Raw genomic sequence first — 71,855 nt, forward strand, 5'->3', positions numbered from 1 at the left:
TTGGCTTCATTGTTTTGGATAAAATATGAATCTATATTTTTTTTATTAATCACTTCTTAGAGCATTACTGGTACCACTTGGCATCTAGGCAGAGAGGGGAGGAAAAGAGGGAGGAAAAGAGGGAGGGAGGGAGGGAGGGAGGGAAGGAAGGAAGGAAGGAAGGAAGGAAGGAAGGAAGGAAGGAAGGAAGGGAGGAATGGAGGGAAGGAAGGAAGAAGCTGGAAAGACAACCAGCCCACCTCTCTCCTGGCATGACCTTCCTTTGGCTACGTTCAGGGCAAGCCTACGAACAAGGGAGAGGGCATAACAGCTCTCACTTCTGGTTCTGCCCTCACAATCACAGATATGGGATCCGCCTAACTGTGCCCACAGATTAGATGGGCTAGCCTCCATTGCCTTCTGATCCAATCACAAATTACCATGGACATGAAACATGGAAACCAGTTTCCACCAGAACCTTCCTGGGCCATTTTCGCAAACAGAGAGACAGCACACAGTATCAGAGAGAGCTGATTCTGGAAGGAGGGTTATATAGCTCATTAAGTCTAGCCTTACACTCTTGGCTTCCCACATCCCCTGTTCACACCTGTGCTTACGGGTAGGTCCTGGGGTCCTCCCCCCGTTTTTCAGAGAGTATTGTTTTGAGGCCCAAACGATGTGCCGTGTAAGGCCTTTGACACGAGCTGTAGATGAATCCTTCATGCTCTGTGGTCTTACTGTCACATGTCCCTCTCCTGTTGTGCCTTTTTTCACCTAACCCACAAGTCAGCTGCACAGACCAAAGGCATGTCCTAGAGAGAGAAGGTGGCCCAGGCCTTCTCTCCCCCAGGGGACCGTATCGGCTGTATGAGCGCCCAGCCAAGGACCCGGCCTTGTACGGCATGTCTCAGCTCCCAGCACTGCTGCCGACGCTGGCTCTGCCCCTGTCAGCCCCTCGGCCGACCTTTAGCACTGAGCTGAGCGCTCTGCTGCTGGGCAGAGCCAGCCCTGGCCCTGGGCACGTTTCCATCCTGCGTCGCCCAGGCTTCCTCCTCGGCCTGCTGCCACCGGCATTAGTTGTGAGGCCCAGCGGTTTGTGTACCAATGCTCTGGTTCACATGAGGGCGGCCCGCAGCTCACCGCGGTCAGGGGGCTCAGAGAGGGGACATGCCTTGCCAAGCACCCTCAGCTAGTGGGAAGCATAGTCTGGACGGCACCTACTAGGTCTCGAGACCTTGCGTCTGTGGGTTTTCCCCTTGGACCAGCAAACCTCCCTGGATCACGTTGTGCTTGGGCCAGAGACGGGCTCTGATGCCAGTTGCAAGAGGCAGCTCTAATTAGGCGTTCAATGTCATTAGACAACGAGCCAGCTTCTCTCTGGCCACAAGCTTCTCCCTGACAGAAAGGTCAGCATCCTTGGTTATTGCAGATGCTTTCTGCTTGGTGCAAACTCCCACTTTCTGTGCCGCGGGAACCAGCAGACGTGGCACAGAACCGAGTCGGCCACAGAGTACAAACACAGGGCCAGCGACCAAGCAGCTCACGCTCGGCTCCCCACGCGGCTGTCCCCGACGACCCGCCCCACCAGCGCCCGCCCCTGCAGGTGCGGATTTGCATGGTGTAGGCTAGCCTCTCCCATGAGGTTTTGCCTATCCAAGTTTCTTTTCTGCTCTTGGGAGATGAACCGCCTCTTTAAAAAGAAAGAAAAACAAGACACTAGTAACTCTCTTCTTGGCCCCGGGCCTCAAGGTGTTTCAAAGCCTCCTGTGGCCATTTCTGGCCCCATTGTCGTCGGAGAGGAAGGTCTGATGGCAATTCTTTGCTTTAAAGGCAGAAACAGAACATTGTTTCTCCCGGCTTTGATTTAATGGCCAAAAACAGTTATAGGAAACTGTTCAGCAGATGTTTCATGAAACTCAGAAAAGATTGGGTCTTCTAGAAGGGCTATTTTTAGACAAATGCTTCCTACCATTGGAGGTTTGGTGCTCACAAAAGGGGCAGAAAACAGGAGAGGGAGAGAGAGACTTGGAGGAAGCTTTGAACATTTGACGATCACACTTTGTTCTTCCTTCCATTTTCAGCATGGATTAAATGGACCTGGGAACGTGTGGAGGACAGGCTGCAGAGCTGGCTTCAGGGAGGACGGCTTCACTGTACCCCTTCCTTTCTAAAATGAAAGTTTGCTGGGTGCGAGGAACGTCTATATTTTTCATGACTCCCCACCTCCTACTAAATGCGGCAGCAAAAGGGAAATGCTTTTTCTCCTTGCCCACGTCCCTGTCTTGCCTCCCTTTGCCTGAATTAACCTTTGCCCCTCTCACCCCATCCCTGCTTGCCTCTCCTTGTGCCTCTTTTCCCCGTGGCACTCTTGGCCACGGTTCACGCTCCACTCTCAGGTCGGGCACATCCTCCCCCCGCGAAGCCTTCCCCGAACTCTCTAGAGTGAATCAGTGTTCCTCCTTTGTAATGTGCTGGCCATATTTCAAGCACCGCATTGGCTGCTATTTCTGTCGCTGGCCCCTTCCTCAGGTCACAAGCACGATGAGGTTGGGGACTGTGCCTTAAGCACCTTTCGTGCTCCTGACTTGCACTGTTTAGTACCATCGGAGGCACAGAATTAATGTGTATTGCGTGAAAGGGTTGAGGGGAAAATCAGTGGAACAGGCCGGTTAGGGACTTTTATCCAGATAAATTTTCCTTTACCTGCAAGAGCAACAATGAATCCGTCTTCGTCTCTGCTGTTCAGATCAACCCCAAGTCTGTTACTGTTAGGAGATAATAAAATAATTATTATTTGGGCCAATACTTCAAAGCTGCTGTGAGAGCATTCAGCTTCAGATATTTTATTCCAAAACTTTTCTTTTCTCCAGTCTACGGGGAGGGAATAGTTTTCTCTAAGGAAGCATTGGGTGCCTGGGCCCAGGTAAAAACTCTGGTAAGAGAGAGGGCCCAGAAAGGGGGGCGGTGGGGGAAATGCACAACAAGCCTTTCCTCCTTCACTACTTTTTCTGGGGCTGCATCCACCTGGAACAAGAAGACAAGGTGGCCACCCCCAGTGAAGATGGACAAAGGAGCGTCCGTGTTCTCTCTTATCCTGGGGCCTCTGGTCAGTGTCTCAGAGTAAGGCAGGCAGAGCAGAAACCGATCACCTCCAACGTTCTGGTTACCCCTGCAACTCAGCCCAGGAAGAAGGAGCTTCTCTTTTCATTCGGCCCCTCACTCTCCATGGTCTCCTAGGCTTCTCAAGAAGCTAATTGAGCACTGTTCAGAGAGCACTTTTAACTGGCTGAGGTTTAGGCAAGTTCTGATCTCTGGAAAATGAATCTTCATGGTGTGGGTGAGGCCCAATGGCCGCATCACTGTGCTCTGGGCAAGCACTTTAGAGTTTCCTGGAAGCCGAACCCAGGCTGAGCTCCCTTTTCTGTCCCACGGCCCCGCGTGAATGTTTCCACATCCTTTTGTTTTCTTAGAGTTATCTTTCTCTTTGGAGACTGACTATGTTGTAGTTGCCGTGGTAAGTGCACGAGAAAATGATCTCACTCATCTTGAAGCGACTTTTAAAAGCACAAAATATGAAGGTGCTTCCGAACATGACCTTCTTATGTCCTCAATAACCCCCAGAATGGAGTTCTAGTCTTACCCTTGGTTTCCAGATGAGGAAACCGTAATGGGTGGACAGATTAAGTGAACATCTCAGAGGCAAAGACAGACATTTCCTGCTAAGGTAAAGGGGACTCAAAGTGCAAAAGATGCCAAAAGGCATGAGATGTCAATATTTTCCTAGAAAGAAGAACAACAGCGTATTGGAGAGAGCCAGCAAAGTAGTTTCCAATGGAGGTGGATTTATTTACTTCTTACTTATCTGCTACGATGAAGCCAATGGTCCAGAGCTCAGCAGATATTTGCTGAGCACTCCTGTACCAGTCAGTCTGGACTGGGTTACGCTGTGGAGACAAACACCAAACCTCAGTGGCTTGAAGCAACACTTCTTACTCATCAACATTGCCGTATGAAGATCACAGGTTGGTGGTGGTTGTGGCAGCTGGGGGGTCATGTTCAATAGCATCTGAGTGACTCTGGGCCCCAGGAGGATAAGCAGCTGTCACCTGACACATGCCAGAGAGAAAAGCAGAATGGTTGAAACTGCGCACGGGCTCTCCAAGCTTCTGGCAGAAATGCTCGAATTTCATCAGTGAAAGCAAGTCCTAAGGCTACTCCCAATTTCAAGGGCACAGGGAAGTGAGATTCTACCCCGTGCCCAGATTGGGGAAGGACTCTGATATTTGGAGAACAGATTTGAGGTGCTTACCGTTGGGTTAGGATTGTGGAACAAACAAAATAGACTGAGTCCTGATCCTGCCCTCAAGGAGCTATTTCTGGAGATGGGGAACCAGGACTTGCCGTGTATGTCGGGGTTGAAGACCACGATGAGTTGGTGTAAAATACTGCATCCTGTTGAACCACAAAGGAAGGAATAGTAGGATTTCAAATACAGTGTTTCAAGCTGTGAGGAGGCAAACGAGGAGAATCTGATCTGCAGAAAAAATGCCCTAGATAGTGTGACGTTCAAATAGAAAGAGTAATTACACAAATTTTGGAGATGAAAGGATCCTCAGAGATCATCAGATTTAGTTTCCCTAACTTTTCCCTCGTCTAATGCTTAGAAGCTTCCACTAAAAATGTAGATCATCGAGTGACTTGTTCCCTGATAAACCGTAAGCTGGAAGAACAGATATTGTTTTATCTTGTATTTTTAGCTCTTATCAAATATCTGGAACACAGAAGGGCTTATTACACGTTGTTTGGATGAGTTAATCCTGCTAAGCCCATTTCGTAACAGGTTTCTTAGAAGAAAGAGAGTTGGAAGACCACCCATGCAGCGTCACCAGGATCATCCAGTGTGCTCAAAGCACTCTCCCCAGGGAAGGTTCTCAGCACTCCTGTTCTCTCCGCCACAGACCAGCCCACTCTGGCTCAGTGCTTGTTCTGTTTCTTGGGCACCTTCTCACCTATACCTTTTTGCCTGGCCGCTCCAGCAAGAAAACACCCTGGTCCTCTACAGTAGCAATTGTTTAGAACGAATACTCTTCCCCTGCTTAGATCAGGGTCCGAATGGCCAAGAATCCTAAAAACACTGAGTTTTTTAATGTTGAGGCTCTGTATGAATCCTCTATCCCACCACTGTTTTTACCTTTGCAGAAATGGAGTCTTGGAGAGCTTGTGAGACCCTCCCAAGATTTCCTAGAATTCACTGGGTCATCTGTACTAGAATCTATGTCTTTTGACTTACATTTCACTGTTCTTTATACTCTGCAATGATGAACATATTTCCATTTAGATATACTGGTAAACTTTGTACTGATACTAAGACCTTATATTTTTTCCTTTATATCAAGACAAGTTTTAAAGCAATGCGGAAACACCTAAAGGAAGTCAAAGTAATGTGATTTACATGCAAGAAGAGCGATGCAATGCCCAACATACAATGAGATCTCATGGAAAACCTTTGCCACCAAGCAAACCTCTCCAACATGAATGACATCAGTTCTGCCTGGGTTGGACCTTGAAATCCCGGATGGAGCCGATCACCTCTTTAGGATGGCATGAACAGGCAGGCTTGATTCTCATTAGAGAAGAGTTTGGGGGGACACAGATGAGATTTGAAATGAGATTTGACAGCACTTGATTTCTGAGCTTCAGTTTTGTTATCTGTAAAATAGGTTAAGAATCCCACCTGGCCTAATGTATATGTTGTCCTGTTTATCAAACAAGACGCTGAGGGTGAAGGTACCATATGAACTGCCTGCAAATATCAGTCGTTGCTAGACCCTTAGTTGTGGAAGGTAGCACGCAAGAGATGATTTCCTCTCCTGAGCTTGAGCAGGAAAGGAAAGAGAGTGGAGTTAGCTGAGGTTATTGGCCATGACTCCTTCCTAGTTCACCCCACATGTAGGGTTATAATAAGAAAGAGGCTAAAAGGAGAAAGTGGAAGAGTGGAGCAGTGGGAGACCCGGTGAGGGTCAGTTGAGGACCAAGGAGGGTGGAAAAGGAAAACAACTACCTCTTAGAAATGGGGGAAGAGTTAAAATTATCTCCTGAATAACAGCAATGGTATTGCCTCTCACTTCTCTTCTCTGAAAGCACGGGTTCTCCAAAAATAAACCAAGGGCAGAAAGGCAGTATAACACCGTGGCCGCTAATATGGGCTTCAGCCAGCCAGATCGACTTGAATTTGAATTCAGATTTACTTATATGTGACCTTAGGCAAATCGCTTAACTTCTTGTGGCCTCATTTTTTTCTTTCAGCAAAATGAGAATAATAATACCACCTCCCTTAAGGGTTGTTCGCTGAGATAATGTATACCAAGGGTTTAGTTTAGTGCTGGACAAAGCAGTAAGTCTACAGTAAGTGCTAGCTCTTGTTCTTGTTAAGAATGTAGTCATTAGTAGGGGAAATGATTCTTGAATTTGAGAAATGACTCTTGAATATCTCCCAGACAAAGGAACCCAGAATCCTTATGCACTTTCTCTTTCCCCTCTTCTCTGATAAACCTGGGCTCCTTTTTGATCAGCCTTAACTAAGTAAAATTTTATTGAGCATTTCTTAAGTGTTGGCCTCAATCAAAGGCAAATGAGACAATTTGCCCACGGGGAGCTCAGTAAATTCGGACCAGTTTAAGAACTGCACAAACAGATAGAGTGTTCTTTATTTCTGATGGTCCTATGAAATGTAACGGTAGGAATATGCAATATTCCCAAGGTCCTATTAGAGTTATCACAGCTGCACACTCCAGCTCTCAGATAGTAGATGGGGTTCCAACACAGCCTTGTATGGAAGTGCAAGTTTTGCTTCCAGAAAGCCTCCACTATGTTGTTATAACTGGTATCATAATTAACTAAGATGAGACTTTATTTCCTGTTTTTTGAAGCCATGTTTGCTGTAACCTAGGATAAATAAACCCTGAAGCAGTCATTAGACCAGGAAGCATTTTTAGGGCCTATATCCTGTCCTGGCAGGGAAATGGGATCAGATGAGCTAATGGGTCTTTCCATGGCTAACTGCTATGACAGCTGCCATGTTAATAATGGCAGGAGCATCAAAACTGCAAGCTGTCCAGTGAGAGAGAGAGGCTGGATTTTAATTTCCATCAGCACAGGAAAATGAGATATCAAGGCAGCCATGTTTATTCCGTTCATGTAGAAATTAAAATTAGAATGGAAGCTATACGAACCCACCTGTTCTAGGATGTGTAGCAGACTCATGACCAGAGAGGATTAAGTAACAACAACAACAAAATAAAACATAATAACGATATAAAAATAAACCCCTTGGAATTATATTTTAAATCTGCAGGGAAAACATGCGGTCCAACACCTCCATTTTGGGGGTAGAGGAGCTTCAGTGAGATAGAAGATCTGAGTGGCAGTGAGGTGTCATTGAGTGTCCATAAGAAAGGAAGTAAGAAGGTGTTGGGAGAGCATATGAAATCTAGTCCTCCAGCTCTGTGGAGGGAAGACAGTTCTCAAGCCTTTCCAATTCTAGCAAAGCTGCCCCTGAACCTTGCCTTCCCACCAAGCGGCTAGGATTTCTATTGTCAAGCATTTATCTGCTGGTCAGATCATGACGTCTACTGGTAAAGTGCTCTGGGGAAACACCGTAATACAAGAAGGGTGAGGGAGAATGCGGTCCTATCTGTGCAGAATGCCTACGATCCAAATCAAATCTGAGCTTCTCTTTCACTATTTATTGAACGGGGAAAGTCGACTTGCCCCACAAATTTATCTGGAGGACAAATGAGTTAAAAGTACAAGCATTTTGAACTTCAAAAGGGATCTACACATGTATTTACCTTTCTCTCTCTCAGCCGCATGGTCTTGGATACAGTCAAACTCTTTTGCTTGCCTGGGCTGAACCATTTTCTGGCTGCTTTCTCAAGCTGCATTTTGGCTGTAGGGTGACTGGGAAGGGCAGTTTTGGCATTCAGAGAAAGTATCTAGCCCATGGATGTGGGTGGCATATAACAGAGCCAGGAGAATTATTACTCTTATTGGCTCCCTTTCTCCGCTCTTAGGTCCCTCCATGGGACCATTTTCTCATTTCTTTTCCAGATTTTTGAGGAGCACAGAGGCACTGCATGGAGTTTGCCCCTTTCATAAGCCAGACCACAGGGGATCCAGCTGTGTGGCCACCCTCTCCTACTCTTTCTGGCCTGGTGGGAGGAGAAGGGGCGTTGGGCACATTTTGAAGCCATTTCTATCATATTGATGCTACAAGTCAGTGAGAAGGCTGAGCGGAGCTTTCCAGGCAGGGACTGCCAAAGAACAAAGATCTGATTCATACTCACTCATTGACTGCCTTATTTGTAATTTCCCCCTTAATATTATAAATGCAGGCAACCAGGAATGCCGGCTTCCCAGATGAGAATTTGCACAAATCATTTTTGTTTTCTATTTTCTGTAGATTTCCTGTCCACCCCCACCCCAACCCAATGCACCCCTTGGAAACACCACCACTCTGGAAAGAGAAACTGGAGAGCCCTTTGTTTGGGACAGAGGAAAGCCATGCGTGTGAGCAGGGGAGAGAGGAACTTTGCAAGGCACCTTCCCCTGTCCTCTCACGTCCTGATGGAGTAGAATGGATGGCTATCCAGAGCCTGTTGAAAAATGTCAAAAATCCAGGTCTTTGAGATAGGAGGCTGAGGCTGCCTACAGGTCTCTGTGGAGAAAGTTCTCCATCCACCCCAACTGAGGGTTTTTGAGGTGTGCTGTGAGCTGGGCGGGTGGTTGACAGCAGAGTGTTCAGTAAGTCAGCTCTTCATGCAGAAATTTGTTTTGCCACAGGGAGCATGGAAGCTGTTGACTTAGAAATCACACCGAGTAATTTAAACAACATTTGGCACATTCACTTGCATGCTGAAAATGCATAAAAACTGCCCTGCTCTTTTCCACAATTCCTGGTTCACATAGTCTGAAAACAACCACCAGCAGTGCTTCCCATAGTTTAGGATTTGAACTTCTCATCTCCTTGGAACACTGAATAAAGGAGTAAAACATGGGCAAGGACCCCACAGAAGGATAAGAAGATGGAGACATAGAAATTTATTAAGAGATCTAAGATCCCTGTTGTTTTTTTTTTAAATACCAAATTCCGTTGTCTTTCCAAATGTCCTCATAGCATTTGTAAATGAAATCAGGAAAATAAAATCAAATATTCATTCTTAGGATTTTCTTGCTCAGATTTATCTCATGCTGACATATCAAATGTCATAAAGGAAATGATTATAGGCCAGTATCTTCTAACACAAATGGTCTCTTTTTAAAAAGCAGAGACTTTTAATATACATATGTAATCTATATATTTATGAGATAATGAAAAGTCAAACAGAACAGATATTATGAAATGAGAAGTGAAAGTTGACATTCCCATTTCATAGTGAGTCACACTCCCAAAAGGTAGCCACTTAAATTATTTTTACTTTAGTATTTTGATAGTTAATTCCATATTTTATGCAATATACTCCTGTTATTTCTTGACTTAACCACTTTAAACCCTGCCAATAACCATCAACACAAAACATAAAGTATGTAGCTCATTTACACTACACCCAACCCCATCAGCTTTCTAATCTTTAAGTGATTTTTCAGTTTTTAGGTGGTTTCTTTTTTTAGTTATCATTGTAACTTTGAATAACACATCTCAATTTTTTATTTCTTTTTTTTTTTTAAGATTTTATTTATTTATTTGACAGAGATAGAGACAGCCAGCGAGAGAGGGAACACAAGCAGGGGGAGTGGGAGAGGAAGAAGCAGGCTCATAGCGGAGGAGCCTGATGTGGGCCTCGATCCCATAATGCCGGGATCACGCCCTGAGCCGAAGGCAGACGCTTAACCGCTGTGCCACCCAGGCGCCCCTCAATTTTTTATTTCTTGATGCATCATCTTTAGATAACATCTCTGATCTCATGTCATGTGAAATGAGGAAATTAGCACTCCTATGTTTCTCTCTACCTTTCTACATCCTCCCTACCTCCGCATATCATCAAAGTTACATTTGAATTCAATTTTGTAACCATAAATAAGTCAGTCATGCTTTGTCTGTAGCTTGATTCTAAAAATCAAAATCCCATCTGTATTAAGATTATGTATTCATATTAAAATGGTTCACCACAAAACCAAATTGCAAAATTAGACTTTATAAAATGAGATATAATTCTATGTCATACACATGTGTGCCAATGAAAAACATGCCAAATTTTAGGATCAAATGAATTCTCTTTCCTATGACATTCTTATATGGCTTTTTGTTTTTCCTGGTGCTTCTGATTGCTTTTTTCCTTATTAATTAAAGCAATTTACGCTTTCATCTTTCATCCAACTTTTTATTAGTTATATGTTACAATAGAATCTACCTTCTTTTCAGGATATTTTCCTGTTCTGATTGTTTTTAAACCTACTGTAAACCTGTCTCCTGGATAAGGTCCACTGTTTTCCTGGATCTTATTTTCTCTTCTTTCTTTGTTTCTATTTTTATTTTGCTAAAGTACATCTTTTCATTTCAGAAAGGCTTCATGGAAGGTAACTTTTCACATTCTTTGTATGCCTGAAACTGTTTTTATTTTGTTATAATACTTGCTTGATAGTTTAGGTAGACTTTTAGTTTCAAAATAAATTTTCTTCAAAATCTTTAAGACAACCCGTATCATCCTTTAGCATCCAATGCTGGTAATTTGAAACCTGACGTCAATCTTACTCTCATTCTTTTGTAAATGACTTGCTACCTTCTTTCTAAAAGCTTTTAGAATCTTATCTTATCCTCGGATGAAACTTCAATTTTAAGATTGGCGACTTTCAGGGCACCTGGCTGGATCCGTCGGTTGAGCATGCAACTCTTGATCTCTTTGAGTCCCATGTTGGGTGTAGAGATTACTAAAAGATAAATAAAAATTAAAATTAAAAGAGAGATTGTGACTTTCTTCAGCTCTCATAAATTTTCCTCTGATACTTCCTACCCTTTATTTTCTCTCTTCTCTTTTGGGAAACCTCTTGAGGTGAATGTTGGACATCCTAGATTTATCTTCTATGTCTTGAAACGTTTTTCCACGTATGTTGTTAAATTTTTGTCGGGAAATCTTATTTTTTATTTTTAACAATTCATTCACTCATCATTCACTTGTTTAGTAAACACATATTGAGCCCTTGTTATATGTCAAGCGTTCTTCTATGGGATACAGCAATGAACAAAACCTACAAAGTGTCTTTTCTTTTGATGAGAGAGGAGGCAAACAATAAACAAATGCATAAGTAGGTACAGAATAAGCAGGTGTTATGAAGAAAAATAAAACAGACTAAGGTGATAAGGAACATTGAGGATGGGGATGGATAGTCAAGCAAGACTTCACTGCTAAGTTAATATTTCCAGGTGACATGTATGAGCTGGCAGGGGCAACTATGTAGAACTGCAGCAGGAAGGGCAAGTGCAAAGGTACTGAGGCAGGAACTTTCTTGCTCTTTGACCCTTTTCTGTAGCAGATCCAAAAGGCACTTTGGGAGATTCCTGACTCTATCCAAAATTTAAAAATACTCATATTTTGTTGCTTTGGAGGCTGCCACAGGATCCATTTTCAACTAAACTTCCAGGCTCTAAAATAAATCAAAACCTACATATATTTTCAATTAAGTAAGCCTAAACTGAGAGGTCCCTAAGGGCCAAGTACCAAGTGAGATGCTGGAGATACAAAGATAAATAAGTCATCATCCTTACCCTGAATGTAAACAATTAACCAATGTGTAAGGCAGCAAACACATTGGATTTATGTACAAAGTAATTGAAAATGTGAATTGGGAATGTGAACACCTGATCCCACAGTGCTGCTGCCAGTGAGAAGATAAAGTCAGGCAGGGAAGATTCAGAGAGGAGATGACAACTGAACAGGATTGTGTTATGGGGGCATTCCAGCTGGTAGTAACCACATGAACACCTAACAACAAATAGAAAACTCCCATCAAGAGTTTTTACTCAATTAAATCTAGTTTCTGGAGGTCTGAGAGTAGCACAAGCATATTAACTTAATTTTTACCGCCCCCTCCCCCCATGGAGAGAGAGAGAGAAAGAGAGAGAGAAAGTCTAAGAAAGGAAGGGGTTATAAGGCAGCAGGACCATCGAAAGGACTCTTAGTGAGTGGTCACCAACACATGGCTTTTCTCTGATTTATAAAATACAAGTTTTCCGAGTACGTGTGGCCTTGGACTGGAGGAGGCATGAGACAGGAACCCATAATTGGACTAAACATCAAGAGTTTGTGGTGTAAACCCGGTGGGTTGGCTTTGGTCAGATTACTCATCCATAGTTACACCTACTCAAGTTTGAATCGATCAATTACCTATAAAGGCTTGAATATTGTTTCTCTGTTGTGCCAAAGCTTAGTTTCTTATGACTTCTATCAACGAGGCCTAGATGGATGTTTTTGGAATGAAACACTTCATCGTCTCCATTACAGTCCTTGACATATTTAAAAATAACTGTAGAGATCATCATAATAGTGGCCTCACAGATTCTCTGAGCTGGGTGGAACCTTAGCTGTCTGGTGCAATGCAAGAAACTTCTCTACAGCATCCCCGCTGGCTCGTTCTACAGCTCTATTTCAACTTACCCAGTGCTTTTCCAGGCACTCATTTCTTTTTTGAATGGCTCCAAATGTTCAAAAGCTCTCTAAATGTTCAAAAGCACTTCATCATTTTGATCTGAAATATGCTTCCCTTAATGTTTATCTACTGATTCAAGTTCTATGACACTTGTCTATTATGAAGCAATTTCAATTCTAACAATGAAATATTATAACAGACTGCTGCAATGAGACAAGGGAGGATTCATCGGAGCTATCATAAACAAAATCTCTAATCCCTTTCATATGCAAAGCATTTGACTTTCAAAGCATTTTCTGTCTCTATTATCTCATTTTATTTTTCAACATCTCAATGAGAAAGGACCTGCTAGGAGCCTAGGCAGCAGTAGGGAGTGGTGCCTCGTTGCATGAATATTATTGCTGTGTTTAGTAACACTGACAAGAATGGGAGAGAAATAATCAAGAAGGAAATGTCTCTGAAGATGCTCAGTGATCTGATGCCATCATCCTTAGGAATCCTGCTTGCTGATATGTGGGAATATCAGCACCTCCTGAGATAATGAAATGCGCCAGGACTATTCCTCACTCCCCTCCTATTTCACACCAGAATCACAAGTCTCTGGGGTCAATGGAATTCAGGATAAAAGCAAAACATCAGAGGCTTCTTCACATCTTCTCGACGGATGTGCTACAGAAAACTCGCTGGTGAGATGTTGGCTCTTCTGGAGATACCCAACTTGACAGACTCCAGAAATATACAGAGATAATATTCAGATCTGTACTTAATCTCTTGATCTTTGTGTGTCTTGGGCCAGTTACATGGATAGTGTTTGCTGAGACCCGAAGGGGGAGGGCCGGGGGAAGAGGACACCCTTCCTTTCAGGCAGTGGGCATGAAAAATACCTCGTGAACCCAGTGGTATAGGATCGCACGCAGAAGTTTCAGGAAATCTGACAAATCTTTCTCTGAACTACTGTACCAGACCTCAGGAATTCCTTTAGATTCCAACTCATGGGCAAATTGAATTCCCCATCCATTTTCATAAGTTACAGTGGAAAAACATTGTCTCTTCCTAGCTTCTCTTTGATGTGGAACACAAAATCCTTACTGGCCCCTGTAAAAGCAAGACAGATTAACATTTCTGTTCTTGTTCCAAAGAAAATGAATGTGCCTTTTATATTTTCTTATAGTCTGGCTGGAGACTTCAAGAAGGCAGAGACTTACTTGAAGCTCTAGGACTTGATTTTCGACCTCAGGGGCATGGAGTTCCAAGGAGCCTGGTGGCAGGAGTACTTGTAGAAGTACCTGTCTGGGACTCGAAACAGACCTTGCACTTCACAGCAGGAGAGTGGTGCCAAGTTTGCAGAAGCGTGGAAGAAGAATCCAGCCACCCATCTTCTGATGGGCAGATCAAAGGCATCACATTTCATTGTTTCAGAAGAACGGAAATGGAAAAATGAAAGGAAAACAAATCAAAGGATGAAGGAAAAGGGGAAATCCCTCTCATATGGAGTAGACACAGTAGGCAAAGTAGAATAGCTAAGAAACTATGCATTATATAATCTTTGTACCAGAAGTCCTTCTCTTGGACTTTCTAGAAAGTAACTAGATAATCTTCTACTTCATAGATGAGAAAACCAATGCCCAGAGACCCTGCCCCCAAACATAACAGCCAGTTAGTAGAACTAGGAATTGAATCCAGGTCTCGTGATTCTTTCATTACTGGTAGAGTATAAAATAAAGTCTCAGTCCTGTGGTAAATTTCTAGACTTTTTAGGAATACATACAAGCATCTTAGGAAGTATTAACAATGCTGTTGAAGGCAACCATTTAATGGCATTAAAAAGAAGTTAAGATTTATAACTAAGAAAAAATAGATTAAAATATCATGTGTAATATGATCTATTTTATTTTATATAAATTAAAAATACTTATCTATGAAGAAAAACTAGAAAAAAATTGTCCTTATGAAATGTTATCATTGGCTACCTCTGAATGGAGAACTAGAGATGAATTTAATCTTGTTTTTACTTTTTCCTATTTCCCAAATTTTAAACAGTAAACAAGTATTACTTTTGGATTAAAAAAGGTAATTACTGGGGGACCTGGGTGGCTCGGTCGGTTAATAATCTGACTCCTGATTTTGGCTCAGGTCATGATCTCAGGGTCATGGTCTCAAGGTCATGAGATGAACCCTGCATCAGGCTGCTCGTTCAGTGCAGAGTCTGCTTGAGATTTTCTCTCTTTCACTGTCTCTGACCCTCCCCCTGCTCTCTCTCTCTTTCAAAATAAATAAATAAATAATAAATAAATAAAATATTTAAAAAATAAATAGAAAAATTATAAAGGTAATTATTTGGAGAAAGAGAGAGAGAAGGCAGAATTGTTCTTGGATTCAAGATTAAAGTTCTTGAATTTCAATCTTGGGAAGTGATTTAAGAGGAAGAGCATGATTTCAATATAAATTCTTCACTCCAAGCTTCCTTGAATTTTGGTAATCTTTAGAGCTGACCTCTACAATCTGGACAAGTACCAGCCCTTCTGTACTTCTGACTCATCAGAGGATTTTTGCCTTACGCTAAGCAAGGAACAATAATACTTTTTTTCACTTTTGCTCTTTTTGGGGTTTTTTGGCCCTTTTAGAGGTATCTATTATCCAAACACCCAGAATTTCTAAAAACCCATGTTCAAAGTGTCACCAACACTTTGGTGCTGGACTGAATTATTTTGTGCTTTGGCCAGGGATGGGCTATGATGCAAGTTGCAAGAGGCAGCAGCCGTAATTAGGAGTTCAATTTATTGGATTATGAGCCAGATTCTCTCTGGTCACAAGCTTCTTCCTGGGAGCAAGGTCAGCATCGTTGGCTATCCCAGATGTTTTCTGGTTGGTGCAAAGTTTGAGTTCAAGCTTATGCGATTTCCTTAGCTGCCCCTTTAAAAGAAAGAAAAGAAAGAAAGAAAGAAAGAAAGAAAGAAAGAAAGAAAGAAAGAAAGAGAGAAAGAAAGAAAATGGTGTTGTAGATAACGGATTTGTATGCAAAAAGGGAAGTTAAAAACTGGATTGTACAGCCACAGTGTTTCCTTCCATACTTTATGCTCGCCCCATTCTGAATCTGTCCCGGGATCCCTCTTCTATACACCTAAACACTGTGAAGACTTTTCTGTGACCAACAGCCATTGATAAGAATGAGTAACGTTTTTCAGGTTTTTTCTTCAGACCTGAAACTCTTGGCAAACAAACGAGGAGGGAAACAAAACCCAAAAGTCTAGATTCAGTCCAGCAATCACAAGTCAATTGCTTCTATTTTTCTTATCCTTAAGGAAAAATAAGATGAAGGATGTACTGATGCCACTACCCAAATAGTAAAGGAAAAACACTCCAGATGTGGGCTGAATTACCCAGATAACAGACAAAAAGAAATCTGGTGTGAAATGGTGACTCATTCTGCCTGTTTACACAGCCTGAATTTTCTGGTTAATTGTCAGTTCTTCACTTCACTTTGTGCTATGTAAAAGATAAATTATTCCCTGACAGGTTTATTTTTATGTTGATTGGGAAAAAGTTCATGCTGAAACAGTTGTGTGATGTGTTTTCTGGGGACAGAGTTGGGTGCTGGAATTTGGTGAAGTGTGTGACAATAGCAGGAACAATGAAAGGAGGATTAAAGATCAAAGACCCAAAGATAAGAAATTATAGCCAAATTAGAGAGTGTACAGATGACATTCAAATATCCATCCATCCATCCATCCATCCATCCATCCATCCATCCATCCATCCACTTATTCATCCATCCATCAAATATTTAGACAGCCTTTACTTTAGGTCTTAGGTATAATGATAAGAGCTACAGGAACAATGGTAAACAAGACTGATCCATTTCTTCCCCATCCCCTCCACTCGTGATTTTACAATAAACAAAGGAGATGGACATTACACAAGTAATTACAACATCATTTTTGCTACAAAAGAGAAAGTAGTATGCCATTAAAACATGTAATGAGAAGACAATATAGTGAGAAGGGGAGGGGATGATCAGAGAAAGCCTCCTCACAGAGGTGGAATTCAGGTTGAAACCAGGCATATGTGAAGGGCCGAGACATACAGATCACCTTGAGTTTGTCTCCCTGGTCCCCGAGTTCAGGAATCATCTTGGCTATGTTAAGGAAGAAAGGGAAGTATCGAGGATAAAGATGTTAACAGCAAACCTGTCAGTTGATAGAAATGGTGTTCCAAAAAACACAAAAATAAACCAATCTCCTTCTAACCCTTCATCAGCACCAGGTCAAAATAAGAGAGCCCATTAATAACCGATGAATGTAGCTTTCTAGAAATCTCTCAACACGTTTATGGCTGTAGCTGACTGCAGTTAATTGGACTTCTGCTCCTAAGCACGTTTTGAAACAGCAAATCCATGGTGATGTTTTGGTGGTACATTGGCTTGGTCTTTCCTCTCCCTGGTTTACTGGGGACTGAGCTATCAACTGAGTCCCCAGGCATCTGACGTGAAAACGGGAGACTAACTCCATCAACAGTTCAATTAATCTGAATTTTGCTCCTATAGTTCTAGTTACCCTGACTTCAAACATAGACTCACCCAGGAAGCTCAAAATGCAGCCGACAATGGTTCCTACAAATAGGCTAACCGTTTAGCTTTGAAGAGATGTCACAAATTTATTTATTAGCTTTCTTAACTAAAAGATGGATCCCCTTGATTTTTTTACTTACTTGAAAGGTGATGAGATGGCAGAACCCCTAAAGATTCTTCCCAGCTCACAAGCTCATGCTGCTGGAATTGTTGTCACGATGGTGCTGTTCTGGGAAGCGTATCTTGTCTGAGCAGATGCTAGTGATTCGGTCTGGGCAGGGAGATGTCCAGGCACAGAGAAGTGCACAGTTGGAGCAAAGGCAGCCAATCCCGAACACCTGGAGAAAGCAGAGCTCAGACTGCCCCCCCCCCCGCCCCGAAGCTCTGACAGCCTCCCATGAAGGAGAGGGAGTTTAGGACCATTCTATCCAGTACAAATCAGGAAATACATTAATGGTCTCAACGTCCATCCATTGAAAGCAAAGGTTTGCCCTCTACATGGGGACTAGAAAACCTGCTTGGGGAAATTCAAAAGGTTGACCCTGTTGTCGTCTTGGGAAGGAGGGCCTGACCCCAAGACTGGGCTCAATCTGTAATCAGTGGACTATTTCTAAAGGGAAAATTAACTCAGGCAACATTGCTTGGTGTGAGTCACCAAGACGAAGCTGCTGTGGCTGGCCTTCTACAAACCCAGCAGGACCCTCTTTGTCAGCAAGCTTGTCCTAATTGCATTATTGAGGGCTGCGTCAGGCTCTCCTGTCCTACGCAACAGACCAGCACTCCAGCCACGAGGAAGGAGCAGCCCCTGCATTCTCAAGATTCATGGAGCATGGTGGCCAGGAAATGCAAGCCTGCACTGCCATCGATAACAGTGGCCCGTATTCATCAAGTGCAAACTCAATGAATTAAATACTTAGCACTCAGTGCCTCTTTAATTCTCCCAATAATCCCTGAGGTGTATGTATCCTTATCCTCATTTTCCATAGGAGGAGCTAAAGGTCAGAAAGCTTCAAATGCCCAAGGTAACATAATTAGAAGCAGGGCTAGGATTTAAGTCGGGAGAGTTTAATCTCAAGTCTAGAACACCGTGCTCCGCTGTAATCAGGATCGGGCCAATAAAATCAATACCTGAAAAGAAAATTTTGCTTTATTTCTTAATGCATATGGAAACACAGCTTGGCACGAAAAGCAGAAAAACACAAACAGGTAACAAGAATAAAGCAAACAATGCCATGCCACCAGAAATGACGTAGGTGATTAGTGCTTTCAGATTTCAAACAGACGGTGTCATGCTGTACGTACTATATTTTGACCTGTCAAGCCATGACCTGTTAGACCATGACATCCATATTCACGTGCAATGTGATGGAGGATTCGCTTGCTTGCTGAAGTGAACAGGGTAGCTCCCCCGAGCAGTGAGCAACATGGAAACACAAATCTCAGAACACTGCGTATAACATAATCCCTTGAGAAAGGTGTAGGAACAAGTGGGGCGGGGGGGGCTGCATATCAAATGCTAAACAATAGTTACCTTTTTGGGGTGAGATGGGGTGGAAGGGAGAAGGGGGGGTGGTTTTTAGTTGTTATCCATAGTCTTCTGTATTGTTTGAATATACTACATCCCCGTATTAATTTTATAATTAAAAATTGCGATTTAAAACTAACCATGTTGAAGTCGATTGACGGAAAAAGCAAAGGTATTTCAAGGGAGGAGGGAACAGGGGGCACAGTGACAAAAGAACAGAAAAAGGAATAGAGTCAAAAAGGAGGCGATTGGAGACGGGTTTCTGTGGGCTACAATATACCCCCACCCCCAGCAACAGCTCTGCTCTGTCGGAACTTTTTGTATTTGTGGAATTCAAAGGATGTTCCGCGAATCCAAGAGAACCAGGATGGAGAAGTATCTTTCACAAGCCTGATCTGAGCTCCTTTGCAGGGTGTCCATCTGGGGCCCTCTCCCTGGCCCCTTTCACGTTGGAGAGAGGAGGGAAACAACAAGAAGCTGGTTCGAGCAGCCATGGGGTCCTGAGAGGACGATGCCAAGAACTCCCGCTTCTCCATCGGCTCGCTGGCACCGAGAGCGACCCGCACCTGGGCGCCAGATGTGTGCACACACGTACGTGTGCCACTGCTGATCCATCTGTGGCTCAAGATGCAGGCTTGGCTTTTGCGCACGGAAAGGAGATAGATTCATTACAAAGCACAGGATAAGAAGTTCCAGAGCTGTAGTGTGAACAGATGAAGGTTCTCTGTTCCTTGCTCTCCTTTCATCTTATCTTTTGGGGCCTCTCCGATATTTGGTGACAACTGCACTTGTAACGGTATCTGGATTTTACCTCCGCTCCGTTTCGATAATTTGTTTAGATGCTGCTTTCCTGCATATACGGAGTCTTCTGAAACATCAGAGGTTTTTTCAGTGAGATGGAAGGAGAAAAGAGATAGTATGTACAAGGCAAGAAATGATGATTTTGCATTGTTTCTCATTAAATTGCATGCCACTGTTGAGTTCAAACTTGTTTTGTGTGCAGAGAGGGGTTTAAAATATGGATTGCTGGGGCGCCTGGGGGGTGCGGTCAGTTAAGCGTTTGACTCGTAGTGTCGGCTCAGGTCCTGATCTCAGGGTGCCAAGATCTAGCCCCATGTGGGGCTCTGCACTCAGCGGGGAGTCTGCTTCTCGCCCTCTCTCTCTTTCTCTCTCTCTCTCTCTGTCTCCCGTTGCCCCTCACCACCCATGGAAGTGTTGAGCACTCTTGCAAGGCTAAGATTCTGGGAATTCATCTTCTCCATTTTTCCTCTTAGGAAATACTAACTTGCAATGTCATTTGTTATGCTGAGAAAAGGCAAAAGATTTCTTCACAGTAAGAGCAGCAAATCGCTTGGTGGTAATTATTCTAGAAAGTCATTCAGGCTCTATTCCAAATGTGTCTTAACTATATTGTAACTACCATCCTTCAGGCTGGGCTATGGAGATATTCAGAGAAGCACACAATTCTTTCAACTGAACTCTTTCACATGGGAGCCCAAAGATATATATGTCCTCCAGGTTACTGGGGTTTTACTTTTTTTTTTCTCGAGCATCTTAAAATATATCATCATCTTCCCTGAGGTCCTTCTCCATTGAATTTGGTATCAAAGAGCATGGAAAAGAAAACCAGCTTTGCCTTTTGCAGTTAACTATACTTGATCATCCTGTGATGCAGTAATCTCAACAACCTCATGAAATTGGGCTGGTAATTTTTCTTTTTTAAAGGAGGTTCTTTTTTTTTTTTTTAAGATTTTATTTATTTGACAGAGAGACAGCCAGCGAGAGAGGGAACACAAGCAGGGGGAGTGGGAGAGGGAGAAGCAGGCTCCCAGTAGGGAGCCTGATGCGGGGCTCGATCCCAGGACTCTGGGATCACACCCTGAGCCAAAGGCAGACGCTTAAGGACTGAGCCACCCAGGCGCCCCTGGGCTGGTATATTAATCCCTCTCTAACAGATGACTTGACTGAGGGGCTCTGTGTAGGGGAGGGAGGGCCCTCGCTGCTATGAGAGCATACCCTCTTCCTTTGAAGTGTCATATCCTTTGCCGCATACCCTCCACGTGGATCAGAAACCATTCCTTGTGTGAATGGCCTACTTGATCCTGGTGTTTTACATTTTTTTCTTCAGGACAGGGTTTGTTGTTGTTGTTGTTGTTATAGTTTTTAAACTTTAGTACGGGGGTGCCGGGATGGCTCAGTTGGTGAAACGTCTGCCTTCGACTCGGGTCATGATCTCAGGGTCGTGGGATCTAGCCTCAAGTCCGGCTCCCTGCTCATTGGGGTGTCTGCTTCTCCCTCTGCCTCTGCTGCTTCCCCTGCTTGTGCTCTTTCTCTCTCTCAAATAAATGAAATCTTAAAAAAAATAAACTTTACTACAATATACATAACATAAAATTTACCATTTTAACCATTTTTTTAAAGAGATTTTATTTTTAAGTGATCTCTACACCCAATGTGGAACTGGAGCTTACGACCCCGAGATCAAGAGTCACATGCTTTACCGACTGAGCCAGCCAGGTGCTCCCACCCTTTCAACCATTCAGTGGCATTAAGTAATCACCACTGCCATGCATATCCAGAACTTTTCATCATCTTAAGCTGAAACACTGTCCCCATTGAACACTAACTCTCCATTTCCCACACCCCTCCAACCCCGCTCACCTCATTCTACTTTCTATCTCTACGAATTTGATTATTTTAGGTATCTCAGAGAAGTAGAATCATACACAATTTGTCTTTTGGGGTCTGGCTTCTTTTGTCTAACATACTATCCTTAAGGTTTATCCATGTTGTAGTATGTGTCAGAATCGCATTTTTCTTTTTTTATTTTATTTATTTATTTATTTTATTTATTTATTTATTTATTTATTTATTTTTTTAAATGATTTTTTATTATATTATGTTAGTCACCATACAGTACCTCCCCGGTTTCCGATGTAAAGCTCGATGATTCATTGATTGCGTATAACACCCAGTGCCCCATGCAATACGTGCCCTTCTTACTACCCATCACCTGTCTATCCCATTCCCCTACCCCCCTCCCCTCTGAGGCCCTCCGTTTGTTTCTCATAGTCCATAGTCTCTCATGTTTCATTCCCCCTTCTGATTACCCCCCCTTTCTTTATCCCTTTTTTCCCCTACCGATCATCCTAGTTCTTATGTTCCATAGATGAGAAGAAATCATATGATAGTTGTCTTTCTCTGCTTGACTTATTTCACTTAGCATTATCTCCTCCAGTGCATAATAATAATTTTTTTTATTGAATTATGTTAGTCACCATACAGTACATCCTGGTTTCTGATGTAAAGTTCGATGATTCATTAGTTGCAGAATCACATTTTTCTAAGGCTGAATAATATTCCATTGTTCGTATCTACCACATTGTGTTGATACATTCGTGTCTTGATGGACATGTGCGTGGTTTCCACATTTTGGCTACTGTCAATAATGCGACAGTGAACGTTGGTGTACAGATATCTGCTGGAGTCCTGCTTTCCTTTCTTTGGGCTATACACCTAGAAGTGAATTCTGAATCCTATGACGATCCTATGTTTAATTTTAGGAGGACCACCATATTGTTTTCCATAGTGGCTACACCAGTTTTATGTTCTCACCAGGATTTGTGGAAGGGTTCCAATGTCTCCACATCCTGACCAAGGCTTGTTCTTTTCTAGAACTGTTTTGGTTTGTTTTTTTTGGAGAACAGCCATCCTAATAGGTGTGAAATGGTATCTCATTGTGATTTTGATTCACATTTCCCTGATGAGGAGTGAGGTTGACCATCTCTTCATGTGCCTATTGGTCATTTGTATATCTTTGCTGAAAGGTCTATTCAAATCCTTTACCCATTCTGGAATGGGGTTATTTGTAATGAGGTTACTTTGTAATGGAGTTATTTGTTTTGTTTGGAGTTCTTAGGTATTCTGAATATTAATTCCTTATCAGGGATTTGCAAATATTTTCTTCCATTCTGTGGGTTGCATTTTCACTTTCTTTTTTTTTTTAAAGATTTTATTTATTTATTTGACAGAGATAGAAACAGCCAGCGAGAGAGGGAACACAAGCAGGGGGAGTGGGAGAGGAAGAAGCAGGCTCATAGTGGAGGAACCTGATGTGGGCCTCGATCCCATAATGCCGGGATCACGCCCTGAGCCGAAGGCATACGCTTAACCGCTGTGCCACCCAGGCGCCCCTGCATTTTCACTTTTTTTTTTTTTAAAGATTTTATTCATTTATTCGACAGAGAGAGAGACAGCCAGCGAGAGAGGGAACACAAGCAGAGGGAGTGGGAGAGGAAGAAGCAGGCTCATAGCAGAGGAGCCTGATGTGGGGCTCGATCCCAGAACGCCGGGATCATGCCCTGAGCCGAAGGCAGACGCTTAACCGCTGTGCCACCCAGGCGCCCCTGCATTTTCACTTTGTTAATAGTGTCCTTCGATGCACAAAAGGTTTTAATTTTGGTGAATTCCAAACTTACTTATTTTTGCTTTTGTTGCCTGGGCTTTTGGTGTCCTATCCAATAAATCATTGCCAAATCCAATGTCATGAAGTTTCCCCCTATGTTTTTTTCTTAAGAATTTTACAGTTTCAGCTCTTATGTTTAGGTCTTTGATCCATTTTCAGTTAACTTTTGTATATGGCGTGAGATAAGGATCCAACTTTACTCATTTATTGCATGTGGATACCGATCTAATGCTGAATGAAATACTATTTTAAACAACACTTCCTGCTTTCTTGGGCATTCTCCAGGCAACTTACAACCGTGGTGACTTATTTGGCACCATTCAGATTTCTAGCTTATGCTCTTTCTTACCATGACAGGTAGTGGTAGACGATGGAGCTAAGGTCCTAAAGGGTTGCTGTCTGTATGAACTCTTATGTAGACAGCGTCCAACTCCAGAACCTCTTAATAATCACACTGTATATCCTTGGAGGACAAGAATCCAAGTCTTCTCTGCATTTTTTTCAAATCTCTTGCAAACATCGTGAATACAATTATAATTAGTTGCAATTGGTTTAATGGACCTGACCATGAGCTTTTTCAATAGCTTGCATCGCACTGAATTGCAAAGGTTGATTTATGTCTATCTTCCCATGACAGTGTAAATTTGTAATTTTCAGTGTCTAACACAGTGCCTGGCACTGCCATTTATTAAACAAAACTGCACCAATGGCACGATCTCTTCCTTTCTTCAAAGCCATATTAAAGTGCATAGGCAAAAGATGAGCAGTAAAATCTCATTTTAATTACAGCACCGTCTTAACTTCATTGCTAGCTTTATACAGTGAAGGATAATGATCATGCGGCTCTGAGTGACATTTATTAGATTTTCATAGACTTTCCAAGTTGAGCATTTGTGACTTCATTAGAAGGGGAAAGGAGCCAACCACAACAAATCCTAACTCCCATGTATTCCTCAAAAAAAAAAAAAAAAAAAGAATCTTTTAGGATAAAAGTCTTAAATTCAGCAGCCAAATAATGACTTTTCAAAAAAATTCTCTAACAAAATGATGGTATTCATAGAAATGATATTACATGAATGTAACATTCTTACCGTGGTTCTGAATATGTGAATTAAAAAAATGCTGTATATTTTCACCTAAAACAAATGCCTGATTTTCACATGGCTCACATTTTCTCTAAATGGGAACTATATGAACATTTCTGTCTTTTAATTGCTGCGCCAGAATCAGGGCCACTAATCTATTTTAGACATCACCTAAGACCAGATTTATATGAATAGGGTATTTTTAACTTTACTTTTAAGAATTTCCAAAGCTCTATTTGGTCAGCTCCGTTCCATATAATTATTTTCTTCTCCTTCGGAAATCTCACATATCACATCAGGTTAACAGATAAATAAAAAGCCTGAGCAAGTGACTGGTTGGTAGATATCCTGCTTTCTGACAGCAGTTTGGGACCTGATTCTAGAGCAAGCTTTGCCTCTCCAGATCTCTGGCTTAGGTGAAATGGGACCCCATTGAATCCATGAATATTCACATATTCAGTAGAAAGTAAATCTAATGCCTGAGAAGAGGATGAGACATCTTATCCCACTGAGCTGGTTCCCTTTGGCTCATCTCCCTCCCCAATACTATCCATGGCTGAGTTATATTTGAAGGATAATTTGAAGGATAGAAAATAAGGTGTGATTTGGGGTTACCCCAGCCAGTAATAACATTTGCTTTTCCACCTAGACCAAAGAGCCTGTCCTAGTGGCTGTCTCCGTGGTGTCAGGGGCTACATGGCACACTGCCTTTTTTTCCCCCCAGCTTTCCTGGCCCTGACCACACCCCCCAATTTAAGGAGGCAGCTCTATTAGAAACATTATGGTCTTTGCATCCTCTCTAGCCGACGAGCGGAGGATTCCCGCAGGTAGTTGGAAAGAGACCACAGACATTGAGGGAAGCTCACTCAGGACCTTTTCTTCACCCAGGCTCTCCGGCAAAGTAGTAAGTGAAGTGTGAGTTTCTGCTGAAAACTTTGCTATTTTCCTTCCCCCCCACCCCGCTTTTTTTTTTTTTTTGTTTCATTCTGGGGAATTAAACAGTAAATTGATGGGGACTTTCAGGATACAGGCGGGTTTTCTCTTTCTCTTTTCACATTTTTCTACATTTCCCATTCAATTACTTAATAACAATTTTCAAAAATACTTCTTAACATTCTTAAAATAGTCTGAAATCAAGAGTGTTTCACTCTTTTCCCTGCTTTATAAAAGCAAAATCACACACGTTTTCGAGACTCGCAGATTACTTGTCAGAAACTCTGAATTTTCCTCGCATATTGGAGCAGTTCCAAAGAAATAAAGCTGTAGTTAAACATAGAAATTCCTTTTTTTCTCTTTCACTCCTAGCAAGCCTATTGCTTTCCTTTTTCTTTCTTTCTTTCTTTCTTTCTTTCTTTCTTTCTTTCTTTCTTTCTTTCTTTCTTTTTTTTTGCCTAGCAGCTTAATGAATTTTTATAGAGAGGAAATTGCTACAGGTTTGAATCTTGCAAGCCAAACTAGCCAGATTGCGTTGGGGTTTTTTGGTATTTTTTGGGTGCTTTTCCCGGTTTTGTGACTCTGAGTTCTCCAATAGTCTACCTGTTTGGGGGGCTGTAGCTGAGACAGGGAGAGTTTCAAAGTCAAGGGGGGTATTTCTTCTCCTCCGCACGGAGCTGGGCTTCCGCGGTGCTGGTACAGAAGGAGGGGGGTGTGGATGGCCATTTCCCTCCATTCGGTGATTTTATCCTGCAATGCCACTTCGTGGCTTCTCATCCGCTGTTAACAAGCCCCTGTGACCCCAGCTTTTCAAGTCACGTTATACGTGGACGAACTGTTCGACAAGATTCTGGGTTATTGAGATCAAGGCATTCATTTGTAGCTTTTCCTGACTGCCTTTTGGGTAGGTTTTTGTTTTTGTTTTTTAAACCATTTCCCCACTTCTTTCATACCATTGCTGGGCAACTGAAAAGACAGATATTGGCTAAACAACAGGAAAAACAGATTCTAAAATACTTCTGGCAGTTCATTTGATTTGTAAAATGACTGACCTTTTGACTCTTCATTGGTTGTGGCTCTGGATTGCGCCGTCTCCTTTTTATCTGAAGAGAAAACCCTTCGCTTCTGCAGGCAGGGGCGATGCGTGGAGGGTTTTCGGGGTGGCCACTGTTGCTGTTGAGATCCTTACTTACCTGTTGTTCCTGAATGGAGGGAAGGGACAGCTAATGAGTTAATGTCTGCAAAGTGCTTTGAAGATGAAAAGCCCTTTTCATGTGTTCAGTTAATTGTAGTTATTAATATTAATATTTGAAGAAGCATGCTGCTTCTAATTGTGAATCAACAACGTCTATCCTTGCCAACTCAGTAGTGAAAAAACAAACAGTCAAAGCAGCCTCACAGCCTCTTCCGTCCTCGTTCCGCTGCTGTGGAGGAGGGAGGCAGGAGTCTGATTACAGACAGGGCATCTTCGCCTTCCAGGCTCCTTACACCGACGTGCTGATGGGTAGAGGTGCCAAGAGGTCCAAGGGTAGAGCCTGGAAGAAGGTGGGTAAAAGGTGTCACCCTTCAACACCTGGTCATCGATGACCCTGGAGCACTGCTTGAGAAAGCATGGGCCTGGGCCAATTGCCTGCCTCAGATTATAATCAAGTTCAAAGGCGAGCAGGGTCAGAACTGGAGCCAGGGCTGGATTTGGCCGTGGAGAAAGTGCATGTGCATTTGGGTCCCATTAGGCTTGGCTCGGTAACTGAGAACAGGTATTTAACCTGACTGTTCCTAAAATATGAATGATGATTTGTGCCCCACGTACTCCAGAAAGATAAGAGAATAGGAGTAAACCGCATAAAGAGTAAAAGTGCCAATCCTGTTGAGGGATGGTCTGAAGTCATATTGTAACAAATTGGGGCTGTGGGTACAGGTCCCTAGGGGAGGGTGAGGCGGAAGATGGACAAATGGTAGGGAAACAAATGATTAGCCCTGACGTTCCTCTCTTTGATTACACCCAGTGCCTCAGTGTATGACCCAGTTTCTCACCAATAATTCCCATTCTGCCGGACCTCCTGATTTTATTTATTGATGAACAGATCTGTTTTCCTCAGCATCTCTCCTTTTCTAATTACCCATTGAAAATTCCCATTTCTGCATCAAGCAGCAGAAGAAAGGGTTACATCCCAGAAGCTGGCACACCCCCCACCCCCTGCTTTCTTTCTTTCTATATGGAAATTAAAAAGTATTTAGTATTTGAGCAAACTAAATGTGGTATGCAGCAATTCAGTGCCATTGGAGGCAAATTTTGTGAGTATTCAATCCTAGGAACTCAGATATGAAAACAACTCATTTTATGTTTCTTCGTCTCCCTTGTCCCTGCTCTACTGAAAATGTAGCTTTAGGGAGCTCCACCTTTTAATCTTGGTGATTCTCTGGGTATCACACCTGGTTGCCTCCACTTTACCCGCCGGAGGATAATAATTCCTGATATTTATCGAGCACTTAGAATGCTCTGGGGCCCTTGCTGAGGGCTTTGCACAGAATACTTCATTTAACCCACATCGAAGTATTTGAGGTAGACACTCTTGTTATTCCCATTTAACAGATGAAGACACTGAGGCTTGGTAATATGACCAATTTAGAGGCGGTACCTGATTAGAACCAAGGGGCTGTGAGTCCAGATCTTGGGGCTGGCATTGGATCTCAAAGGAAGCTTCGTAGCTTTCAGATACTTACATGAGTTTAGGCTGGATTCTTCTGCGTTGACTCATGATTTCTCTTATTTGGGAGAATACTGTGGAATAGGCTTCTTTTCCAAAGGGGGATCTGTGGATCAACTATTCATTGTCAGAGAGATACTGACTGTGTAGAAAGTTACAAGGTCTAGTTGACCAGATCAGCATCTCTCTCCTCCAGTGTCTCTTGTGGCAAATATCGATTGAATTTCTGTGCTGTCCCCAGCCTTGTGTTGGGTGATATGACAGATTCAGAAGGAATAATAATGGAAGTTCCATTTCTAAAATGAACATAATTTTATTTTAGAACGCAAGATCTTACTGAAAAGAGGTTGAAAATAAAAAACAACGTAAGTGCTCAGCTATGTGACACTGTCTACGCATTAAACGTTTTGGGACTTTAGATAACAAGAAAACATGTCTAGAGCGGGGAGTGAAATCTATTTCTGATCAATTTTGTTTCTCACAGAAGAGGATAGATTTGCTATTCCAGTTATCCAAGGGCTGCTGCTGTCTCAAGAACTTAGAGGAGAAGGCTGGGATAGTACTTACTAGAACGAGAGTCAAGAAGCAACCTCTTAGGGAAGATATCAAGAAAATATTCTCAATGGGGGAAATAAAATCTAGAAATTTTCAAGCAATGTGGAAAAATAGAAACCCCCAGAATTTTAGCCTTTTTTGCATTTAAATTTTTTGAACTTAAGTCATCCCCGATGCATCAAAAGTCGCAAAACCACAAATCAGAGAGTTTCCAAAGGTTTTAGGTTGTTTAAAATTGTGAAAAATAGAATGCAGATTATTTTCCTTGATCATCTTTTGGTGCCCCCAGTGATCTTTAATCCAAAAGGCTTCCTGTCAATGGGGAGAGAACAGCGATGCCAGTTTCTTGGCATCATAGGCTAAAGAACTAACACCACAGGCTCTCAGGAAAGGCACGGATCCTTGTCAGATGGGGCCATCGTCGGGCACGTGGCTTGAGAGGCTCGGACAGGTCCTGAGCTGCACGTCCCCCTGGCCAGGCTTGTAGTGTGTAGCTAAGATGATAAACCTCCGCTCAGCCTGTGCCTCAGGTGTCTTCTTGCCTGGTCCTCAGTGGGCTCTGCCTCCTGGACGCCCGCCTTGTTGAAATCGCTCGTGAACTTAACCAGGTTTGCCCAGCCGCTTCCTTGCTCCCCCAGGTGAGGTCTTCTGAGCCACAGCATCGGCATCACGTGGGATCTTGTTGGAAATGCAGATTGTCGGGCTGTACCTGGGACCTGCTGACTCGGGCTTTGCATTGTTACAATTCCCAGGTGATTCCTATGCAAATCAGTTGGGGAAGCGCGGCTGGAAAGACAAAAAGCCAAACCATACAAAAAATGAAAAACGCAAACAAACAAAAACTCCTGCGGTATTTTCTGTAGGAGCTTACTACTTGCTCATGTTTGTATGAGTCGCTAGAGTGTTACTCCACAGAAGATAGACATTTATATCAAAAAGGTGTTGGTTTAACTCGAGAGGTTACAATATTGCCCCCTTTGTGCCAAGCGGTCTTTCAATGAGTTTGCTCCTCCCTGGAAGAAAAATGCTTACTTCTTGGTTTTATGCATAACAATGGTACAAATAGATTACCATTCAACAGAAATTGTGGCTCTTTTCTCCAGCGAAATTCTTAACTAATGCCTACTCCACCTCTGCTTATGGAAGGGAATCATTTTCTGATTATTTAAATGCAAGTCCTTTAGAAAAAGAGACAAGGGATTTAGGCCATCTGGGTTCTAGCTCTAATACCTGACTGAAGAGCCTCTACTGCTTTGGGCATGGGAAATAATAATTAATAAAAAAAAAACTATGAATGCGTGAGTGCTTACTAATACCAGGCACTGTGACAAAAGAGAAATAAGTTAGAACCACTATTTGTGGACCGTTTTATCATGTGTAAAGCACTCTGTTAAGCATGTTTATTTTATCCAACCCTCCTCAGGGATCCTTGAAAGGATGGGTATTATTACCTTCAATTTATAGTTGAGGAAACGAAGATTTGGCGAGGTTAAGAAACTCGCCTGTGGCCATATGTTCCGAAAGGAGCTGCGGGTTCACCCACAGTCTGTAACTCTTTATTGTTGATCAACGCTTACCCTCTTTGAGCCCTGCATATTCAAACAAAAAAATGGTGGGTGTGATGGATCTTTTCCAACGCCAAAATTGACTGAATTTACAAAATCCCTCTTTCAATCAGAAGGGCAGCAAGCTGTTTAATATTATATTCAGAAATTTGACCCTTACAATTTGGGCAGTAAAACAAATGATACAACACCATGAAAATCACAATCGGACAAAGTCCAAGATGTCGCTTGCTGAATTTGAGAGATCTAAGGCAGCTGGTGTCGGTTGGTTCAGTTTGAAAAGGGCATTATTCAAATCTATCCTGTTCCCCTTTCATGTTCTCTTAGCATCTACCTCTGTTCATGATGTCTTTCAGTTTTGTTGAGGGCTTCTTAGGAGCCAAAACCATGTCTAAATTCTAGATTATATCCAACGTGCTCCACACGCTGTGAGTTGAAAAGTAATTATTTAAAATTCTAGGCTCTTTAGGGATTTCTTTGGCAGCATCCACCGGGTTAGAGGTGACATTTTTAGTCTTGCAGATCTTCTTTGGATTTGACTTGGCCAAGAATCTCATATACCATGACCTCCGCTATATCCGTCATTGTGAACTAGAGTACTTCAAGTCATTTCTCTAGCTTACTCTTTTTTTGCTTCTAGTTTCTTAGTAAAAAACAATTTTAATTTATCTATTCAGTTATTCACAGATAACTACGATGTGCATGGTGGCCAACTGCGATCATTGGCCAAACTTCATGGTTAAATATAGGATTTGAGGAATGACATTGGGAGACGAGGCTGTGGGCACTTTTACTGTAAAACAGTGTACTGAATGTTACCTTCGGTCTTCCCGAGGACACTCCCACATGAAGCCCAATTGACTAGAAAAAGTAGAGTGGTAGCTTCTGCTAAGTTTCAGAGACCAGGATTGACATCATGGTCATAAAATGCCTCTCATTTAAGAGCAGACAGGTTTTAATCTATTCCCTTGATGTTTACGAGAAACAACTCCATTCTGCCCACTGTTCACAATACCATTCCAGCAGTGTGACTGGGAAGGATTTGTTTCCATGAGGAGGAAACATAAAATAGTCTACGAGGCACTCCTTATTTCCTAATTGCTATGGTACAGCAGACTAAAACCGTCTTATAGTCTCTCTCTTTTTCAGGACATATTAACGACTGACTCCTTGAGGAAGGGCAAAACAATATACTCTTGTAATAGTATGATAATGTGAGTGTATTTTTAGTCTTCCAAGAAAGATTGGTTGAGCTATGTCAATTCATACAGAACTCGAAAGTATTATGCTGAGTTAGGAGATGGGGGTGGTTTAGAGAAATAGGAGATGGCTATGAGTCATGTTCATGCCTCTAGTCAAGTTAGGCTTGGAGTACGAATTATCAGTGAAGCGGGGGAGAAGAGACTGGGATGTGAGCTGTACGCTGAGGGGCTGCTTTGTGAAGTTAGGGAAGGTGGCGCGTTTAGTGTGAGACACAGAAGGCAACAGCACGTCAATCAGAGCACTGCCTTTATGGGTCAGGGTTGGCCACTTAAAATAAGAAGGAATGTTTACTACTGTAATGTTAAAATACCCGGTCAAGAAAACGAAGTTCTTAAAGATTTAGGAGCAAGGAAGAGAAACCATCTCCAATTCTTCGAACCATTTCTCTTTTCTCCTTATTACAACTGCAACGTTTCCTTGGGAAACTATCTAACTACGCTTAAATTTGAGTTCTTGGGGGAATTGAACTTGCTAGCTTTTGCCAGATCAAAGGAGAGATCTACTAAAACGACTGGAAAAATACCAATGAACTACTCATGAGAGTTAAGAGAAAAAAACGATACAATAGCTAAACTTGCCAATCCGGCACATTCAGTAGTTTAGAGAAAAATATGATTCTGGGGCACCTGGGTGGCTCAGTTGGTTAAGCATCTGCCTTTGGCTGAGGTCATGATCCTGGAGTCCCTGGATGGAGCCCTGTGTCTGGCTTCCTGCTCAGTGGGGAGTCTGCTTCTGCCTCCCCCCATCACCCCTCACTCCTGTTCTCTTGCTCACTCTCTTTCAAATAAATAAATAAAATCTTAAAAAAAAGAAAAATATGATTCTGCTTGTAGTTAACATTAAAGAAGTCTAACCTTAGTCTTGCATATGGACGGACATCATCACGGGTAACAGATCTTGTTTTTTTTGAGATATCTTCACTTTCTTGGATATACGTGAGACATACTGTTGCACGTTCTAACTCTATTTCATGGACAGGTTCTTTCATTCGGTCAATGAACGTGTTGCTTATCTACTATGTAGCATATAAAAAGGCAGCCCGTACTCTTAAGCAACTCAGGATTCAGGAGCAGAAACAGACATCTATACAGGAAGTACTCTGAACCAAATACCAAATACCAAACTAGGCATATTGTTATAGTGAGTCCCATGGAGGAGGGTCGAGGGTGTCCATCTAACTGCCTAAGAGGTTCAGGGAAAGCTTCCCAAAAGAGGTAATGCTCACTCTGAGTCTTTAAAAACAGATTTTCATGGCATTCATAAGGAAGCTCCAACTATTCATGGGAGAGTCAAGGTGTTGCCTTGATGACATGGATGGCAATGTCTTTGGTTTGGCAAAGGTTCTGTCATTTTTCTTTGAATGGGTAGTCCTTTTGGAAGTCAAATTCTTTTTCTGCTGCATTCTAGGCCAAAAGGGTGTCTTTTTAATACAAATGAATGAGAATCCTAAATTCTTGATATTAGGAGAAATCCTAGTTGCAAATCTATTTAACTTTTGCATAGCAAATTATCTACATTATCTATATGTCATACTTTATTCGAAAGTTGAATCCTCCATGTGCCATCTTTATACCTACCATAGATTGTGGCCATGATTCCTGACCTATGAAGTTAACAGGAAGACTAGAGGGTAAGGTCAAAGTTAGAACACGATGCCATTATTGGTGGCTGCATAATTTTGGCTTCTCTATTATGGAAGGCAGTTTGTACACATTCCTTGTCCCAACAATACCACTTGCAGGTATTGAATGACAAGAGAAAATATTTAGGGACTTTTAGCATGACAAGGGATTGGGGACAAATTAATTATACAGTAATAAGAGACTCATTAAGAAAAGCATAATGCATACATAGATTACAATAAACTCGGGAATGTAGAGTTATATTTCTTGATGTAGAAAAAGGTTCATAGCATGATGTCAAGTGTCAATGGAAAAAGCAGATAACACAATAACATGCAGAGAATTCTATCATGAAGGTAAAATTACGATCATATGTATATATTATATCTACATTTGGAAAGACACATTAAAAAGACCCAGAGGAACGCTGAACAGAGTATTAGTACAATTACCCCTAGATGGTCGGATTCCGGGTGATCTTGGCATTCATTTTAGACATTTCTGTGTTTTTATTGTAATTTCTTCAATAAATACATATTATTTTGCCAAAAACAATCATTTTCAAAAGAAAAAAAAAAGCATTTAAGTGTAGTTTGCTATTTCCCTAAAGGCATAGTGTTTCCTTGAAGAGCACATAGCCCAAAATGAAAAACACTGATGTCACAGGGCTGGTGTAGAAATGCAGCCAAGCAGGGGCAGAGTTGATGTGAACTGGATTCAGCCTTCACGAAGGCCTTGTCTCTTTGGGATTTCTTACTCCTGCTGCCTTGGTCTGACAGACCCCGGCTACTCCCCACCCTCCTCCGGGCATCCCTCACCCTGCCCTGGACGGTTCTGGGTGAAAGGCAGCTCAGCCTGCAGGTCAGCCCCAGTCACTAGGCTTGCGGAGGGTGGAAAGATCCAGATGCGGTCCGTGGGTAGCACGCTCTACGAAGACTAGAGCTCTCCCCAGAGTCCTACAGAAAACTGTTCAAAGTCCGTTACTGGACAGATACACCACATAAACCAAATGGTTGTCTTTTTTGTCCTCTGCACGGATTGAGCATTTTTATCGGAAAATTGAGCAGAGTGAGGAGAGAGAGAAGCCCAGGAGAAGGAGGCTGAAGACCTGGAGTCCGATCTCAGCCTGGCTGGTTTGCAGCATTGCCTGTGTCTTTCTCCTCATCTGAAAAAAGAAAGGGGCTTAAGTGAGTTAAAGGGCGCGTACACGTTTTCTAACTTAACTCCTAGAGCCAGCAAGTATCTGTGTGCCGTCTCCTATCAGCACTGGTGTGGGGCCTGGGGTACAGATGAAGATGCAGAGGAACTCCTTAAGTTCTAATGGGGTAAGAGTTGCTGAGACGATCAACAAGCAGCTAAGTGTCATATGGGGTGGTGGAAAACGCTTCTGTGATAAGGCGACAGTAATAGTGAACGCTTAGAAATGGATCATGCAACAAACCTATTCTTTTTTTTTTTTTAAGATTTTATTTATTTATTTGACAGATTGAGAGAGAGAGGGAGAACACAAGCAGGGGGAGCAATGGAGGGAGAGGGAGAAGCAGACTCCGCTGAACAGGGAGCCTAATCCCAGGATCCTGGGATCATGAGCTGAGCCAAAGTCAGATGCTTAACCGACTGAGCCACCTGGGCATCCCTCTTTCTTTCTTTCTTTCTTTCTTTCTTTCTTTCTTTCTTTCTTTCTTTCTTTCTTTCTTTCTTTTTCTTCTTCTTCTTCTTCTTCTTCTTCTTCTTCTTCTTCTTCTTCTTCTTCTCTTTCTTTTCAAAGATTTGTTTTTTTAAGAGAGAGAGAGAGTGTGTGTGCAAGGGGCAGGGGGAGAGGAACAGAGAGACGGGGAGAGGGGAAGCAGCCTCCGCTGAGCCGGGAGCCCCGACTCCCAGGGCCCAATCACAAAATCCCAAGATCATGAGGACCTGAGCCGAATTCAAGATTCCAACACTCGACCGATTGAGCCACCCAGACACCCCCACACCCCCACACCCATTATTTCAAGTGGATCTTTATTTGGATCTGCAATCTATTCAGATTCTCCGATTTGAGAATCAAATAACATCTGATGCACTTCACATTTTGTGTCCCGTGAGACCAAGTCGTTCTTTCATTCGCTAATTAAAAAAAAAAAAAAAAAAGAATTCTCTTATGCCCCCTAGCCTGTCTTAAAGTCTGGAGATACGAAGATGAAAAAGGCATAGTGCCTGCCTTCAAACAGCTCAGAGTTGAGTGGGAGAGGCAAATAGAAACAGATGTTTACAGACCCGTGTGCTCCGCACAGTGACAGAAACACGGGGAGCACTGCGCGAGGGCAGCTAGCCTGGGCTGGGGTGCGGGGTAGGGCAGCAGGGCTTCCTGGCTGTGAGAGCTCCCGAGCGGAGCCTCAAGGCCAGAGGAGAAGCGGGTAGATGACTGAGAAGCAGGAGGACAAGGGGGCATTTCTATCAGAGGGCATCACATGAGAAGGGCAGGGACGCGAGGACTGGTCCCAGTAGCTTAGGGAACAGAAGTTCCACGATACAGGAGCAGAGGCTCAGTGGTCTGTGGGGAGCATGAGGCCCGAGAGATGGGAGCACTACCCCTGGAGGCCACCTCGGACACATTCATCTGCTACTCGGCCATTGCTGGTCCCCTTCGAGAAAAATGAGCTCCATTCTTCACAACTCTGTTATCAGGTGTTCATGTTGTTTCTACGTTCTGACAGGCCTATGGATGCTTCTAGGCTAGGGAGTAAATCTTACATCACACAGTTGTTTTGTATTTAGGTAATAAACGTGTATAATGCCAAGACCAAAAAAAAAAAAAAAGTTGGTCCAGCTGATGTTTAATGTTATGTGGGAGGGAATTCTCTTTGGCCAACATGTCAGAAAAAAAAAAAAAAGTATCACCCAGACACTCCTTTTGCTTTTCCTGAAAGGGTTTATGTCCCAAGCAGCTGTTCTGTGTCACAATCTACAAGTGGAAAAAGGGTGAGTTCTTTTTTTCTTTCTCCAAAAAATAATACAGCAGTCATCCATTTCTGTCCCAGAGTTATTTCCTGAGATGAGAGCCCTTGAGTGCCCTGGCAACTCCCTCTTTCCAGCTTCCTCCCTGGGCGAAGGGCTTTTCCCCAAGGGAAGTGTCATTCATCTAACCTAGCCGCAGGAACACAGCCCCGCACTGAATACGCCATATGTGGGGCCATAGGTTTCCTCCCTCACTCTGTCAGTTGGAAAGAGAAAACATATTTCCACTGAACCTTTCCCTAAGCTATGTTGCTCCGGAGAGTGTTGTCTGGCTGGCCGATTGAAACTCTTGATGCCCTTGAGCTGGGCTTCAGGACAAGGCTGCCACTTGCAAAAGTCCTTTTTCTTATAAATATATAAACAAAACAGGAATTCAGAACAGGAAGGGTCTTTGCTGCTTGTGGGGATGATTCATATGGCCACGTGGTCACACCTCACACTGCGATCTGCCACGATTTCCCATTCCCCCTCACGCAGTCACTTCTGACTGCTTTTTTTTTTTCTATGTTGTTGGTAAACTACTCATCACATTATATTATAGTCATATGTAAGTCTGTCTTCTCCACTGCCTGGAGATAGAGACTGTCTTTCTCAGCGTCAGTGAGTCAGAGAGAATGTAAGGTCCACGAGGTCGGGGATCTTTGGGACCAAGTGGGTCCCAAATGCCCGGAACAGTGCTTAGCACATAGCAGGCATGTAGGAACTATTTACTGAATGGATAAGCAAGTTTCTAACAAAGGATGCCTTCACTGTGCTTGTTGCATGAAGGGTTGAGGTCTGTGATGACTCAGGGGGTCCATGGGACTTTTTCAGAGGACATCGGAGGGCCGAATGGCCAGCACAAACAGTGCTCCCGTACCTGACATTTCCCAAAGGTATAGGTTGCCCTGCAGGGCCCTGAAGGGAAGACCAAATGTACCCTAGGGAATCTGATCATGGTTAATCCATTCTCAGGATGACACACTCCATGTTGTTAACTTGTAAGTCTCGTCCATGAATAGATCAAAAACTTTCAAGTGGGGATGTATAGGTTGATGGCGATTCATTAGGACTTTCATGTCCTATTTCAAGATTAAAGGTAAGGACTGTTTTGGTAGGAAGGGAACATTGAATTCATTGAGACTATCTTCACCATATATGGTCAGGACCAGTCCTCATTGACCTATGTTGTACGTACCTTATTCTTATTTCATGCTCAGTGCCCAGGGAAGTCTGATACGTGATCGCTGCTCATTATTTTGAGAAATAGGTGATATTAACGGATACAGATTTTAACAATGTCCTTGGACTAGCCTGCTTTGATCTTTGTCTCCTCTTCCTCTTCAGCTTCACCACCGGCAGTTCTTAAGGGGCCATTTTGCTGCAACGGAGATCAATTCCCCCTAAAAAACAAGAAAACAAGCACCTTGATTAACAAAGTCTAGTTACCCTTAGTTATTTTATTTTTAAAAATTAATATTATTTTGTCTACATCTATTTTTGAAGAAAATGCATCGTGAGAAAAGTAAAATTTTAGTTAAAAACACGAAGCATAGCTCTGGACTAAGGTATGTCTTTAGACGGCTTTTAGCTTACTGATTTCAACCATGCAATATTGGGCCCTCTGTAATTGTAGTCCTTAGTCGGTATAATTTTATATTGCTGAGCCGGTTTAACTATATCATTCAAATACATTTCATAGGAAGGAAGATATGCTCATTGGCTGTCAACTGAATGAAGACAGTGAACCAAAACCACAAATTGAACATAGGACATATAATACTCTTTTTTTTTTTTTCTCAAAATGTGCCTGTGGCTTTACATATTAGCAAGAATAAGGGAAAAGACAAATACGACCTGGAAACAGTTAAGTTAAAACTAAAAGGTCACTTCTTTTTTTTTTTTTTAAGGTTTTATTTATTTATTTATTTGAGAGAGAGAGAGCTCCAGCGAGGATGTGTCGTGCACGAGCACGCGTCCTGCACGCGTGGGGGGAGGGGCAGAGGGGGAGGAAGAAGGAGACTCTCCGCTGAGCAGGGAGCCTGAGGTGGGGCTCGATCCAGGACCCCAGGATCATGACCGAAGCTGAAGGCAGATGCTTAACCAACTGAGCCACCCAGGCACCCTTAAAATGTAACTTCTTAACCATAGGCATTCAGCCTTCGAAAGCTGTGCCTAGGAACTAAATTTTCTAAATCACTCAAGAAAGACTTTTTTTCCAGTATATAATATTGAGTTTATTCAAGTGTGTGAACTAATGCACTTTAAGAAGCATTTAGAATGACAGAAATGTTTGATACATAAATGATTTTCCTGATGACAGACAGCCAGCTGGAAAATCCCTTCAGCCAGAACATTCCTCAAGCATTCTCGACGTCAGATTTTTGGTGTAGATAGCAGCTCTGGACAAGAATTATTTCACAGTGTTTCTCCTTTTGTTCCAGATGAATAATGTTCAATCCCTTTTTCAGGGCTTCTCTCTGTTTATCTGTGTCTTGGGATCCTGGTTGATGTGTCTTTTCAGTTGGGCTTTTCCATCCTTCTTCAGCCCTCTTCCCCTTTCTTTATTTACTCTTTTACCAAATTGATGCCACGCCTGTGTGCTGAGTGCACCTGCTGTGTGCCAGGCCTGGTTGAGGTGGAGGGAGGGTGATAGATGGATGGGGATGTTACTAAAAATGACACGTAAGACCTGGTCCTTGTCCAGAGACCCTACAAAAGGGTCTTTTTGTAGATGCTTTTCCTGCTTCTTGACTATAGCTCACAGTGGCTGTGCGCTATCCCTGCTACTTTGCGGTCAAGAGACGGGCTCTGTCTGGGGTCTGCCCTTTCTCTGTGTGCCAGGGATCCATCGCTTGATCTTTCTCAATTTTCATTTCCTTCTCTGTAGCATAAAGAGGTGAACTCTAGGGGCGCCTGGGCGGCTCAGTGGGTTAAGTGTCTGATTCTTGAGTTTGGCTCAGGTCGTGATCTCGGGATCGTGAGATCCAGTCGCGTGTCAGTCTCCCCGTGGAGTCCGCTTAAGACTCTCTCTCTCTCCCTCTCCTGCCCCTCCTCGCCTCTTAAAAAAAAAAATAAAAAAAAAAAAAAAAAAAAAGAGGTAAACTCTCTGGTTCCAGGTCTAAGATTCGAACCCGCCGTGTTTCTAGTGCATACATTGGTGCACGCAGCGGCTCAGTGAAGGCTTTCTCCCACGCAGGTGCTGACCGTGAGGATGAGCTACTTTGTGGATCCCGCCTCCAGCGGCCCCGCCCCTTATTCAGCAGCGCGTCCTGCGATGGCGGTAAGTGGGGGCCCCTCCCTGCTCTCCGCTTGCCCACCCTGCCTCTCCTGGCTTCCTCTTGCTTCCCGCATCCTGACCTCGCCCGGACAGAGAAGCCCGGCCCCGACTCCAGAGTTGGAATCAGCCTTAGATCTTTTGGAGGAGCTAAATTGTGAGATGATCTTTTTATCAGCACGTAAAGAAAAATTCAAGACTGATGGGTTTGCTCAAAAAGGTTTTTTAGTATGTTTGAGTTTCAGAAAAAAGGACTCGAACGTGATTAATGGTTAAAGCCAGGTGGTTTTTCACTGCTCAGTTCACTTGGGGAAGATTTTTCACGTATTGATACACTGTAGGCTTATCTTAACATAGTTAAACTTATTTTGGGTCTCATACACGAAAGCTAAATTACACAAGCCTTCTGATCACAGAATTTAAAACTAGGAAATATAACAGTAAGTTTATAGGAAAATGTTATAAATCCCAGAATAAGAGAGGTAAAAGGAACTTCAAAAATAGGAATAGATAAAGTTTCTTGCATTTAGGGAAAAAGACCCTCACCCAAGCTATGTGTTGATCAGTAGAAATGTTTAGGTGAATTGATTGTGTGAGCCATCCCATGATGCTATCATTGATCAATCCCGATGTTGAATGAGCCTTTTAATATTAGCTGATGTATTATTAACTATTCATTCTAAATTCTGTATGTTTTCATATGAAGATAACCAACATAAACTTTGAACTTTTTTTTACTTACTCTGGAAATGGACAGAGAAGTTTAACGTTAAATCTTCCCAGCACATTTATGGGTCTAAATCGATACCAAGGGACCAGAGCTCTTTTCTGACTCCAGTTTTGGACTGTCTGGCCTGAGGTTCTGCAGAATTCTTAATGCTGGTACCCTTAAGTTAACTATGCCCGTTCACTGTAATTGTATTTTGAAAGATCTGATGTATTTGCAAATTATTTTCTGTAGCATTGAAAAGAATAATTGCTTAAAAGCTATTCTATGTTCAAGGAGTGATTATCACTGCTCTTTTTACTGGCTATTCTAAAACACCTGTTTTTTTCTGTTTTAATTGGCTTCTGTTTTCATATAAACCCCATTCACTTTTCTAAAAAAATTAGAATCAGGAAAAAGTTTAGAGTACAATTAACACCAGAAATATGTTTAGAAACACACACACACACTCACACACACACACACACACACCCACAACAAGTAGAGACCAGCAGTCACTCAGTTTTGCTTAGTAGAAATCTCCCAGAGCCTTGAACTTGCAGGTCGCCGAAGCGGCTGGAAAAGTTGCCAGGGAAAGGCTCCTCTTGCTTCTCACACAGAGGTTATCATCTGAGGTCAGCACAAATCACACTAAATTTTTCTTAAAGATGATATTGTAGAGATTTGTTAAAACAAATAAAGAGTATTGGGATTTCAGGGCAAACTATGTTACTGGCTTAGAAGAATAGATTTAAAAGTCGGCCTATGTTAATTCTCTTTATCAGTATGGTACTCAAAGTAAATAAGACTAATAACTTCTCCAAAAAAATAATGCCAGGCAAATTTGTATGTATTGTATTTTAGACACTGAAATACATGGTATTACAAGTATTCAAACTACAGGTATAATATTAAATTATCCTTGGCAGGGTATCTGCAAACTGTATGAAATTAGAAAACCAAAACCCAGCTCCGGGTACATATTTTCAACGAACGACCCCACCCCCAACTGAATACACTGGCTAGTTTTAATGCATTTTAAATGGTTTCCACTGCTTGCGAAACAAAGAACTCATTTACCCCCCAGCCCCAACAGCCATATCTGAAAAGCATTATCAACGTGTGGGATCCTTTTCGCTGTGAATTTCAGAGCTGCTTGGGTAAAAGCAGAAGGTTGCATAAGAACGGCTAACTACTGCTCCAGCACTTTCTAACTTCTCTCTGGGCCTCAGTTTCTCCATCACTGGGACTAGTTAGGCAACTTTTGAGAACCCTAATGCAAGCAGGCAAGTCCTGTAACTTCTTCACCTATGCGCTCTCACTAATACGGATGAACGCACAAATAAATGTATCAGTACAAGGTCAGGTTCCATCAACTAGCGCTGCAGAGAAACTCCAACCTTAGCCTGCACCCTAAGAAACAGTCAAAGAATCTGTAAATGGTCTGCAGACTCTAACCCTGGGACACTGGCAGTAGCGAAACTAACAGATCTCACACCCTCGATCCCAATCTAAGATTGCGGGCAGGAGCGAGCACAGCTTCATTAACTCTCCCAGACAAGAAAGTCAAAGCCGCAGACACCGGTGTCTTCTCAGTTCTGTTGGAGCCACTCTATCTAGAGGTCAGCCAATGGGACTTAATCCAATAATCCCCGTCCTCCTCCCTGGTGCTCGGGCTCCAATTTGGTTAGGCTGGGCCAGGAAGAAAAGAAACTCTGTCTCGGGTATGGGAAGTTGCGGGTGGAAGGAAAACTGTAAAGCAGTGGGTTTTTAATAGGGGCTAGTTGGTGATATTTTTAATTGTTAAAAGTTGGCAGCGGCATCCCCTGGCGTTTAGAGGGTAGAGGCCAGGGATGTACCTAGCCATCCCACAATACCCAGTGCAGCCCCCCCACAACGAAGAATTATTCGGCCCCACGTGTCAGCAGTGCCGAAGTTGAGAAGCCCTGTTTGTTGGCCGCGGCCCCAGGATCAGGTTTGAAGGCGGGATGGTGCTCCGTGTACAGACTGGTCTAAGCGGGTCTTTGCCACGTGTAAATTACTGCTTCGTTGCAAAAGAAAAACAAATGAGAATGTATTCGTGTTATGAGGGGTTCTGCTTAGGATGCTGCTTGAACTGTTCGGTCTAAAGTTTGGTTCAATCTAAAGCAGGATATGAATATTTCCTAGTCCCCGAAGATGGCTCATTCTCAGATTCCTTATTCGTAAATGAGAGAGAGCATCGGCATGACCTTGGTCATTTGCAGTACCAGACGAAGGCTTGAAATCATCCCAGCAGCAGTAATGGGCTTCATGCCACCGTCAGGTACAAGCCATCTGACACCGAACTCGCATTATCTGCCTCAGGGTCAGCTTGTCAAAAGCAGGCTGCAAGCTTTCCTCCTTGTAAGGTCACGAATGAAGTGATGTCATAGCCGGGAGGTCGAGCAACAACGCTTTGGGGAGTTGTCTGGCCATTGTGTGGGAGGGGGTGACGTTTTCAGGTACGAAAATGGGTTGTGTGTCAGGGACCCGTTCATCCAACGGGAGGAAGTGCTCTTTCCTGTTATGCTACCTCAGCAAGCCCATGCTGAGCCCTGGAAGTCCCCAGCAGCGCTGGTCCCTTCATCCCCTCATGCGTCAGCCTCTCCTCCATGCCACCGAGGCTGCAGAGCTGGGGGAGGGCAGGAATGGGAGGGATGGGCCACTCCTGGTTTTGACCAAACATGTCCCAGTCCTTGGCCACCTTGAAAGCAAGGAGGATGTGTGGAGGAGGTCCCCCCGGGATTAATGACCCCTGGGCCATGCAAACTTTAGGAAGCACCTTGAACTGATCAGAGGAAAAGACTAACACTGCCCACTCACCTCCTCTCAGAGCTCAGGCCTTTGGGGATAGAGTAACATGCTGGGGCAAGAGTGGCCGTCCGCGGTGGCAGATCGTGCGGAAGACACCAAGGCCGGAGAGGTTGCTCCCAGATGCCAAAATTTCCTGGGACAAGGCTCTGGGTTTAGGGAACATCCCATGTCCTCTGAGATGGGGTAATTGCATGAAAAACTTGACTTCCACTTTCTGGATCAAATGCTCTTCTCTTATAAATATGGTCACTCTATTTCCTGAATGAAGTGTTTCAGAAACTGTCCAACAAAAGCCCCCTTTTCTTTTTTTGACTTGTGACTTTATTATATGAATGGTACGAGTGGGATCATACTGACTGGACACTTAATTGCTGTAATTGTATAGAATAACACGCTGTGAAGCCGGGGCTGTTGCAGACATAGGATCACTGAATAATTTGGGTGATGTGTGTATGCTGGCGTGCACATCGAATGTCAGCTTTCCGGGGGGCTGAGGAAGGCTGCCAGCCGCTGGCTGGTTTTAGGCATTGGCCTTTGTCCTTCCTGTCCTTTTCCAGTGGAATTCATGGGGCTGGCAGGCCTTCTGAATCTCCAGTGTGGTGCCAGGAAAAGGGAGTAGCATGGCCATGGGCCTTAGCTAAGTGCATTGCAAAGACGAGCTCTCAGCCGTGTCCTCAAGCACGGCCTGGCAACACAGAGACCTTTGCGATCGGATCTTGCCCATCACTTTGTGGGTTGAGCAAATCTCTTTTGGACATGTTCTTTCTTCCTTCTGTCATTGATTGATGGATCGATCGATTGTTTTGGATACGTAAGTCTAGCTCTACCTTCTGACACTCTGGTGAGTCAGGAGGGGGACCCACCTCGTTCTTGCCTCTTCTACGTGAGACAGGAGGCAGCCTTCAGTCTTGGACCAGACAGCTGGGGAATGCAGCCCATCCGATTATAATGGAAAGCATTTGGAGTCAGAGAGATGTGGGTTAAATTCTGGTCTCTTACTCCTTAACCATGTGACCTTGGACAAATTACTTAACCTCTCTGAGCTTCAGTGTCCTCACCTGTGTGAGAGGCAGAGTGTAATTTTGCATGTAAGACCATCACGATGATTCAGTGAGAAAATACTTGTCGAGTGCCTCCCACGAATATGACCTCAGCTAATTCTCTCTCCCTTATCTCCCTTATGGTCACTGTTTCTTCTCTGCTCTTCTCCGGATTTTTGATTGCATCGGATGGAAACGTGAGGGAGGAGTGGAGATGATACCACTCATTGTCCATCTGAGGGTGTTGCCAGAGCAAGATGGGGGCTACTGGGGTGAAGATGGAGACATCCTTATTGAGCAAGCTCCTTGCTTCATCACTACCCTGCACCAGAAACAGCTCCCTTGCCACCAGATCAAAGTTCTCTTGTAATGGGCTGGTGGTTTACAACCCCATTGAGTAAACAGACCTGGTTCTCTTATCTTGAGTAATTGCAGTTTAATTGGGCCTCCTTGGAAAGCAATTCCCTTCTTACCCAGGGCTGTTCGCACACTCTGCTCCTCCAGCCCGCATGCCTCAGGATTCCAGCCTTGGCGTGGTCACCGGGGAGTCTGAGCTGCCCCTGCTCCTTTGGGGAAGGGTGCGTGCCTGTCGCTGTAAAGCCTAGCCCTTTCCTTCTCTGTGCGAATCTTGGAGAACAATGGATAAAGCATTTGGGATTAGCCAAGTAGAAACACACAAAAGAAATTTGGAATTTAAGTGAACACTGGAAAATGTGTTGTTTTTTTGTTTGTTTGTTTTTTTCCTTGTTGCTTGGGATGGCGATGGCTTTACCCTTGGAGAGATTGCTGGAACATAATGCTTAGGGAAATTATTTACAGCCATAACTCTTAGTGCTGGTCAGAAACANAAAGAGTGATCATGTATATTTCTCCAGCATCTTCAAATGGGGGCTTTTCTAAGATACTGGGTTCAGTCAGCACCATCTAGAGAATTTCAGAGCCAGGACACAACCTGCATGCCATCTCCTGATATCAGGAACCCAAAGTCCTCAGAGATTAAATAAATAGCCTGGGTTTACAGAGCCTGCGGGAAATGGCGTGTGACCCAGATCTCCCGACTCCCAGCTGAGGACATTCCTTACTACCGAATTTATCTTCATCCTTTCTTAGATATATGAGAATGTAAAAGAACTTATAATAGACTTTCATTCATGCATCCAGATGCCTTATTTATGATGAAGTGGTCTTCCAGGATTTAGGAAAAAACCCAAACTCCATTTTGCAGAGCGCCGCAAATTGGAGTTACTGCCTGCTCTTGTAGCCTGGCGGAGTTTTTCCACCCATGACCCCTGGGCCAGGACCGAGGCTCTGAGGCATCCGGCCCTCTGTCTCTGCACTATGGGATGCCCCAAGCTGTCACCTCTGGAGTCACTGGGAGGCTGCAGGCTTCGTGCTCAGGGAGCAGATGGAAGCCGACAAAGAACATGTGTCTCCCTGTGGCTCTCTGAGCAGGGAAGCGTCGAGGCCAGTGCTCGGGCTGGTGGCGAGGGTCAGAGGCCCGGGAGCGTCAGCTGGTATCCCTCAGGGCTGGCCGTGGGTGGAGGGCGCTGCGGTCTCAGGCCGCCACGAGCTGCCTCAGCCGCGGTCCCTGTTCCAGGAGGGTTCGATGTGCCTGTCTCTGCAGCCCCGCGTCCTGGCTCCGTGTTTCTCGCTCAGAAACCTGCAGGAGGTCAAGCCTGCCCTTTCACCGTGGCCCAAGCCCATCACTCTTATTGTTTTAAGAAGAATTTCCTGGCCTTGAGTCTAAAATTAAACTGCCCTTTGAGAGTTTCCTATTTTGTCTGTTCCTGCCTCTTCGGTGGCGGCACCACCCTCCCCTCCCTCCCTCCTCCTCGACGGGAGTGCTGAGGAAAGCTGAATCCGAGCTCGGGAGTATTTCTGGTCGCCTCCTTCCCCTCTGCCTCTCCAGGGAGCAGGACACACGTGCCCTCCCGAAGCAGATGTGCCTCCGTGTCCTTCTGAAGGCCAGACGTGGTTGGCCCACATCTTCCCCTTAGCGTCACCCAGAGAGCATCTCCACGACGTGCTGGGGGATGAGTGAGAGGAGGCGTCTTGTCTGGCATCGTCTGAGGATGAGGAGGCCCAGGCTAGATTAAAGTCTGTGCAGTTCGGCCCCATGTGGAAGGCCTGCTGCGTGCAGTGGGGTGCAAGGGTTTAAGCTGAGAGATTGTCTCTTGGGCACACAGACTTTCCCTGAGCATCGATGAGGCAGGAGCGCCTAGAGTCTTCTGTAGACAGGTATTAACAAAGCTTCACTGTTCTCTACTGAAAAATGGCGGACATGTCCAAGCAGTGTTCGAGCATGGTGTTAGGAAAGAATTACAATAGCAGTATGAAGGCTTTCATACATTTAAAGGGGGCCTTGTATGTCATCCAAACTATGAGAACGACAACTTTTGGCCCTAGAGACTCCTCTACCCGTGAAGCCTGTGGGTCACAGGTTGGGAGGAAGAATGTGGATGGAGATGAAGATGGTGGACTTGGAAAGGAGCCTGGAGATCACTGAGGCCAGGCTCCTCAGGAGACAGAAGCTAAAGAGGTTAAGTGACAAGCTGGAGGTGACGCAGCTCCCTGGGGGCAGAGCAGGACTTGAATGAGGCTCCCTGATTCCCGTCTGCTGTCTTTCTGCTAGAGTGTGCGGACATCTGTGACACTCCCAGAAAGATCGCTCCCCCCGCGGAGGCACACAACCAGGGCTAACTCAGCTTCGCCCCGGGCGTCAAATGTTTGTCTTGTTGTTTTGATTTTTTTTTTTGTTTTTTAAACAGCAGCATCTAGAAATAGTTATTGTGTCTCATATGCTCGTGGCCCTGGATTCTTAAGTAGACCAGAGAAAAGACAGATCTGCTCCCTCAGAGTTTGTGCGCTGAGTCCACACACAGAATAGAAAGGAGGGAGTTAGTAGGCAAACGTGGGACATTTACAGTTGCTCGGCTAAAGGGAGACATGAACTTAAAGAACAGATCACGCATAGTCTTATAGACATAGGGGTTATCATAGTTTTGCGATGTAGTGTGAAAATATTCCCCTATCCCCTCTTTTCCGAATTTGGGAGGCAGGGAGAAGGCAGACAATGAGCAAGAGCGATGGCTTCGAGGTTTGGCAGGGTTGGGAGGGGAAGGGCCACGTTTGGCAGGGTTGGGAGGGGAAGGGCAGAAGATGCTCCTGAAGAGATAGCAGCAGGGGGTTGTGGGTTGGGGAGAAGAGAGAGTCCCTGACTCTGAGGCTCTGAGAGGTGGAGCTAGGGAGAAGCAATAAAGTAGACGGGACCTTGACTGGAGGGCGAATGGGTGTAGTCAGCTGTGGTGCTGGTCATTAGAGCGGGCTCACCTTCGGAGCGGAGCAGGGACAGGGTGTGCCCATCCTTCTAGTAGCTTCCAGATTTCCGGGGCTTTGTTTTACTTGTTTCCATTGTCATAAAGGTGAATCATGTGGGCTTGGGCTGTGTCCTCTGACAGCCCCCAGGAGGACAGGGAGAGGAGTGCCCTTCTCTAGGCAGCTTGTCACCATGTGTGGGACAGAGCAGGGTAAATTGTGTGCTTTCCAGAGATGCCCCGGGGGAGGGGACGCAATCCCTCCAAGGCCCTGTGGCTCCCATCCTTCCATTGGTGGCCACTGGCCAACCACCCTTGGTTCCAAAGCTCTGCCTTTGGCTTCCAGGACTCTATGCTTTCTTGTTTTTCTTCCTCTGTCTTCAACTGTCCCCTCTTGTTTGTTTTTTCCTCTTTCATGTCTTTTAACTCTAGGCAACTTTACAGACCCATTTTTTTTTTCACAGACCCATTTTTTAATTTTTTTCTGTTTTGTTTGAACTACTATTTTTCTTGACTTTGTCCTCTCACCGGGTGCTCCATGTTTCCAGATCTAACTGCACCCTTTCTAGTCCTCTCCTCTCCTGCATCCACCTTCGGGACCCCCCGCCCCACCAAGTTGCTCCATCTAAACACAACTAAGGGTGAAATTCTCTTCCTCTCTCCTTTCTTATGAATTTAAACTCACCTTTGTTGTTATGATAGAAGCAAGCAATCTGAGTGTTATCTGGGATTCCCCCCCCACCCTTCATCTCCTATCAGTTAAAAAATCATGTTGATTCTTCCTTTGAAACATACTTACATTTCTTGTTCCCTCTTCACCTCTACACTCATGACCCTGACCTAACTCTGTCCTCGTACCTGGACTCCTGCTCAGCGCGAGAGCTAGCAGGACACCAGTGGAGCACTCACGTGGGGGCCAAACATAGGGTTGCCCCAGCACTCGGCAATCAAGCTAAATGGTATCTTAATGCAATATTTTCAAAAGTAGAAATTAATGCAAAAATCATTATAAAAAATAAAAGTTTCAAAGAAAGTTAGGATTAGTAGTACTGAGCTTTTTTCTCTTTGCCTCAGTCTCCAATATGGCTCTGTGAGGCACTCTAGTGCCTAGGTCAGCTTCCTCCCCTCCTTCTCTTGCCTAGCCCATCCTACTTGGCACCATCAAACAAGTCTTCTAGAACATATTGATTCACGATGTCACTACCTCTAATGCAACCTCCAAAGCCTTTCTCCTGTCTGGTATTTACGGCCCTCAACATTGCGATCCGACCTTGTCCCTCCAGCTTTACTTCTTCCTAAGTACCCTCCCTGGCAAGCATCCACGTTGGCCAAGAGCACACCGTTCGCTCATGCTTCTCACCACCAAACAACACAGTCTTTATTTCTAGATCGCCTATCTGAGTCTTATTCTTCCTTTGACAGTATTATATGCTCCTTTTCACCTTAAGGTGTGTGATCATCTTTCTTTTTTGCTCTCTAGGCCCTTCACCACATGTTGTAGGTTAAATCTTACTCAACCTTTCAGTTACCTTAATTTGCTTCCTCCAGGAAGTATTACCTGCTGCCGCGACTCTCCCCCTACACACTGGTACTTAACCCTGTCACATCTCCTCTCTGTAATTTCCTGTTTACTTGTCTGAATGTCCCTAAGGGTGAAGTTCGTTTCTTTTCTTTTCTTTTTTTTTAAAGATTTTATTTATTTATTTGACAGAGATAGAGACAGCCAGCGAGACAGGGAACACAAGCAGGGGGAGTGGGAGAGGAAGAAGCAGGCTCATAGCAGAGGAGCCTGATGTGGGGCTCGATCCCATAACGCCGGGATCACGCCCTGAGCCGAAGGCAGGCGCTTAACCGCTGTGCCACCCAGGCGCCCCTGAAGTTCGTTTCTTGTTCATATTGTGTTCTTAGCAGCTAACATGATACTTGGCATAGACTAGGAGCATGATAGAAATTTGCTCCATAAGGCACATGGCCATAATTTGCCCAGTACCTATCCTAGGACAGCAGTCACCCTTCTTGAGAAATCTGTGCAAAGGCCGCATAAGCTTCATGTTGGACAGGTAGAAGAAAAGACAGTCTGAAACCAAATAGACTTGGGTTTGAATTCTATCTTTATTATTTTATTAGCTGTGTGGCCTTTGAAATTTACACGTCCTCTTTTTAAAAAAGATTTTATTTATTTATTTGATGGGGGCGCGGGGGGCGTGGGAGGAGCAGAGGGAGAGGGACAAGCAGGTTCTTCGCTGAGCGCAGAGCCCGACTTGGGACTTGATTCCAGGACCCTGAGGTCATGACCTGGGCTGAAATCAAGTGTCAGACGCTTAACTAACTGAGCCGCCCAAGCACCACTACTTGTCCTCTTGAAGCCTCAGCCTGTTCTTCTGCAAAATGGGGGTAGAAATACTAATCTTGCATGCGTGTGGTGAGGATTAAATGTGACCATTTCTGCACAATGCTTAGCACAGCACCCGGCATAGAGCACGTGCGTGATGTACGTTAGGTCCTTTCAGTAATCACCTGTGGCGTGAATGAGTGAGGACCTGTCAGATGGTTTTCTTAAAACTGTGACAGGGACTGAAAATGTTGCTTGCATCTCATGAGTTCACCTTCAGTTGCAGCCAGGAAAGGACGGTGTCAACAAAGAGACTCAAACTTATTTTGGGTGGCGCTTTTTTAAAGCAACGAGGTGGGGGTTGTGCAGCCCAGATTTCTGACTTGTTAATAACCTGCTTCTTTCTCCTCAACTAAGACAGTTTCATAATGAATTGGAACTAGCTATGTGGTTCTTTTGAGTAAAAATGTCATTTTCATACTCTATGAAATAGGCATTAAGTCAGTTTGTGAAATGTCTAATAAACAGGCAGGTGTCTAGATAACAAGAGTCGTGGTGCTTCCAGGAGCATCTGCTAGCAAAGATGTTTGTGGTTCATGGTAGGCTTGGTGCGTTACCTCCTTCTCATTCTTAAAAGTAGGGTCCTCTGGCTCCGCTGAGGACAGCTAAAGAGAAAATATGTCTTAAAATAGATTTTCATTTATAAAATAATATATGAATGATCCCTGACAACAAAAAACCTGGTTTGGGGCAGGAGTGATTCCTCAAAAAAAAAAAAAAAAAAAAAAAAGCCACATAAATTCAGTCTGATGCTGAGCATGGTTGTTAATTGGAGGCTGGGAGTTGACTTATCACACTGCTACATTGTGGTCATTGCCTGTCTGAAACCTCATTGCTTTATTCCTAACCCACAAAGTACTCCTTCTGCCTTCCATCTCTCCCCTGCACAGCATATCCGGATAATTTTCCTTCAACACTTCTTTGCACATAACACCTTGCCATCAGTAGACTTTCCTTAGCAGAGGAAGCCTAAACTTGTAAACCCGAAAAAAAGTTCTCCATCCCATCTTGCCTCAAAATGAATGAAATATTTAGGAATAGATTTAGCCAAGGAGGTGAAACACCTATACTCTGAAAACTGTAAGACACTGATGGAAGAAATTGAAGATGACAAAAACAAATGGAATGACATACAATGCTCATGGATTGGAAGAATTAATATTGTCAAAATATCCATATTACACAAAGCAATCTACAGATTCAATGTAATCCCTATCAAAATACCAATAACATTTTTCATATAACTAGGGCATTTGTATGAAACAAAGAAAGACCTTGAATAGCCAAAGTAATCCTGAGAAAGAACAAAGCTGGAGGCATCACAATCCCAGATTTCACTATATACTACAAAACTGTAGTAATAAAAACAGAACCGTACTGGCACAAAAATAGACATATAGATCTATGGAACAGGATAGGGAGCCCAGAAATAAATCCATACTTATATGGTCAATTAATCTATAATGAAGGAGGCAAGAACATCCAATGGGGGAAAAGACATTTTCTTCAACAAATGGTGTTGGGAAAACTGGACAGCTACGTGCAAAAGAATGAAACTGGACCATGGTCTTACACCGTACACAAAAATAAACTCAAAATGGATTAAAGACCTAAATATGAGACATGAAACCATAAAACTCCTAGAAGAAAACATAGGCAGTAATTTCTTTGACATCACCTTTAGCAATATTTTTCTAGATATGTCTCGTCAGGCAAGGGAAACAAAAGTAGAAATAAACTGTCAGGTCTACACTAAAACGAAAAGCTTTTACACAGTGGAGGAAACCACCAATAAAATAAAAAGACAACCCGCCAACTGGGAAAAGATATTTGCAAATGATACATCCAATTAAGGTTTAATATCCAAAATATATAAAGAATTTATACAACTCAACACCAAAAAAGCAAATAATCCAAAATCTTCTGGGCACAAGACATGAACAGACCTTTCTCCAAAGAAGACTACAGATAGCCCACAGGCACATGAAGAGATGTTCAACGTCACCAATCATCAGGGAAATACAAATCAAACTCACCATGAGATTCACCTTACACCTGTCAGAATGGCTAAAATCAACAACACAAGATACAACAAGTGTTGAAGAGGATGAAGAAAAAGGAACTCTCATGTGCTGTTGGTGGGAATGCAAACGATGCAGTCACTGTAGAAAACAGTATAGAGGTTCCTCAAAATAAAAATAGAATTACCATATGATTCAATTCCACTACTGGGTATTTACTTAAAGAAAACAAAACCACTAATTTGCAAAGATACATGCACCCCTATGTTTATTGCAGCATTATTTACAATAGTCAAGATATGGAAGCAGCCTAAGTGTCCATGGGTAGAAGAATGGACAAAGAAAATGTGAGATACCCACACGCATGCACGCACACGCACACACACATGCACACACGCACACACACACGCTGGAATATTGCTTAGCCATAAAACGAGTGAAATCTTGCCTTTTGTGACAGCACAGATACACCTAGAGGGTATTATGCTAAGTGAAATAAGTCAGATGAAGACAAATACTATATGATTTCACTTACATTTGGAACCTAAAAAGAAAAAAAAAACCCCAAACGAGCAAACAAAAACAGACCCAGAAATACAGAAAACAAACTGGTATTTGCGAGAAGAGAGGGGGGTTTGGGGGATGGACGAATTAGGTGAAAGGGATTAGGAGTACAAAATTCCAGCTATAAAATATGTCACGGAGATAAAAAGTACAGCACAGGGAATATAATCAGTAATATTGTAATATCTTTGCACAGTGACAAATGGTGACTATACTTATCATGGCGAGCACAATGCAATATGTAGATTTGTCGAATCACTATGGTCTACACCTGAAGCTAACATAACATTGTATGTCAACTATACTTGAGTAACAAATATAAAAAAATAAGTAAATGATATAAAATGCAAAAACAAAAATTTCTCCTCAGGTTCTTAATACCCCTGCAGGGCCTATAACCCACTACCTACTATCTACCTACAAGGGTTCTGCTTGTACTATCTACCGCCATCTTCTAAGGCTCCTAAAAGGAGCGTTTAGGCAAACCATGCATACACTGTCCCAAAAGAACAGGGTTAGGCAACTTAGAAGTCTCCTCCTGATAATTTAGAATCAGAATTTCCTCACTTGAGACCCAATTTCTACAACTCTTATCCTTGACATTGAATTTTGAGGAAGACTCTAGAGAAACATCAAAGTTGGGGATAGATATTGAGAGCACACAGGTAGTCCAGGAAATATATTTCAGATTGATTCAGTTGCAAAGTGTGGTTGAAGACCCACTTATCCTTGGGGATTCAAAAGTTCTTGCCTTGGGAACTTAAAATATGAAAATGCAATGTCCCCCAAATGGTTTTAACCAGAATTCAGGAAACATTTTCTGACTGAAACTCAGTAGAGTGTACTTGCCAGTATTTCCCTAAATCTTTTGGTCCCAAACACAAACAGCTAGCGAGTATTCTAGTGGTTCTCACCAGGGTCTGGTAGCAGAAGCCAAGTATGTTAGCCTTTGCTACTCAACGACTCGAGGTGACTCCCTTCAGTTCCAAGGCCGTTATTATGTTCTCGGCACCTTTAGCCCAGTTAGAAGTTGAACAGCCCAAAATAAACTTCATCCAGCCCTACTTAGAATGATTTTGCGAATATTATGGAAAATGTCATCCTATTTAATGCGTACAAATGTCCTTCTATATTTTGGCTTTGATGGTCATTTTTATGAAAATAAAACACTCTCTTGTGTTATTTTTACTGAGCTTAAGTTAATGGACAATTGCAAAATGGGGAAGAGAGAGTAGAGAGAGAATGTTAAATCTAAGAGACCAGCTCTGAGTTCTTGTCCTGTAGGTCAGGGGGAGAGCGGGCATGGGAGTGTCTCCAATGAGAGCTTCTTACTGGGGGTTAGCAAGCTACCCTTCAGGTAGGAGAATACCAGCTGAGTAGCTGTATTTAATAATTAGCCCCTTAACATCAGTAGATTTAACCATATCAAATTCTAGCAGAGTTTGGTTATCTTGAGGTTTTTATGAAGGTAGAAGGACCATAAGAGAAGATAAAAAAAAAAAAAAAAAAAAAAAAAAAAAAAAGAAAAGAAAGGATAGGCCAGTGTAGATTAGTCTCCTCAGGAAATCTTTCTGTGAATCTGTTGCTTCTCCTTTTGTGTTTTATTTTTAACCCTCTCGCTCAATCCCAGGAACGGGAAGGGTCTGTTATATCAAAACATTATCGACCTTCTATTGGGCACCACAGAGGCAATTTACACATGCATTTCATATTTTCTCTTACACATATTGTACTTAATCCTTATGAGGTAGGTATTATTCCCATCTTATAATTGAGTAAACTGAGGTTTAGATAAAGGAACAGGCCCGGGCCTTCCATTAGTAAGTGGTAGAGCCAGGATTTGAATCCATGTATGTATCTAGCGTCAAAGAATAGGGTCTTCAACACTGCAAAATATGCCTCCCACGTGTGCTTAAGGACGCACATCTGCCTTCCGTAAAGAGTACTGGGTAGATGGTATATTTTATGATTTTCACAAAACAGATGAAAGAGTGGCACAAGTTCCCAAATGTTGCAAGAAACTGAAAATTTCTGTCTAGCCGTCAATATCATTAAAACCCATGCACAACCGATTCACTGAAAAAAGAGTGATTATTATTACATAGGCCCATTTTTTGGTTTTCCTTTGGCATTTGTCACCTACTGGTTCTATGAGATTAGAATGTCTTGTAAGGATGTCCGTTTACGGTGTTTTTACAGTGTAAGATCACAAAAAAATTCAAAAGCCAGGATTGTATTAGGACGGCCGAGATTCTGCTGTTAATCATGGGTCCTTATTTGAGAATTAGAAAAGGTAGTTGTCAAATGCTTGAAGAAATGGGTGAAAGTCATTGCACACACGGTCTAATAAGAGACCCTTCTTCCCTGTGTCTTTATTTTGGGGGAAGAGGGTATGTGATCAGTAGTTGGCTCTATTCTGTTATCATCTATGGATGATTTCTACTCACATGTGGTTGTAGGATAGGAAGTGATTATTCCATTCGGGCTACAGTATAGAGATTTTCCTGGTAATATATTTCCTTATTTTTTTCCTTGTCACCAGAGGCAGGGACCTATCAACTCCTACGAAGATCCTCGAATGGCCTGTGGTTTCCAGTCCAATTATCACCCGCAACGAGCTTACTACCCCTTCTGGGATGAGATGGCCACTCAGGAAGTTCCTACTGGTCTGGAACACTGCGGCTCAGGTAGGAACGTGAACAAAGGCTCGGCCTGCAGCTAGAGTCGGAGGACAGTGGGAGTGTGATGTGGGCTGCATTCTCTGCGGGAACAACAGCTGTCACGGCTTATGTGGGGACAAGATGCTATTGTTCTCTAATGGAAAGTCCCACAACTTCTCCATAATTCTGAGTACTTTATTCTCCAGCGACAGGAAGATGAAACTCTAAGAATGAGCCCAAGAGAGGTTGCTTCAGGTCTTCATCCTGTAAATAGTTCTGTGCACCATGTATTTCCTGAGATTTACCCATTTCGGCCGGGTTGTTGACAAAGGGCCTAGAAGTTCTGCAGTCGGAGAGTATGAGCCGGATAAACAGTTAGTCTTCTTGCAAAACGGAATTTCTTTATTCATCTTTTTCTCCCCATTGTTCTCCACCTCTTAGCCGGTCCCCACCTGCATCTGGCTCCTTTGTCCTCCGTGCCCTCTCTCTCCCCAGCTCTCCCTCACAGACCTCCTTCCTCTCCTCCCAGCATTCCGTTCTCTCCCTGCCTTGCTGGTCACCGTGCTGCCCCCTGGTGAACAGGAATTGCATTCCTCCAGAGAGCTCTCCCGTGGGTCCCCTCTCCCAAGGACCTGACAGGTTAAGAGTCCTTACCCTTATTCTGTTTTGCAGAAGTCACTGTGTATCTCACAAATTCCATGAGTCCGCGTTGACCTGCTAGCATTCTTCTTACTTTATTTTTAATGCAAAATGTAAAACTTGATTTGGGGATTCTGAAGTGATGGGTATTAAATTCAGTTTATCACAAGGCCAGATTAGATATCCAAATACCAAAAAACCAGTTCAAATCTGTATTTTCTCCCAGGATGAATTCTCATTACTCTCATATGTTGGAAAATATGTAATTCTGAGACATAACAGGGAGAAAGCCACGGGGAGCTCAGTTAAATACAACTTTTTTGTTCAGTGTTCCTTTATTCCACGTAACGATATGGTAGACTACTTTTATGATAGCAGAGACAGAAAATAAATGTTTGTTTTGTTGCCCATGCTTTAGCTTTGACCAGAAATACAGAGGCATAAAGCAAGATGATATGGCACTTGGTGGGGGTTGAGAGGAAGGCATGGGAGTCACTTTCCAGTTGTCTGGTTCCTTTCTAGGGCAGAACGAAATCAATCCCTGTGTTCCATAGTCTCTTGACTCAATAGCCATTGATATTTGCGATATTCATTGACATCACTCTTGGATTTCAGACTTGGTACATTATGCTGTCACTGCCTGCTTGATTCTTCCAAGCAGAAATACAAATGTCTCAAATAGCTATCCATTTAAAAAGGAGACAGGGAGGATTTTGCCCCTGTTCGCAGGTTAGACTTAAGGACTTAAGATTTTAAGAGATGAAAAAAGTCATCCTTTACAAACTGTTCTAAACAAACAGGTCTTATTTGTATAAGCAAAAGGTCAGGACTGTTGTGCCTACATTTGTATAATTCTTGAATCCTATCAATGCCACTAGGCTTAAGTCTTGTATCTTCCAGTGCAACCCAGGTTAAAGTTACCTTGCCTTAACACTTTCTGCTCTGGATGGTGCTTCTGTTTGCTGTAAGTTACATCTTGTTACTAGCTGACGTTATTCTACCCTGGTCCATAGCCTCAAGATCAGAATGTCCCTTCATAGCTAAAACACATGGTCCTTTTTTTTTTTTTTTTCCAGCTGAGAAGTACATACATTCCCAAGTGAAGGTGATTTTTCATTACCCCCCTTGTTAAGGTTCTCAAAGGCAAAAGAATTTTTATTTCAGGGCCAATGACACCGTGTCTGTGATGCACGGGAGGAACCTTTCAGGATGAAGTGCTTTCAAATGCTAGGATTCATAGCAGGATAATAGTCTTCTTCCCACAGTCGACTTCGTTGTTGCCAGAAGAAGGAAGCCAGGGTCACGCAGACTAGTGGCTTTTAAGTAGGATGGGAAGATGGGTGTGTATAATAAGCAGTCCTAAAATGACCTGGTTGTCTTCAATCGCAGCTCAGAAATACTAGAAAGCCCCCATGGGGAGTGGTGCCTTGGTGGCAAATGTGAGGTCTGTAGTTCCCTCTGCCCTAGGCTCCCTCTGATGGAAATATCTGGCAAAAACCCTGAGCTTTTCCAGCCCCTCCTTTGCCTTTTGAGCTGTCCAGACGAAATAGCTGCAGCGATTATTTCTGGGCTGTGGTCCAGCCCTCCTCAGTGATGGGTGTCCTTTGGAAGGAGATTTGGGGTTATAGAGAAGGGAGATGAAGACATGGACCAACCAATGATTTCTCCAGCTGCAGCACATTTCCTTGGAGATGTGTTGAGTAAGAAGAAAGAGAGAAAAAAAATACGCTACATTTTTTTCATCTTCTTTTATCCTATTTATAACTTCGGTTTCCTTCCCGTCCTCCGTCTCATGGCCACTCCCCACCCCCGCTCCCATCTCACGTTTTGTGCTCTCAGAAGGAATGAATGAACTTCTTTTCCAAGGACTCCACATCTGTCAGTGACTGGAATACCCGGCAGGAGGGGCCATCGAGGAACATCAGGCCCCTTCCTAATAATGTGGCTCCTATTCACAAAGGGGCCGAGGCTGAAGCGGAGGAGGAGGGGGGTGAGAGAGGGAGTGGGAAGACAGGGATTAGAGCTGAGAGGAAACGTGACTGCGGGAGAGCCTACCAGGTGAGCCGGGGAGAACGCTCAGTAACCAAGACAGTCGAGCATGGGTTGGACAGAACAGGTGGTAAGAAGGGTGCCCAGGAAGACAGAGAAATGTGGGAACGGACAGAAAATACAGGTACGGGGTGGACAGGTGGAGCAGGATGGGAAGAGAAAATGAAAGCTGAATGGGAAGGCAAGAGAAGGGGAGCCCGGAAAAAGACAAGGCAAGAAGGGGAGGGGAAGATGATAGGAAAGAGGGAAAAACAGATGAATCTGGGGACATTAGCGATACGGCTAAAAAGGGAAGCCTCATTTGCATGCAATTGCCTGAGCAGCTGTACATTTCTTCATGACAACCTCGGAGTCATCATTTTCTTTGATTTCTCCTCCTCCTCCCCATCCGCCTCTTCCCCCTCCTCCCTCTCAGCCTGGAGCCATTAGCAAGAGCCAATGGGGACGGGGAGCTGGTGTTCTGCATGAATGAATGGCCCTTTCTGTCACGGCTCCTCGTCATCCCTCTGTCAGGGAGCCTTGTGAATCAATGGAGCCCCTTACACAAGACAGGGCTGAAATGTCTGTTACTGTTTATAGTCTGACTGGAGTGGAGCCCACTGACCCTGCCTTCTCTCTGCTCCCGTGTCTGCTCTTCTGTCCCCAACATCAGCCCGTTCTCTCAATCATCATAGCAAGAATCCCTTTGTAGGCCAGTCTCTTACTCCTTGGCTCTAAGAAATCATTATCATTTCACTGCCATTAACTACGATGACAAGTTCCTAACCACAACCCCGTTGAGAAGGGACAGAGTAGATGGCAAACCATTTTTGGATCGAGCCAGTGAGCTCCGAGTGGTGCCCAGACCCTGCTGGAGTCATGCAATGTCTGTTTTCCCCTGGGAACTAGAAAACCGGCCTCAGAGACCCAACAGAGCACCCAGGCCACGAGACCACAGTCAGTCGCCAGCTGACAGCTGTCCATATTTAATTTTAATATCATGAATGACAACAGTGTGTATCAGAAAATATGGTGCTTACTGAGCGACCCTCCAGAGTGATATACCATCAAGTTATTTTTCGTTTCATGGGTGGATTTGTCTTGAATCAGCCAAACTTATGAATATGATGTCGTAACCCAGGTTCACTTTTGTGAAATAGTTGCTTAGAGCTGGAAAGCAGTCAGAGGCTGCCCAAGACAGTATCCCCAACTTACCCCTACCGGAGTGAACCTATGGTCTCCTTACTGTGGTCCTCGATTTCAGAAACAAGACAGTCCTTTCTTTCTTCTTGTATAATGCAGTTTGGTATGTTTTTGGTCATTGAACATAGTAAAAACCTCATCTACCCACATTTACAACCTACCTTCCACTTCTCATTCTTCACGAGAGAGGAAGTAGGTATCGTATATTGGTAAAGAATCCAGATTCTGGAACCAGATTGCTTGAGTTTGCACATCAACTCTTCCTAGCCGGGTGACCTTAGGCAACTTACTGTATCTCTGTACTCTCGTTTCCTCCCATATACCAGTGGTTCTCAAAGTGTGTCAGAATCACCTGGAAGGCATGTTAAAACACAGGGTGTTGGATTCTAGCCCCAGGGTTTCTGATTCACTGAGTGCAGGGCAAGACTCAAGAATTTGCATTTTTCACAAGGTCTTAGGTGCTGCTGCTGCTGCTGGTCCGGAGACCACACTTTGAAAACCACTAGGTTAATATATGTAAAGCTGGAAGCAGCGCTGTCACTTAGCAAGCACCATATGAATGGTCGCTAGCATCACGCATTGCCCCGCAGCGCCTGAGCGTCCAGAAATGTCTGTGTATCATTGAGTCATAAAGTGACCTGCTGATTGGTTGACTTTTGGTGGTCAGTGCCACCACATACTGGAAACAGAGCAGATGTCTGGAGAAGGGGAAGACTCGTTCCTTGTCTCTAAGCGACTTTGTTCAAGCGTGTACGGGTGTGGGGGGAGGGGGGGCACACTTACAGGATAGAAGAAATGGCTCCCACGTGAAATATTACACTTACGCATAAGATAACGTTTGGCAGTGTGAGTGTGTGACTTTGGATCTCGCTATTTAATATTTCTAAAACAAATTGACTAGTAAAATGGTAGGACGAAAGAATGTCTTTCTCAAATAAACTTTGGAAGTTCAAGTGGGAGATGTACCGGGAGCCCGAGTTGCTGGTCTCTCCTGGGGCTTTCTCAGACGGCCAGGCGGCTGGGAGAGATCAACCCTGGCCCAGTGTTTGGAAAGGGCTCTTGACACCAGGTGGGAAGTTTCAGCGGGAGAAACAGATGCCTCACGTTTGGCTTTTAAGCGTTGAGAACGTTGAGAGAATGCCAGGTGGACTTGTTGAATGGAGATTCACCTTGTTCGGAAGTGTTTATTCATACAGCAGGTCTGGCCTTTCCACTGACCATCTCAGATGGCCCCGCGGTTTTAAAGAACAGTATTTTCAACTCTATCTGTGGCACGTATCTGTTCTTTCCTCATTCAGGCTATGTTTTCCTTCTCTGGAGGACCTGTTTCAGTTTCTTTGTTCTTCAGAAACAGTTCTGATCCTGTGTGTGTGTGTGTGTTTGTTTGTGTGTTTCTGGGATGCTGTCGTGTGGGTCATTCCTCACGGGGAAAATTCTGACCTTCTCAGATGCTGACTTGATAGTTGTGGCCTTCGGGAAGGAGGAAACTATAACCCTGTCTCATGGCCTTTCACTGAAGGCCATGGTTGGGGCCTCGCTGCCCTGGCAAGTCACTTCCAGGGGACAGGGCTGAGGGAAGCTGGATGCAAGAATCTGCTCCCCCCACCCGCATCGCATCTCTGAGAGGACCAGAGGTAGCCAGGAGGCAAGAGCCCTGGAGTGCATTAGGAAGAGAATCTATATGTAAAAAAGCTACTCTTGGGGCTCCTGGGTGGCACAGCGGTTAAGCGTCTGCCTTCGGCTCAGGGCGTGATCCTGGCATTCTGGGATCGAGCCCCACATCAGGCTCCTCCGCTATGAGCCTGCTTCTTCCTCTCCCACTCCCCCTGCTTGTGTTCCCTCTCTCGCTGGCTGTCTCTATCTCTGTCAAATAAAATCTTAAAAAAAAAAAAAAAAAGCTACTCTACACCCTTGCTGTATTATTTTGTTCTTCTTCGGATGAGATTTCTATGACTGCCTGACCCTGTTGTCCATAAGTGAAGGATCTAACTCCCGCTGTGGACTGAATTTGCTCCCATTTACCAACGTTACATCGCCTTCTCCTTTCCACTCCCATCTCCTGACCCCTTGGCAGCTTCCCAGTCTGTGCTAGGTCATATGCGCTTTACAAGAACTTAGTGGTATAAATGTTTGCATATGAGCTGAGGGGTGTTGAGTCCAAGCAAAGGGTTGAGCAGTGGTGTGATGGAAGAGAGCAAGAACATGGCCGGAATCTCGTTCCCTCACCTTGAACAGGTGGGATACTTGTGCTGATTGCAAAGAGGTCTTGTGCCCATTAAATGGGGTAGATATTTAAAAGGTCATGGCCTATAGCAGGTGATCAATACATGTTACTGCCTTCCTTCTTTTTCCTTTCAGTATGATTTGAGTATGAATTTAAGTGAGCCAAAGAAAGTAGATGTCCCATCCTTATCCAGTGAATCTTGCCCACTCATCTTGCCCACGGCTCATTTTCTGACACCTGCCAACCTTATCCTTCACGTGTCTCCTTTTACCAGTGAACGGAGCCTGGTGAAGACCACGAAGAGACACTCTGCCCCATTAGGGACCAGAGACTTGTGTCTCTCTAGACTTGTGCCTAGCAGTCCAGGGCAGGAAGGATCCTAAAGGTCTTTACAGATGTGAATCATCTCTGCAGGTGCTTGGGAAGGAAGGTCCCCTAGAGGCAGAAACCTTCAGCGGGGTTCCGGTTAGAACGCAAGCCTTCTGCTGGCTGTCCTCCGATGCGTTGCTTCTCAAAAATCCTAGGATGTAACAGCCTCGCACTGAAAATCCCAGGGGGCTGGGGAGAAAAAAAGTTCTCTGAACTTTTTCAAACCACAAATATTTGGTCCGAGTTGGGAAAAGGTCCCGGGGCAGCGAGTTCTTATTTGATTCAAGCAGTTTGACCCCTCTTCTGGAACTCCAGGAGCGGGGGCTGGGGACCGTGGATGCCGCGCCTGGCGTCGGCCCCCGCTTGGCGCGGCCCGGCCCTGCTCCACTCTGTGAATGGAGAGCTCGGGCTGGGTGAATGGTGTGGGAGCTGGAGTCCGGCCGGGAGGAGAGGGCTGCGTGGGACCGTGCAGGGGTGGGGGATGGATGCGCAGAGACAGCCTGTTTTTCTCAGTGTCTGGTCGCGGAGAGACTCTTACTCTCTCTCTCCAGATGTTCGCTGTGTTTATAGCTGCTGAAGCAGGAGACCCAGCTCCCTCATTAATAAGTTTCTTTCTTGCACTGCGGCCAGGGGTCTGAGCCCAGAGTCCGCAGCTGGAGGAGGCTCGGTGGGGGAGGGCCGCTCGCAGGGGGAGGCGTCTCGCTCCCTCCCCCAGCCTCCGCGTCCCTAACCCCTACCCCGCCTCCCTCTTCTGCAATCCTCCCAAAATACACGAGCACACAAAAAGAAAAACACCAGCAGATTTTTTATTTCAGAGAGTAAACACTTGGGCCATGGGGGTCTGGAGGTTATGGGAAAAGAGGAAACCATCAGGCTAATCAGGCAGGCACACACTTCCCCTGCTGAAATAAAACAGAAATCATTGCTCCGCAGGGCTGGCCGGTTAACCCCGGCGCTGCCAGCGACGCTGGCGCGGGCAGAGCGAGCCGGGAGGTAGGGCGTCCGAGGACGAGGACCCAGTTTTTAAATCCAGATCCAGGCAGGGGGGAGAGGAGAGAGGAGTGAACTCCGTGGGCCTGAATGCCGTCCATTCAGTCTGCGGTAGCACATTTGCCCCGAGCCGGGCTTTGGAAAGAGACGGTTGGAACAGAAGAGATTCTGCACTGAGATGCAGTTTTGCAAGAGGTCGGAGGGAGCTCTAGGTAGGTCCGGGAGATGGAGAGATAGGTAAGGGAGCCTAAGGCTCGACCCAGAGCACACGTGTGGATTGTTACTGTTCAGAAAGGAGCAGGAGGGTTTGGTGGGAAGGATTCAGGTCAAGGTTATAACCCTGCCACCTCCCAGCTCTGCAACCATGGGCAAATCGCTGAGCCCTTCTGAGCCCCAGTTTTCTCATTTGTAATATAATAGTGCCTACCTCCCAGAATTATGGTGGGGAACAAAACACCACTTTGAATCTGGAAAAGGCGAACACCAAAGCATGGCTCTCAACGTATGATTTCATGAGTTGCTGTAAAATGATCAGCTTCCTCTCTCCCTCCCTCCCTTCCTTTCCTTCCTTCCTCCTCCCTTCTTTTCCGCCCTCCCTGCTTTCCTCCCTCCCTCATTTCCTCCCTCCCTCCTTTCCTTCCTTCCTTCCTTCCTTCCTTCCTTCCTTCCTTCCTTCCTCCCGCCCTTTCTTCCCTTTCCCATTACACGCCTTGCTTCAGCACTCGCCCTGTTGCTGCCTGTCTGGAGAGCATAAATATCGCATGGGCCAGAGGTCATAGGTCAAACATGAGACCTAATTGCACTGTGAGAGAAATTACCTTTCTGCTGATGTAGAGGGCAACCTTTGGCTCTTTCTGAGGCTGCCAGTGTGAGTGGTCCATCAGCTCTCACTTCTGACCCTGCCCCCATCTGGCAGCCTAGTCAGTGGGACCATCCCCTCTTCCAGATCACTATTTTTAAAAATCCGGCAGTGCTTTCCCCCCACTCCATTCCTGAACACCCCAGTTAGACGCACTTACCACCTTGGAAAATATGTGTGATGCTTTTGGACATCCTTGCTGTTGAAGAAAATAAACCTTTGGAACCTCTGCACATCCTTGCAGGGGTCATTAACAAAACAAGACCACAGAACTACTAACTCGAGGTAGTTTTGTGTGTTTCCCGGCTTCTCCTCAGACTTGCTGCCCGGGTGCTTGAGGAACGGAGGTACCGGGGATGAAATATCCACAGAAGCAGGGCTCTGGTGGCCTTTGCGCTTCTTTTGATTTCTTACCTGCTTTCTACATTTTCTTTTTTAAACCAACCCTGACCACTTTCTGCCAAGTCTCAGACCTGCCGATTCTCATAAGAGCAGGGGCGCTTGACCTGGCTGAGCGTCGGAAATGTGCCATCCCTCTGCAATAGTGTGCAAGGAGTTTTCGAAAAGTCTAGCTTTCCTCTGATTCTCGGAGCAGTCTGAGACCCCCACGGAGTTAAAAACTACTGGCCGGGAGAAAAGGGACTTTTGTACCCCCTGCAGCATTTAAAAGCATGGTGTACGTAGAGAGCATGCGAAGCCCATTTTGTTGAACTGGATTGAATTTCAGGTAGGAGCTTCCTTCCTATCAATCCCTTCTCACCGCTCTGGTCAGTCCCAAGAGAGTGTATTTAAATCTGGAAGCTGATTCTGTCCCATTATGCCAGAGACCCGAGGCATTGAAGCCTTCACTGAAGTCCGGCCATATTTCTCCTTCTTTTTCCCCCCCACTTTCAACATCCTCTTTTATTTCGTGCTCCACAGAAGGAGCCCTGCAAACGTCCATGGAAGTTATGGACCTGCGGCCTCTCTGCTGGGGGGTGGGGGGGAGGGCCAGAACAGGCCCCTCCAGAGCAACAGGGGAGAGTCCCACTGTGAGCTGCTTCTCACAGGCCTGTCTCCGGTGATAGACATTCCCAGCGGTCCCCTGGGGAGGGGGTGTGTGTGTGGTGGGGGGAGAGTGAGTGGTAGAAACACTGCCTCTGAAGGGGACAGCAGTCCAGAGCTCACCCCCCCCAACAATGTGTACAAAACAACTATAGTGCATACATACACCCCCAGATGCTACGTACCCCCACCCAACTGCCTCTGAGTCGGGGTGCCCTTCAGGATCTTGGCCCCCATTTCTGATCTTTGGCCTCCTGTGGAACCCCTGACTGTTCTGTCCACTGTCACAAACTGGCTTAGTCAAGTGGAGACCATTTTCAGAAGTTTCAAGTCGAGGGAGAGAGATTACCCCACCCTGGGTCAGCTCCTTTGAACTGCCCAGTGACGTCTTAGCGTTTCCTTCTTTGGTCAGGACAGATGGACATTCTTCACTGAACAGGGCTAGGGCTTACGTGACGTTGATAAGTTGAATGTTGGGTTGTATAAGGAAAGTGGCTGACGTGTCTGTGGTCCTGCTTGATGGAAACTTGGAAATAACAGAAAAGTCGTGTCTGCTTCAACCATACCTGAGATAGTCAACCATTTCACGTACTTTGTGTTTTGAAAATCTGGGTTTAAAGTTCCTGAACAACAGCACCGAACTATCATGATGCAAAGCTTGACTTTTGGTAGGTTTTTTTTTTCCCCCAACAAACTCAGATCCCTCAGAATTTCCAGTTAGATATTGGTGCCTATCTCTATTTCTGTTGCGTCTCTCTGTTTAAAAAAAAAAAAAAAAGAATAAAAACAGTTCATATCCCATTCTTGTTCAATTTTAAATAATCTTATTATAGAATCCCAGGAGAAGGCCTGCCTTCTTTCTGGAACAGCTAGAGAGGAAGAGTAATTGTCATGTCATTCATTAAATACTTTCTCTATACTAAGAATCACACGTGTGCTGATTTCACTCTTAAAACCTTCTTTCGAGGATGATATATTATGACCCATTTTACAGATGAGAGGAATGAGGCTCAGAGAGCTACCTTGCCCCCCCCCCCCCAAGGAAGTCTAACTGTAATTCTGGGAGGTGGGGAGAGGGTCAGTTAAACTGGGATCCTACTGCAGAGCCCGTGCTCTGACCTGGATGCAAACTTGGCCTGCCCCCAAAATGTTTTTTAGGTCGTCACTGTGGCTTCCTCCCTAGTGGCTAGAGTCCGCCCTAGAGGATAAGAGAATATAAGCTTTCCTCGTTGTCCCACAGACCAGAGACCCATGAATAGAGAAAATGAGCCTATGTAGCCTATCTTTTTGTCTTTTTGGACCTTCTCTCTGATTCCTTGGGGTCTGACGTCGGGCACGAAGGAGCTTGGTCATCGGCAGGGCCCCTGGGAGAATAGGTTTTCCTTGCTGGGCGTTCATTGACGGTCTGTCACCTAAGCATCACACTCCGTTTGCCCCCTTTCTCCTTCTCCCCCCAACTAGCTTTGGGAGCAGACAGAGTCGCTGAGCAAGACTAAACCCTACGAAGTTTGTGAAAGGTTATACCCTTGAAGCTATCCACAGCGTACATAGCACGTGCTGAAGGTTACGCAGACTTCTCAGACCTCTGAATAGGGGGACTAATTGTGGGGAAGCTGCTTTTCAGCACACAGGATGGGCTGTTCTCTGTGGGTTTTACTATCAAAAGGCTTTTAAAAGTGCAGTGTAGCCATTGTTGAATATTTCACAATGAATTAAATACCATTTTTCTCCCCGCAGCTGTTCCATGTGAGTGAGTGTAGATTGTTGTTGTTTTTTTTTTTTTCTCCTCCTGGCAGAAGACGTCTGCTGTATAAACCTAAGTGCTGGGGTAATGAGATTATTTGTATGCGAATTCTTTAGGAAAAGCATTTCTTTATTTTAAACTCAATGATGTGATTCGGGGCTGCTGCTCTGGAGATGGGAGAGGGGGAGCCTTGGAAGAGAATGGAATTGAAATGTCTCTGTGCAGAATTGGGAGGAGGCAGGGGTGAGGGGCTCAGGGATGAGGCTTCTAAGCCTCTGTGCATTTATCCACAATTCCCGGGGTGAGGGGGGGGGGCGGCCTGCCTCTCTCAGCCCTACTGACTGGGCTGCGGAGGAGGGAAATTCCATATTTTTTCTTTCTTTCTTTTCTTTTTTTTTTTTTTTTAGTAAACAATTAATCACTTTTCCATCTGCCCTTTCAACATTTCTTCCTGATCTCACAAGTTTTAATGGAATTGAAAGAACATTTGTTTTGCTCTCCACCTGTTTTCATATCAGAGAGCACTTAAAAACTTGAAATTACGAAATCTACAAGGAAAACAGCTTTCCTCTAACCCTTAGGGTGGTCTCTCCAATTCAGCCTGCTGGTGCTGTGACATCAAGTGGTACACCAAGTGTCCACTCCTCTTCCCCGGCTTGACTTACTTTTCAAATTTTTCATTGCCTTTCCTAGACATCGAGCTTCAGGTAAGCAGTGAGTTGGAACTAAGTATAAAATCAATTAAGATGAACAACTATGCAGACTTAACTCTTCGTAAAGTATTATCAGGGACTTACCAGCTGTTCTTTAGATCCATTGACGACTAAGGGGGAAAATGGGAAAAATGGGAAAAGAGAGGTTTAGATTAGCTATGGTGAAATTTAACTCCGAAATCCATTATTAAAGGACTTTGTGAATTGCTTATCCCCTCAAATATCTTTCAGGATATTTCTGAAGTAGGTTAAGTCATTTTTTGTTATCCTTCTGTTCCCATCACATAAGACAAATATTTCCAAACCTTTTAAGGGAACTTCAAGGGAATGTTTTAGGAATCTATCAAGTGGGAAAGACCAGGTCAGATAGGAAAAGAAAGCTATTGATTTCAAGAATAATCTTCTAGGGGCGCCTGGGTGGCGCAGTCGTTAAGCGTCTGCCTTTGGCTCAGGGCGTGATCCCAGTGTTCTGGGTTCGAGCCCCGCATCAGGCTCCTCGGCTGGTGGCGTGCTTCTTCCTCTCCCACTCCCCCTGCTTGTGTTCCCTCTCTCGCTGGCTGTCTCTCTCTTTGTCAAATAAATAAATAAAATCTTAAAAAAAAAAAGAATAATCTTCTAGTTCTGCTTTAGTGAGCAAAGCGAAAAGGGGACTCAGCGTGGCATGTGTTATGAGAACTCAACCAATAAGATTTGGGGGCAAAGGACAGACGGTTTGAAATGTCCTTCTGCATCTTTCCCATTGTTATTGATCACTTATGCTTTTCACTGCCCGTATTTCCTGATATCTGTGGCAGGTGGGCAGGTGGAAATTAATCATTTAATCGAAATTAATCATCTAAGCGAAGTGGAAAACCTGCTGGAAAAGCAAGAGAGAATCTCTGTGGTTCGGATTGCTTTAAAACACTCATTTCTCTCTTTCTGGCTGGGAACTAGTACTTCGCCAGGTGCAAATGTGCCAGGCTTATTTTTTTTTGTAATGATTATTAGAAAAATAAGCCCCCCCCTTTAAAGAAAATTTGTAAATTAAAGAATACTTTAGGGGGAAATGGCACTTCAGTTTCATCAGTTAATGGTTAATGTTGAAGTCTATTCCATGAATATTTTCCTGTGAGTAGTTCACCTGGATATCACACGGTTGTCTCAAAGTTACAGCTGAGCTCATCCCTTTCTGTCCCAACTCTGTAGCGTAACCTAGACCCTCGATCCTGTCTTGGCAAAAGTCAAGTGATCTACTAATTACCAGCCTAGGAAACTAGTACTTAGTATTGACTCCCTCCATTCTGCTTTGACCCTTGTGTTGTTTGGGGCTCTTTTTTTTTTTGCAAGTGGCAGAAATCTGGCTCAATGAACTTAACATGAAGACGGGATTTCTTGTCTCACAGAACTGAGAAGTCCGGAAGAGCCCGTCCGGGGAACCCTAGGATAGCAATAATCTTGTCAAGTCCCTTGCCCTCCTCTTCCTGGGTCTCTTTCTTCCTCTCTTCCTCTTCTTCCTCCTCCTCCTTCTCTCTCTTTAGCTCATGTCTTCTTGTCTTTCCTAGAAGGGAAGCGGGAGGGGTCTGGTAGCAGAAGAAGAGGGGAGAACTCTAAGGATGCAAGAGCAGCAGACAATCAGCCTATCCTCACACTAATTTGGACACAAGTCCTGTCAATCTTATCTTCTAAATATCTGGCGAATTTATAAGGATGAGGAGGAGGAGGATTGTCAATCTCTTAGTCCTGGCCCCAGTTGCATGGCCCCGATACTGGTGAGTACCTGAATTGCAGATTATCTCACTGTCTGCCGTCACTGATTTTGGTCTTTGCTGCTCATCCGTAGGTACCTCAAGGGTAGGCCTTTGTCCTGGTCCTGTTCCGAGTACCTGGCAAAGTACCTGGATTGTCAAAGGCACACAGTTGAGGTCTGTTGGATAAACAAGACACGGTTATGAGATTCATCTGTCAGGATGGTCATGATAACTACCCAGGATTTTAAAATCAGTTAAGAAGTTACTAAATTAAAACAAAACAAACAAACAGAAAAACACCCTAAACTCTTCAGAGCAAAATCCAAAGATTGTTCCAGAAGGTTCTTTGTCTTCAATTTCTCTCCCTCTAAGCCAAGGGAACTTACCGTTTATTTCCATATTCCCAACGCTTAGCCCACTACTTGCCATAGCGCAGAGGATGTGATACATATCTGTATGCTGGTTGTCCACACTCGTCAGAGCTACTGGTGGGGTGGTTGGTGTCTTGGTCCTCAATTGGACTAGAGGTAATGCAAGGTTTTTGACTGGTTTAGGGTCTTGGTTACATCAGAGCACTTTTATTCTGTCTGTCATCAACCAACACATATTTGTTGAGCCTTTATGCTGCATGAGGTATTGGGCATCCAGAGAAGGGTGGCACATTTGTCCTCAAGGAGCATCAGCATAAGCTGATGGGAAGCTAAGACAGACATACCTACGCTGGGCAGCCAGGTGAGCATCAGGAGAGTGGGAGTTGTAAGAATATTCCTACTGCACACTAGAGTAAGGAGAGACCAAGGCAACCTGGTTCCCCCTCTGGCCTCTTTGCAAATTACGTGAAAGTGAAGATACAGGGCATTTGCCTTGAAGAGCACTCATTTGTCCAAACTTGGTCAACAGAATGAGAATGGGGAGTTAGATCTGAAAAGGGGTTGTTTTACTGATGTTTACAATAGTGGTCACTCTTGCTCTGCTTTATGTAACCTAGTTCACTGTTATTCTTTCCTTCTTCACCCTGTGTTGATTTTCACCTCCCCGGCCCTCATCTAGCCCCTCCTGGGCCTTCCTGACTGTCTTCAGATTTGAGTTCAGACTCTGCTCGGGCCTGCCAACCTGAATGAAACGTTCCATTCGTTAGGTCTGCTGCTCCTCACTTCATTAGTGTTCCTGGTGTTTATAAAGCCAGGAGATAATATTTTTAGGTTCCATTTGGAGTTTCCCCGGGCAGCCTCTCTCTGAGCCACTTAGGAAGTTTAGAAAAGAAGGTCATGGAAATGTTAGATGTTTTTCCACTGAACTTTGGTTAAGCAAATGGTCTTGAGATGATGTTCATAGACTCCGCTGGGCAGGCTTTATTGGATGGTAGGAAATTCTTTCTCTCCCTTTTATTTGTCTTGACTTCACCTCTGGAAAAGCTGAGGGCTGTTATTGTTGTTGTTGTTTTGACAGTTTTGAGATGAACTTTATTGAGACTTAGTTCACATACTATATAATTCACCCATTTAAAGTATACAATTTAAGGGTTTTCAATATATTCACAATATTGCGCAAACATCATGTAATTTAATTCTAGAACGTTTCTGTTTCTCCTAAAGGAAATCCCATACCTGTTAGCAGTCAGTCCCATTCTCCCTTATCCCTCTCACCCCTATATGTTAGTAACTACTGGTCTAATTTTTGTCTATAAATTTGCCCATTTTGGCCTTCTCTCATAAATTCAGTCTTACAATATGTGGCCTTTTGTGGCTGACTTCTTTGACTATTTGCAAAGGTTATCCATGTTGTACCATTTATTAGTACTTCACTCTTTTTCATCACCAAATAATATTCCATTATGTGGATACGTTACATTCTATTTACCCACCATTTGACAGACAATTGAGTTGTATTCACTTTATGTTTGTTGTATGTAACGCTGCTGTGAACATTCATGTATACGTTTTTGTGTGAACCTATGTTTTCACTTCACGTGGGTTTATACTTAGGAGTGGAATTGCCGGGTTATATGGTAACTCTTATGGAACTGACAAATTGTTATCCAAAGTGATGGCACCATTTTACATTCCCGCCGGCAACGTACAAGGGTGTCAATTTCTACATATCCTCACCAATATGTGTTATTGTCTGTCTTTCTGATAGCTCTCATAGTGAATAGGAAATAGTATCTCATTCTGGCTTTGATTTGATTTTTCTTAATGGCTAATGAATGATCTTGAGCCCTTTTTCACCTGTTTATTGGCCATTTGTATTTGGAGAAATGTCTATTTAAATCTTTGCCCATTTTTTTTTAAATTGGGCTATCTTTTTCCTACAGAGTTATAAGAGTTCTTTATATAATCTGAATATAAGTTCCTTATCAGATACATACTTTGCAAATATTTTCTCCCTTAATATGGGTTGTCTTTTTACTTTTTTGATGTTTTGGTTTACAGCACTAGTGTTTTTAGTTATGGTAGCCTGATTTATCTATTTTTTCTTTTGTCTCTCATGCTTTTGGTGTCACAGCTAAGAAGTCATTGACTAACCTGGGTTGTGAAGATTTACTCATATATTTTCTTGTAAGGGTTTTATAGCTTTAGTTATTATATTTAAGTCTATGATCCACTTTGGGTTAATTTTTGTGCATAGCATGAAGTAAGGGGTTCAATTTCTTTCTTTTGTATATGTATAGCTCATTGTCCCAGCACTATTTGTAGGAAGATTTTTCCTATCCTGGGGCGCCGGGCTGGCTCAGTCAGTAGCGCATGCAACTCTTGATTTCAGGATCAAGAGTTTGAGCCCCACGTGGGGCACAGAGTTAACTTAAATAAGTAAAAATTTTTCTTATCCTATTGTCTTGGCAATCTTATAAGCAGATATTTTAAAATACATAGGCCACCTATGTATTTCTTATCTGTGGCATAGATATTCATTTGTATTAAGTGGTTCCTCAACATTGCTCACTGTGATGAGTATTTTTTGATGGATAGTGAACTTAGTGAATTGAGGATACCTGAGCTCCAAGTCTAGTTTGGAACGCGATTTTTAAAAAAGTTTTGAAATTGAAAAGAAATTGCCGTTTATTGTTTATTTTGAGTCAGACACTGTTAAATATTTTACATATTTTATCTTACTTAAATCTTACCAAAAAATCCTATGAGTCCATTTTATAGAGGAGCAAGCTGAGCTTTATACAGTTGAAGTAGCATGCTAAAAGTTGCACTGTTAATAAGTTACAGACCCCAGTTATGAGCTCAGGTTAGCCTGACTCTGTAGCCTAGTATTAAACCCTGTGCTGGGCTTTGCACTGGACCTATGAAATAATAGTTACCAGGAAAAGGCAGCAGAAGGCGGCCACTATGTGTGCAGTTACTGAAGAATGCGAAATCTAAAAATCTAGTTATGCTGATTGGTTGTCAATTTCCTCGTCTCTAAAGGGGAACATAACACTTTCCCCTTACCTCTTGTATTACAATTAAACTAACACAAACCATATCTGATTTTTAAGTTACTTCAGTGTGTTTCTTTTTGTCTTTCTTGGTGTACTGGTTTTAAGTCTCGGAGATATTAAGAGGAGTCAATAAAGCAAAGGATAAATAAACAAATAAGTAAATCTCCAAAAATTTCTTTAACTCCAGAAAG

The 71,855-nt window shown here is 43.8% G+C and overlaps 1 protein-coding gene and 1 long non-coding RNA gene across 2 annotated transcripts; one reads left to right on the forward strand and one right to left on the reverse strand.

The window, feature by feature from the left end:
- Positions 1 to 13,603: 13,603 nt before the first annotated feature.
- Positions 13,604 to 17,522, reverse strand: LOC103660664. The gene is made up of 3 exons (XR_567853.2): positions 17,329 to 17,522; positions 13,827 to 14,000; positions 13,604 to 13,716 (listed from the first exon to the last, which is right to left on the reverse strand). It is a non-coding gene; the product is annotated as an uncharacterized LOC103660664 (long non-coding RNA).
- A 5,771-nt stretch (positions 17,523 to 23,293) lies between these two features.
- LOC121102902 (transforming protein p68/c-ets-1-like) lies at positions 23,294 to 55,401 on the forward strand. Its single transcript, XM_040631044.1, has 3 exons — positions 23,294 to 25,167; positions 39,085 to 39,168; positions 54,577 to 55,401. The coding sequence occupies exons 1-3, from the start codon at positions 25,045 to 25,047 to the stop codon at positions 54,754 to 54,756; spliced, it is 387 nt and encodes a 128-aa protein (XP_040486978.1). The 5' UTR covers positions 23,294 to 25,044; the 3' UTR covers positions 54,757 to 55,401.
- Positions 55,402 to 71,855: the final 16,454 nt, after the last annotated feature.

This window comes from Ursus maritimus, unplaced genomic scaffold, assembly GCF_017311325.1.
Source record: "Ursus maritimus isolate PB19 unplaced genomic scaffold, ASM1731132v1 scaffold_16, whole genome shotgun sequence".
NCBI classification, from domain to species: Eukaryota; Metazoa; Chordata; class Mammalia; order Carnivora; family Ursidae; genus Ursus; species Ursus maritimus.

Coding starts and splice junctions, on each gene's coding strand:
- LOC121102902 (XM_040631044.1), top strand. CDS start 25,045: ATGGTCTTTGCATCCTCTCTAGCCGACGAGCGGAGGATTCCCGCAGGT. Junction 25,168..39,084: donor CCAGGCTCTCCGGCAAAGTA/GTAAGTGAAGTG, acceptor TCTCCCACGCAG/GTGCTGACCGTGAGGATGAG. Junction 39,169..54,576: donor CAGCGCGTCCTGCGATGGCG/GTAAGTGGGGGC, acceptor CCTTGTCACCAG/AGGCAGGGACCTATCAACTC.